This window comes from Triticum urartu, chromosome 2A (genome assembly GCF_056163025.1).
Source record: "Triticum urartu cultivar PI428250 chromosome 2A, HENAU_Tu73, whole genome shotgun sequence".
NCBI classification, from domain to species: domain Eukaryota; kingdom Viridiplantae; phylum Streptophyta; class Magnoliopsida; order Poales; family Poaceae; genus Triticum; species Triticum urartu.
In genome coordinates, this window is record NC_141874.1 from 97,278,140 (window position 1) to 97,335,055 (window position 56,916).

The window sequence follows — 56,916 nt, forward strand, 5'->3', positions numbered from 1 at the left end:
TTGGGCCCGACGCATTGGGTATGACTCCTAGGTCGGTAATGAACTCCTTCACCCAGACTGCTTCTTGTGCTGCCTCCGAGGCTGCCATGTACTCCGCTTCACATGTAGATCCCGCCACAACGCTCTGCTTGCAACTGCACCAGCTTACTGCCCCACCATTCAAAATATACACGTATCCGGTTTGTGACTTAGAGTCATCCAGATCTGTGTCGAAGCTAGCATCGACGTAACCCTTTACGACGAGCTCTTCGTCACCCCCATAAACGAGAAACATATCCTTAGTCCTTTTCAGGTACTTCAGGATATTCTTGACCGTTGTCCAGTGTTCCATGCCGGGATTACTTTGGTACCTTCCTACCAAACTTACGGCAAGGTTTACATCAGGTCTGGTACACAGCATAGCATACATGATAGACCCTATGGCCGAGGCATAGGGGACGACACTCATCTTTTCTCTATCTTCTACCGTGGTCGGGCATTGAGCCGTGCTCAATCTCGTACCTTGCAATACAGGCAAGAACCCCTTCTTTGACTGATCCATTTTGAACTTCTTCAATATCTTGTCAAGGTACGTACTCTGTGAAAGACCAATGAGGCGTCTCGATCTATCTCTATAGATCTTGATGCCTAATATATAAGCAGCTTCTCCAAGATCCTTCATTGAAAAACACTTGTTCAAGTAGGCCTTTATGCTTTCCAAGAATTCTATATCATTTCCCATCAACAATATGTCATCCACATACAATATGAGAAATGCTACTGAGCTCCCACTCACTTTCTTGTAAATGCAGGCTTCTCCATAAGTCTGCGTAAACCCAAACGCTTTGATCATCTCATCAAAACGAATGTTCAAACTCCGAGATGCTTGCACCAGCCCATAAATCGAGCGTTGGAGCTTGCACACCTTGTCAACATTCTTAGGATCGACAAAACCTTCCGGCTGCATCATATACAATTCTTCCTTAAGGAAACCATTAAGGAATGTCGTTTTGACGTCCATTTGCCATATCTCATAATCATAGAATGCGGCAATTGCTAACATGATTCGAACGGACTTCAGCTTCGCTACGGGTGAGAAAGTCTCATCGTAGTCAACCCCTTGAACTTGTCGATAACCCTTAGCGACAAGTCGAGGTTTATAGATGGTTACGTTACCATCCGTGTCTGTCTTCTTCTTAAAGATCCATTTATTTTCTATGGCTCGCCGATCATCGGGCAAGTCAGTCAAAGTCCATACTTAATTTTCATACATGGATCCTATCTCGGATTTCATGGCTTCTAGCCATTTGTCGGAATCCGGGCCCGCCATTGCTTCTTCATAGTTCGAAGGTTCACCGTTGTCTAACAACATGATTTCCAAGACAGGGTTGCCGTACCACTCTGGTGCGGAACGTGTCCTCATGGACCTACGAAGTTCAGTAGCAACTTGATCTGAAGTTTCATGATCATCATCATCAACTTCCTCTCTAGTCGGTGCAGGCACCTCAGGAACATTTTCTTGAGCTGCGCCACTTACCGGTTCAAGAGGTAATACTTCATCAAGTTCTACTTTCCTCCCACTTATTTCTTTCGAGAGAAACTCTTTCTCTAGAAAGGACCCATTCTTGGCAACAAAGATCTTGCCTTCGGATCTGAGGTAGAAGGTATACCCAATAGTTTCTTTAGGGTATCCTATGAAGACGCATTTTTCCGACTTGGGTTCGAGCTTTTCAGGTTGAAGTTTCTTGACATAAGCATCGCATCCCCAAACTTTTAGAAACGACAGCTTAGGTTTCTTCCCAAACCATAATTCATACGGTGTCGTCTCAACGGATTTCGACGGAGCCCTATTTAAAGTGAATGCGGCAGTCTCTAAAGCATAGCCCCAAAATGACAGCGGTAAATCGGTAAGAGACATCATAGATCGCACCATATCTAATAGAGTGCGATTACGACGTTCGGACACACCATTACGCTGAGGTGTTCCAGGCGGCGTGAGTTGTGAAACTATTCCACATTTTCTTAAGTGTGTGCCAAATTCGTGACTCAAGTATTCTCCCCCACGATCTGATCGCAAGAACTTGATTTTCCTGTCACGTTGATTCTCAACCTCACTCTGAAATTCCTTGAACTTTTCAAAGGTCTCAGACTTGTGTTTCATTAAGTAGACATACCCATATCTACTCAAGTCATCAGTGAGGATGAGAACATAACGATAGCCATCGCGAGCCTCAACACTCATTGGACCGCACACATCAGTATGTATGATTTCCAATAAGTTGGTTGCTCGCTCCATTGTTCCTGAGAACGGAGTCTTGGTCATTTTACCCATGAGGCATTGTTCGCACGTGTCAAATGATTCGTAATCAAGAGACTCTAAAAGTCCATCTGCATGGAGCTTCTTCATGCGTTTGACACCTATGTGACCAAGGTGGCAGTGCCACAAGTATGTGGGACTATCATTATCAACCTTACATCTTTTGGTATTCACACTATGAATATGTGTAACATTACGCTCGAGATTCATTAAGAATAAACCATTCACCAACGGAGCATGACCATAAAACATATCTCTCATATAAATAGAACAACCATTATTCTCGGATTTAAATGAGTAGCCATCTCGAATTAAACGAGATCCTGATACAATGTTCATGCTCAAAGCTAGCACTAAATAACAATTATTGAGGTTTAAAACTAATCCCGTAGGTAAATGTAGAGGCAGCGTGCCGACGGCGATCACATCGACCTTGGAACCATTCCCGACGCACATCGTCACCTCGTCCTTCGCCAGTCTCCGTTTATTCCGCAGCTCCTGCTTTGAGTTACAAATGTGAGCAACCGCACCAGTATCAAATACCTAGGAGCTACTACGAGTACTGGTAAGGTACACATCAATTACATGTATATCACATATACCTTTAGTGTTGCCGGCCTTCTTGTCCGCTAAGTATTTGGGGCAGTTCTGCTTTCAGTGACCACTTCCCTTGCAATAAAAACACTCAGTCTCGGGCTTGGGTCCATTCTTTGGCTTCTTCCTGGCAGCTTGCTTACCGGGCGCGGCAACTCCCTTGCCGTCCTTCTTGAAGTTCTTCTTACCCTTGCCTTTCTTGAACTTAGTGGTTTTATTCACCATCAACACTTGATGTTCCTTTTTGATTTCCACCTCTGCTGATTTCAGCATTGAATATACCTCAGGAATGGTCTTTTCCATCCCCTGCATATTGAAGTTCATCACAAAGCTCTTGTAGCTTGGTGGAAGCGACTGAAGGATTCTGTCAATGACTGCGTCATCCGGGAGATTAACTCCCAGCTGAGTCAAGCGGTTATGCAACCCACACATTTTGAGTATGTGCTCACTGACAGAACTATTTTCCTCCATCTTACAACTGAAGAACTTGTCAGAGACTTCATATCTCTCGACCCGGGCATGAGCTTGAAAAACCATTTTCAGCTCTTCGAACATCTCATATGCTCTGTGTCTCTCAAAACGCTTTTGGAGCCCCGGTTCTAAGCTGTAAAGCATGCCACACTGAACGAGGGAGTAATCATCAGCACGTGACTGCCAAGCATTCATAACGTCTTGGTTCTCTGGGACAAGTGCGTCACCTAGCGGTGCTTCTAAGACATAATCTTTCTTGGCAGCTATGAGGATGATCCTCAGGTTCCGGACCCAGTCCGTATAGTTGCTGCCATCGTCTTTCAGCTTGGTTTTCTCTAGGAACGCGTTGAAGTTGAGGACAACGTGGGCCATTTGATCTACAAGACATATTGTAAAGATTTTAGACTAAGTTCATGATAATTAAGTTCATCTAATCAATTTATTCAATGAACTCCCACTCAGATAGACATCCCTCCAGTCATCTAAGTGAAACATGATCCGAGTTAACTAGGCCGTGTCCGATCATCACGTGAGATGGACTAGTCAACATCGGTGAACATCTTCATGTTGATCGTATCTTCTATACGACTCATGCTCGACCTTTCGGTCTTCCGTGTTCCGAGGCCATGTCTGTACATGCTAGGCTCGTCAAGTCAACCTAAGTGTATTGCGTGTGTAAATCTGGCTTACACCCATTGTATTCGAACGTTAGAATCTATCACACCCGATCATCACGTGGTGCTTCGAAACAACGAACCTTCGCAACGGTGCACAGTTAGGGGGAACACTTTCTTGAAATTATTACGAGGGATCATCTTATTTAAGCTACCGTCGTTCTAAGCAAATAAGATGTAAAACATGATAAACATTACATGCAATCAAATAGTGACATGATATGGCCAATATCATTTGCTCCTTTTGATCTCCATCTTCGGGGCTCCATGATCATCGTTGTCACTGGCATGACACCATGATCTCCATCAGCATGATCTCCATCATCGTGTCTTCTTGAAGTTGTCTCGTCATCTATTACTTCTACTACTATGGCTAACGCTTTAGCAATAAAGTAAAGTAATTACATGACATTTATGTTGACACGCAGGTCATAAATAAATAAAGACAACTCCTCTGGCTCCTGCCGGTTGTCATACTCATCGACATGCAAGTCGTGATTCCTATTACAAGAACATGATCAATCTCATACATCACATATATCATTCATCACATCCTTTTGGCCATATCACATCACACGGCACATGCTGCAAAAACAAGTTAGACGTCCTCTAATTGCTGTTGCAAGTTTTTACGTGGCTGCTATAGGTTTCTAACAAGAACGTTTCTTACCTACGCCAAAACCACAACGTGATATGCCAATTTCTATTTACCCTTCATAAGGACCCTTTTCATCAAATCCGATCCGGCTAAAGTGGGAGAGACAGACACCCGCCAGCCACCTTATGCAACTAGTGCATGTCAATCGGTGGAACCAGTCTCATGTAAGCGTACGTGTAAGGTCGGTCTGGGCCGCTTCATCCCACGATGCCGCCGAATCAAGATAAGACTAGTAACGGCAAGCAAATTGACAATATCCACGCCCACAACTGCTTTGTGTTCTACTCGTGCATAGAAACTACGCATAGACCTAGCTCATGATGCCACTATTGCGGAACGTAGCAGAATTTTAAAATTTTCTACGCATCACCAAGATCAATCTATGGAGTCATCTAGCAACGAGGGAGAGAGGAGTGCATCTACATACCCTTGTAGATCGCGCGCGGAAGCGTTCAAGAGAATGGGGTTGATGGAGTCATACTTGTCGTGATCCAAATCACCGATGACCAAGTGCCGAACGGACAGCACCTCCGCGTTCAACACACGTACGGTTGGGAAGACGTCTCCTCCTTCTTGATCCAGCAAGGGGGAAGGAGAGGTTGATGAAGATCCAGCAGCACGACGGCGTGGTGGTGGATGCAGCAGGATCCCGGCAGGGCTTCGCCAAGCGCAAGCGGGGAGGAGAGGTGTTACGGAGGGAGAGGGAGGCGCCAAGAGCAAGGGTGCGGCTGCCCTTCCTCCCCCCTCTTTATATAGGGGCCTTGGGGGGCGCCGGCCCTAGGAGATGCAATCTCCAAGGGGGCGGATGTTGGGGAACGTAGTAATTTCAAAAAAATTCCTACGCACATGCAAGATCATGGTGATGCATAGCAACGAGAGGGGAGAGTGTGATCTACGTACCCTTGTGGATCGACAACGGAAGCGTTTGGTTGATGTAGTCGTACGTCTCCACGGCCCGACCGATCAAGCACCGAAACTACGGCACCTCCGAGTTCTAGCACACGTTCAGCTCGATGACAATCCCCGGACTCCGATCCAGCAAAGTGTCGGGGAAGAGTTCCGTCAGCACGACGGCGTGGTGACGATCTTGATGCACTACTGCCGCAGGGCTTCGCCTAAGCACCACTACAATATTATCGAGGACTATGGTGGTAGGGGGCGCCGCACACGCCTAAGAATATGATCACGTGGATCAACTTGTGTGTCTCTGGGGTGCCCCTGCCTCCGTATATAAAGGCTCAAGGGGGGAAGTCCGGCCGGCCATCATAGGCGCGCCAGGAGGAGTCCTACTCCCTCCGGGAGTAGGATCCCCCCCCCCCAATCCTAGTTGGAATAGGATTCGCGGAGGGGGGAAAAGAGGAAGGGGGGCCGGCCCCCTCTCCTTGTCCTATTCGGACCAAGGGAGGGGAGGGGCGCGCGGCCCATCTCTGGCTGCCTCTTCTCTTTTCCACTAAGGCCCACTAAGGCCCATATACCTCCTGGGGGGTTCCGGTAACCTCCCGGTACTCTGGTAAAATCCCGATTTCACTCGGAACACTTCCGATATCCAAACATAGGATTCCAATATATCAATCTTTATGTCTCGACCATTTCGAGACTCCTCGTCATGTCTGTGATCACATCCGGGACTCCGAACAACCTTCGGTACATCAAAACGTATAAACTCATAATATAACTGTCATCGAAACCTTAAGCGTGCGGACCCTATGGGTTCGAGAACAATGTAGACATGACCGAGACATGTCTCTGGTCAATAACCAATAGCGGGACCTGGATGCCCATATTGGCTCCTACATATTCTACGAAGATCTTTATCGGTCAGACCGCATAACAACATACGTTGTTCCCTTTGTCATCGGTATGTTACTTGCCCGAGATTCGATCGTCGGTGTCCAATACCTAGTTCAATCTCATTGCTCGCAAGTCTCTTTACTCGTTCCGTAATACATCATCTCGCAACTAACTCATTAGCTGCAATGCTTGCAAGGCTTAAGTGATGTGCATTACCGAGAGGGCCCAGAGATACCTCTCCGATGATCGGAGTGACAAATCCTAATCTCGAAATACGTCAACCCAACATGTACCTTTGGAGACACCTGTAGAGCACCTTTATAATCACCAAGTTACATTGTGACGTTTGGTAGCACACAAAGTGTTCCTCCGGCACACGGGAGTTACATAATCTCATAGTCATAGGAACATGTATAAGTCATGAAGAAAGCAATAGCAACATACTAAACGATCGGGTGCTAAGCTAATGGAATGGGTCATGTCAATCAGATCATTCAACTAATGATGTGATAACGTTAATCAAATGACAACTCTTTGTCCATGGTTAGGAAACATAACCATCTTTGATTAACGAGCTAGTCAAGTAGAGGCATACTAGTGACACTTTGTTTGTCTATATATTCACACATGTATTATGTTTCCGGTTAATACAATTCTAGCATGAATAATAAACCTTTATCATGATATAAGGAAATAAATAATAACTTTATTATTGCCTCTAGGGCATATTTCCTTCAGCGGCGTCCAAGGGGTGGCTCCCCCCCCCAAGCCAAGTGGGGGGCGCCCCCACCCCTAGGGTTTCCCAACCCTAGGCGCAGGGGAGGCCAAAGGGGGGTGCACCAGCCCACCAGGGGCTGGTTCCCCTCCCACTTCAGCCCATTGGGCCCTCCGAGATAGGTGGCCCCACCCGGTGGAGCCCCGGGACCCTTCCGGTGGTCCCGGTACAATACCGGCGACCCCTGAAACCTTTCCCGATGGCCGAAACTGGACTTCCTATATATAAATATTTACCTTCGGACCATTCCGGAACTCCTCGTGACGTCCGGGATCTCATTCGGGACTCCGAACAACTTTCGGGTTACTGCATACTAATATCTCTACAACCCTAGCGTCACCGAACCTTAAGTGTTTAGACCCTACGGGTTCGGGAGACATGCAGACATGACCGAGACGCCTCTCCGGTCAATAACCAACAGCGGGATCTGGATACCCATGTTGGCTCCCACATGCTCCACGATGATCTCATCGGATGAACCACGATGTCGAGGATTCAATCAATCCGTATACAATTCCCTTTGTCAACCGGTACGTTACTTGCCCGAGACTCGATCGTCGGTATCCCAATACCTCGTTCAATCTCGTTACCGGCAAGTCACTTTACTCGTGTCGTAATGCATGATCCCGTGATCAACCACTTGGTCAGATTGAGCTCATTATGATGATGCATTACCGAGTGGGCCCAGAGATACCTCTCCGTCATACGGAGTGACAAATCCCAATCCGATTCGTGCCAACCCAACAGACACTTTCGGAGATACCTGTAGTGTACCTTTATAGTCACCCAGTTACGTTGTGACGTTTGGCACACCCAAGGTACTCCTACGGTATCCGGGAGTTGCACAATCTCATGGTCTAAGGAAATGATACTTGACATTCGGAAAAGCTACAGCAAACGAACTACACGATCTTTGAGCTATGCTTAGGATTGGGTCTTGTCCATCACATCATTCTCCTAATGATGTGATCCCGTTATCAATGACATCCAATGTCCATAGTCAGGAAACCATGACTATCTTTTGATCAACGAGCTAGTCAACTAGAGGCTCACTAGGGACGTGTTGTGGTCTATGTATTCACACATGTATTACAATTTCTGGATAACACAATTATAGCATGAACAATAGACAATTATCATGAACAAAGAAATATAATAATAACCATTTTATTATTGCCTCTAGGGCATATTTCCAATAGCGGTGACGATGAAGATCTGATGACGGCTATGGTCGGGCGTCGACCAGGAAAGGCAGGCGGCGCGAGAGGGAAGAGGTGGGCGCTAGGGTTCGCATCGGGAGAGAAGGGGGGCATCTTGTAGGGCTAGGAGGGGCACGGATGCTCGACGTGTGGCACCGGCCATGGAGATGGCGCCACGGTTGCCCCTGCCCTCTCCTGTAGCTAGGTAGGGGACGAGTGGGAGTGAGGGTGTGGGCTTGGCCTGACACAGTAGGCAACGGGCTTAGGTGCACAGGGGGTCGTTCTATCCCTTTCTTTGTTTTCTCTTGCTTTTCTTTTATTTCTTTACTATTTTCATTTAAAGTTTCTTATTTAGTTTTATAAAACACCAAGTTAGCACCTAAATTAGTATTACTAAATAGGCACTGCCACAATTATTTTGGCACACTACTATTTAGTTATATTATTATAACTTTATAAAAGGCATTAAATTAATTATTTTGCCCTCAGTTTTGGTTACTTTAGTGAATTTAAATATTTTTTGAAATGTTGGTATCTCCACCACTACTACTTATGAATTATTTGTCACATTTAGAACATTTTAGTTTAATTGTTTGAAAACTTTTGTTGGTTGCCTTGAATTAAAATTTGAATTTGAATCGTTTTGAACTAACACGAGATTATCAACAGTAACCAAGGTGATGTGGCATCATTGGGATAGGTTTACTGTAGCTTAATTATCTGGGCGTCACACTTTTTGTCTTCTCCACAACCACCATTCTATTCCACATATAGTGCTATGTCCATGGCTCACGCTCATGTATCGCGTGAAGATTGAAAAAGTTTGAGAACACCAAAAGCATGAAACAGTTTCTTGGTTTGTCATCGGGGTTGTGCATGATTTAAATACTTTGTGTGGTGAAGATGGAGCATAGCCAGACTATATGATTTTGTAGGGATAACTTTCTTTGGCCATGTTATTTTGAGAAGACATAATTGCTTGGTTAGTATGCTTGAAGTATTATTATTTTTATGTCAATATTAAACTTTTGTCTTGAATCTTATGGATCTGAATATTCTTGCCACAATAAAGAGAATTACATTGATAAATATGTTAGGTAGCATTCCACATCAAAAATTCTTTTTTTATCATTTACCTACTCGAGACGAGCAGGAATTAAGCTTGGGGATGCTGATACATCTCCAACGTATCTATAATTTTTGATTGTTCCATGCTAGTATATTATCTGTTTTGGATGTTTATGGGCTTTATTATGCACTTTTATATTATTTTTGGGACTAACCTATTAACCCGGAGTCCAGTGCTAGCTTCTGTTTTTTCCTTGTTTTAGAGTATCGCAGAAAAGGAAAATCAAACGGGGTCCAATTGACCTGAAACTTCACGAAACTTATTTTTGGACCAGAAGAAGCCCATGGAGTATCGAAGATGGACCAGGAAAGTCCCGGGCTGCCCACGAGGGTGGGGGCGCACCCCCTGCCTCGTGGACAGCCCGGAGATCCACCGACGTACTTCTTCCTCCTATATATACCCATATACCTTAAAAACTTCGGGGAGCACAATAGATCGGGAGTTCCGCCGCCAGAAGCCTTCGTAGCCACCGAAAACCAATCAAGACCCATTCCAGCACCCTGCCGGAGGGGGAATCCCTCTCCGGTGGCCATCTTCATCATCCCGGTGCTCTCCATGACGAGGAGGGAGTAGTTCTCCCTCGGGGCTGAGGGTATGTACCAGTATGCTTGGGCTGTTGTCGCAGTGGACACCCTGGATGATGGGTTTGGGAAGCGTCCAGTAAGTGATTAAAATTGAAAGACTTTGCTTTTTTTGTTTTTTATATAGAAGACATTTGTCTGTTGCAATTCTTAACTATCTTCTTGTTTTGTAATGCAGTTCAGGACCAGTACACCGTACGCAGTAGTTGAGTTCATGTCATATATAGATCAGCATCACCAAGGAATTGCCAGTGAACATGTCACAGAGGAGTTGCCGAAAATCAGCGACCAAGGGGGTGCTGTTGGGGCGCAACACACACTTCAGATGTGCCGGAGTGTTGGAAATATGCCCTAGAGGCAATAATAAATTAGTTGTTATTATATTTCCTTGTTCATGATAATCGTTTATTATCCATGCTAAAATTGTATTGATAGGAAACTCAGATACATGTGTGGATACATAGACAACACCATGTCCCTAGTAAGCCTCTAGTTGACTAGCTCGTTGATCAATAGATGGTTACGGTTTCCTAACCATGGACATTGGATGTCATTGATAACGGGATCACATCATTAGGAGAATGATGTGATGGACAAAGACCCAATCCTAAGCCTAGCACAAGATCATGTAGTTCATATGCTAAAGCTTTTCTAATGTCAAGTATCATTTCCTTAGACCATGAGATTGTGCAACTCCCGGATACCGTAGGAGTGCTTTGGGTGTGCCAAACGTCACAACGTAACTGGGTGGCTATAAAGGTACACTACAGGTATCTCCGAAAGTGTCTGTTGGGTTGGCATGAATCGAGACTGGGATTTGTCACTCCGTGTAAACGGAGAGGTATCTCTGGGCCCACTCGGTAGGACATCATCATAATGTGCACAATGTGATCAAGGAGTTGATCACGGGATGATGTGTTACGGAACGAGTAAAGAGACTTGCCGGTAACGAGATTGAACAAGGTATTGGGATACCGATGATCGAATCTCGGGCAAGTGTCGTACCGATAGACAAAGGGAATTTTATACGGGATTGATTAAGTCCTTGACATCGTGGTTCATCCGATGAGATCATCGTGGAACATGTGGGAGCCAACATGGGTATCCAGATCCCGCTGTTGGTTATTGACCGGAGAACGTCTCGGTCATGTCTGCATGGTTCCCGAACCCGTAGGGTCTACACACTTAAGGTTCGGTGACGCTAGGGTTGTAGGGATATGTATATGCAGTAACCCGAATGTTGTTCGGAGTCCCGGATGAGATCCCGGACGTCACGAGGAGTTCCGGAATGGTCCGGAGGTAAAGAATTATATATAGGAAGTGCTATTTCGGCCATCGGGACAAGTTTCGGGGTCACCGGTATTGTACCGGGACCACCGGAAGGGTCCCGGGGGTCCACCGGGTGGGGCCACCTATCCTGGAGGGCCCCATGGGCTGAAGAGGGAAGGGATCCAGCCCAAAGTGGGCTGGGGCGCCACTTCCCCCTAGGGCCCATGCGCCTAGGGTGGGGGAAACCCTAAAGGAAGAGTCCTAGGAGGGGAAGGCACCTCCTAGGTGCCTTGGGGAGGAGGGATTCCTCCCCTTGGCCGCACCCCCCTAGGAGATTAGATATCCTAGGGCCGGCGCCCCCCCCCCTTGGCCCTCCTATATATAGTGGGGAGATGGAGGACTTCTTACCTTGGCTTTTGGTGCCTCCCTCTCCCTCTCCAACACCTCCTCCTCCATAGTGTTTGGCGAAGCCCTGCCGGAGTACTGCAGCTCCACCACCACCACGCCGTCGTGCTGCTGTTGGAGCCATCTTCCTCAACCTCTCCTCCCCCCTTGCTGGATCAAGAAGGAGGAGACGTCGCTGCTCCGTACGTGTGTTGAACGCGGAGGTGCCGTCCGTTCGGCGCTAGGATCATCGGTGATTTGGATCACGACGAGTACGACTCCATCAACCCCGTTCTCTTGAACGCTTCCGCGCGTGATCTACAAGGGTATGTAGATCCACTCCTCCCTCGTTGCTAGATGACTCCATAGATAGATCTTGGTGACACGTAGGAAAATTTTGAATTTATGCTACGTTACCCAACAGTGGCATCATGAGCTAGGTCTATGCGTAGTTTCTATGCACGAGTAGAACACAAAGTAGTTGTGGGCGTTGATTTTGTTCAATATGCTTACCGTTACTAGTCCAATCTTGATTCGGTGGCATTGTGGGATGAAGCGGCCCGGACCGACCTTACACGTACTCTTACGTGAGACTGGTTCCACCGACTGACATGCACTAGTTGCATAAGGTGGCTAGCGGGTGTCTGTCTCTCCCACTTTAGTCGGATCGGATTCGATGAAAAGGGTCCTTATGAAGGGTAAATAGCAATTGGCATATCACGTTGTGGTTTTTGCGTAGGTAAGAAACGTTCTTGCTAGAAACCCATAGCAGCCACGTAAAACATGCAAACAACAATTAGAGGACGTCTAACTTGTTTTTGCAGGGTATGTTATGTGATGTGATATGGCCAAAAGGATGTGATGAATGATATATGTGATGTATGAGCTTGATCATGTTCTTGTAATAGGAATCACGACTTGCATGTCGATGAGTATGACAACCGGCAGGAGCCATAGGAGTTGTCTTAATTTATTTATGACCTGCGTGTCAACATAAACGTCATGTAATTACTTTACTTTATTGCTAACCGTTAGCCATAGTAGTAGAAGTAATAGTTGGCGAGACAACTTCATGAAGACACGATGATGGAGATCATGATGAAGGAGATCATGGTGTCATGCCGGTGACGATGATGATCATGGAGCCCCAAGATGGAGATCAAAGGAGCTATATGATATTGGCCATATCATGTCACTATTATTTGATTGCATGTGATGTTTATCATGTTTATACATCTTTTTTACTTAGAACGACGGTAGTAAATAAGATGATCCCTCACTAAAATTTCAAGAAGGTGTTCCCCCTAACTGTGCACCGTTGCGAAAGTTCGTCGTTTCGAAGCACCACGTGATGATCGGGTGTGATAGATTCTTACGTTCACATACAACGGGTGTAAGCCAGATTTACACACGCGAAACACTTAGGTTGACTTGACGAGCCTAGCATGTACAGACATGGCCTCGGAACACAAGAGACCGAAAGGTCGAGCATGAGTCGTATGGTAGATACGATCAACATGAAGATGTTCACCGATGATGACTAGTCCGTCTCACGTGATGATCGGACACGGCCTAGTTGACTCGGATCATGTAATCACTTAGATGACTAGAGGGATGTCTATCTGAGTGGGAGTTCATAAGATGAACTTAATTATCCTGAACATAGTCAAAAGGTCTTCGCAAATTATGCCGTAGCTCGCGCTTCAGTTCTACTGTTTAGATATGTTCCTAGAGAAAATTTAGTTGAAAGTTGATAGTAGCAATTATGCGGACTAGGTCCGTAAACTGAGGATTGTCCTCATTGCTTCATAGAAGGCTTATGTCCTTAATGCACCGCTCAGTGTGCTGAACCTCGAACGTCATCTGTGGATGTTGCGAACATCTAACATACACATTTTGATAACTACGTGATAGTTCAGTTAAACGGTTTAGAATTGAGGCACCAAAGACGGTTTTGAAACGTCGCAAAACATATGAGATGTTTTGAGGGCTGAAATTGGGATTTCAGGCTCGTGCCCACGTCAAGAAGTATAAGACCTCCGACGATTTTCTTAGCCTGCAAACTAAGGGAGAAAAGCTCAATTGTTGAACTTGTGCTCAGATTGTCTGAGTACAACAATCGCTTGAATCGAGTGGGAGTTGATCTTCCAGATGAAATAGTGATGGTTCTCCGAAGTCATTACCACCAAGCTGCTTGAGCTTCGTGATGAACTATAATATATCAGGGACATATATGATGATCCTTGAGATATTCGCGATGTTTGACACCACAAAAGTAGAGATCAAGAAGGAGCATCAATTGTTGATGGTTGGTGAAACCACTAGTTTCAAGAAGGGCAAGGGCAAAAAAGGGATGCTTCATGAAACGGCAAATCAGCTGCTGCTCTAGTGAAGAAACCCAAGGTTGAACCCAAACCCGAGACTAAGTGCTTCTGTAATAAAGGGAACAGCCACTGGAGCAGAATTACCCTAGATGCTTGGTAGATGAGAAGGCTGGCAAGGTCGATAGAAGTATATTGGATATACATTGTGTTAATGTGCACTTTACTAGTACTCCTAGTAGCACCAGGGTATTAGATACCGGTTCGGTTGCTGAGTGTTAGTAACTCGAAATAAAAGCTACGGAATAAACGGAGACTAGCTAAAGGTGAGATGACGATATGTGTTGGAAGTATTTCCAAGGTTGATCAAATATCGTACGCTCCCTCTACCATCGAGATTGGTGTTTGCGTTGAGCATAGACATGATTGGATTATGTCTATCGCAATACGGTTATTCATTTAAAGAGAATAATGGTTACTCTGTTTATTTGAATAATACCTTCAATGGTCTTGCACCTAAAATGAATGGTTCATTGAATCTCGATCATAGTGATACACATGTTCATGCCAAAGATATAAGATAGTAATGATAGTACCACCTACTTGTGGCACTGCCACTTAAGTCATATCGGTATAAAATGCATGAAGAAGCTCCATGTTGATGGATCTTTGGACTCACTCATTTTGAAAGGATTGAGACATGCGAACCATGTTTGTTGGTAGATGTGCATGAAGAAACTCTATACAGATGGATCGTTTGGACTCACTTGATTTTGAATCACTTGAGACATGCAAATCATACCACATGGGCAAGATGACTGAAAGCCTCGTTTTCAGTAAAATGGAACTAGAAAGCAACTTGTTGGAAGTAATACATTTTGATGTGTGCAGTCCAATGAGTGCTGAGGCGTGTAGTGGATATTGTTATGTTCTTACTTCACAGATGATTTGAGTAGATGTTGAGTATATTTACTTGATGAATCACGAGTCTGAATTATTGAAAGGTTCAAGTAATTTCAGGGTGAAGTTCAAAGATCGTCGTGACAAGAGGATAAAAGATCTGTGATATGATCATAGAGATGAATATCTGAATTACAAGTTTGGCACAGAATTAAGACATTGTGGAAATTGTTTCACAACTAATACAGCCTGGAACGCCATAGTGTGATGGTGTGTCCGAACATCATAACTGCACCCTATTGGATATGATGCATACCATGATGTCTCTTATCGAATTACCACGATAGTTTATGGGTTAGGCATTAAAGACAACCACATTCACTTTAAATAGGGCACCACGTAATTCTGATGAGATGACACCATATGAACTATGGTTTAGAGAAACCTAAGCTGTCATTTCTTAAAAGTTTGGGGTTGCGACGCTTATGTGAAAAGTTTCAGGCTGATAAGCTCGAACCCAAAGCGGATAAATGCATCTTCATAGGACACCCAAAACAGTTGGGTATACCTCCTATCTCAGATTCGAAAGCAATAAGGGATTGTTTCTAGAATTGGGTTCTTTCTCGAGGAAAAGTTTCTCTCGAAAGAATTGAGCGGGAGGATGGTGGAGACTTGATGAGGCTATTGAACCGTCTCTTCAACTAGTGTGTGACAGGGCACAGGGAGTTGTTCCTGTGGCACCTACACCAATTGAAGTGGAAGCTTATGATAGTGATCATGAAACTTCAGATCAAGTCACTACCAAACCTCGTGGGATGACAAGGATGCGTACTACTTCAGAGTGGTACGTAATCCTGTCTTGGAAGTCATGTTGCTAGACAACAATGAACCTACGAGCTATGGAGAAACGATGGTGGGCCCGGATTCCGATAAATGGCTCGAGGCCATAAAATCCGAGAGAGGATCCATGTATGAAAACAAAGTGTAGACTTTGGCAGAACAGCTCGATGGTCGTAAGGCTGTTGAGTGCAGATGGATTTTAAAAGGAAGACGGACAATGATGGTAAGTATCACCATTAAGAAAGCTCGACTTGTCGTTAAGATGTTTTCCGACAAGTTCAAAGAGTTGACTACGGTGAGACTTTCTCACTCGTAGCGATGCTAAGAGTCTGTTGGAATTATATTAGCGATTACTGTATTATTTATGAAATTTTGCAGATAGGATGTCAAAACATTGTTTCTTCGATGATTTTCTTGAGGAAAGGTTGTATGTGATACAACCGGATGATTTTGTCAATCCTGAAAATGCTAATAAGTATGCAAAGCTCCAGCAATCCTTCTAAGGACTGGAGTGAGCATCTCGGAGTTGGAATGTATGCTTTGATGAGATGATCAAAGATTTTGGGTGTATACAAAGTTTATGAGAAACTTGTATTTCCAAAGAAGTGAGTGGGAGCACTATAGAATTTCTGATAAGTATATGTTGACATATTGTTGATCAGAAATGATGTAGAATTTCTAGAAAGCATATAGGGTTATTTGGAAAGTCTTTTTCAATGGAAAGCCTGGATTAAGCTGCTTGAACATTGAGCATCAAGATCTATAAGGATAGATCAAAACGCTTAATGGTACTTTCAAATGAGCACATACCTTGACATGATCTTGAAGGTGTTCAAGATGGATCAGTCAAAGAAGTTCTTGCCTGAGTTGTAAGGTATGAAGTTAAGACTTAAAGCTCGACCACGGCAGAATAGAGAGAAAGGATGAAGGTCGTCCCCTATGCTTAAGACGTAGGCTCTACAGTATGCTATGCTGTGTACCGCACCTGATGTGTGCCCTGCCACATATCTGGCAAGAGGGTACAAAGGTAATCTAGGAGTAGATCACCAGATAGCGGTCTAAATTATCTTTAGAGGAATAAGGATATGTTTCTCGGTTATGGAGGTGATAAAGAGTTCGACGTAAAGAGTTACGTCGATGCAAGCTTAACACCTATCCGGATAGCTCTGAGTAGAGATACCGGATACGTATAATGGAGCAACAATTTAGAATAGCTCCAAGTAGAACAGTTATTTGAAATGGCTCCAAATATAGCGTAGTAGGTGCATCTACAAGATGACATAGATATTTGCGAAGTACATACGGATCTGAAAGGTTCAGACCCGTTGACTATAACATCTCTCACAAGCATAACATGTTCAAACCCAGAACTCACCGAGTGTTAATCACATGGTAATGTGAACTAGATTATTGACTCTAGTAAACTCTTTGGGTGTTAGTCACATGGGGATGTGACCTTGAGTGTTAATCACATATCGATGTGAACTGGATTATTGACTCTAGTGCAAGTGGGAGACTGTTGGAAATATGCCCTAGAGGCAATAATAAATTAGTTATTATTATATTTCCTTGTTCATGATAATCGTTTATTATCCATGCTAAAATTGTATTGATAGGAAACTCAGATACATGTGTGGATACATAGACAACACCATGTCCCTAGTAAGCCTCTAGTTGACTAGCTCGTTGATCAATAGATGGTTACGGTTTCCTGACCATGGACATTGGATGTCATTGATAACGGGATCACATCATTAGGAGAATGATGTGATGGACAAAGACCCAATCCTAAGCCTAGCACAAGATCATGTAGTTCATATGCTAAAGCTTTTCTAATGTCAAGTATCATTTCCTTAGACCATGAGATTGTGCAACTCCCGGATACCGTAGGAGTTCTTTGGGTGTGCCAAACGTCACAACATAACTGGGTGGCTATAAAGGTACACTACAGGTATCTCCGAAAGTGTCTGTTGGGTTGGCACGAATCGAGACTGGGATTTGTCACTCCGTGTAAACGGAGAGGTATCTCTGGGCCCACTCGGTAGCACATCATCATAATGTGCACAATGTGATCAAGGAGTTGATCACGGGATGATGTGTTACGGAACGAGTAAAGAGACTTGCCGGTAACGAGATTGAACAAGGTATTGGGATACCGACGATCGAATCTCGGGCAAGTGTCGTACCGATAGACAAAGGGAATTGTATACGGGATTGATTAAGTCCTTGACATCGTGGTTCATCCGATGAGATCATCGTGGAACATGTGGGAGCCAACATGGGTATCCAGATCCCGCTGTTGGTTATTGACCGGAGAACGTCTCGGTCATGTTTGCATGGTTCCCGAACCCGTAGGGTCTACACACTTAAGGTTCGGTGACGCTAGGGTTGTAGGGATATGTATATGCAGTAACCCGAATGTTGTTCGGAGTCCCGGATGAGATCCCGGACGTCACGAGGAGTTCCGGAATGGTTCGGAGGTAAAGAATTATATATAGGAAGTGCTATTTCGGCCATCAGGACAAGTTTTGGGGTCACCGGTATTGTACCGGGACCACCGGAAGGGTCCCGGGGGTCCACCGGGTGGGGCCACCTATCCTGGAGGGCCCCATGGGCTGAAGAGGGAAGGGATCCAGCCCAAAGTGGGCTGGGGCGCCACTTCCCCCTAGGGCCCATGCGCCTAGGGTGGGGGAAACCCTAAAGGAAGAGTCCTAGGAGGGGAAGGCACCTCCTAGGTGCCTTGGGGAGGAGGGATTCCTCCCCTTGGCCGCACCCCCCCCCCTTGGCCCTCCTATATATAGTGGGGAGATGGAGGACTTCTTACCTTGTCTTTTGGTGCCTCCCTCTCCCTCTCCAACACCTCCTCCTCCATAGAGTTTGGCGAAGCCCTGCCGGAGTACTGCAGCTCCACCACCACCACGCCGTCGTGCTCCTCTTGGAGCCATCTTCCTCAACCTCTCCTCCCCCCTTGCTGGATCAAGAAGGAGGAGACGTCGCTGCTCCGTACGTGTGTTGAACGCGGAGGTGCCGTCCGTTCGGCGCTAGGATCATCGGTGATTTGGATCACGACGAGTACGACTCCATCAACCCCGTTCTCTTGAACGCTTCCGCGCGCGATCTACAAGGGTATGTAGATCCACTCCTCCCTCGTTGCTAGATGACTCCATAGATAGATCTTGGTGACACGTAGGAAAATTTTGAATTTATGCTACGTTACCCAACACGGAGAGCTCCCACATGCAAGCAAATGTACATGTGGGAGCATATGCGGGTTCTCAAAGCCCACCTCACGTCGGTACAGGGGGTACTAATGGCAGCGCAGAGCATGTGCATGAGCCGCCTCCAGCTAACATGGAGAGTGGTGACGACGTGTGCGGCTCTTTGGAGGAGTGGCTCCATGCATTGCCAACAATCGAGGAGTTAGAGGTGGGTTTTTTTTTCTCGCAACTCATTTTTTCCTTTTTCATATTTTTTGCACCTTCGTTTCACTGGCATGTTACAAACTACTGTCCCTACCAATCTAATGCCATTGTTTCCGTGCATCGCAGTTGCCCCCACAAATGCAAGTCATATATAACAAGCACAAAGAGCTCCATGCGAGAGAACTTAATGTTGCATTCAGCTCATTTGGGAGGGTCTTGCAAGGCATGTACTGCAAGCGGATGGGCCTAATGTTGTCTGAGGCACACAAAGCTGAGTGCAACATTCATGGACAGAGAGCTGAAGGTGAAGGCATCACTTTCAGTGTACCAGGGGGACTTCTGCTGCAGGCATGTCTAATGGGACTGCAACTGAACCTTTTGCGCAATAGCCCAAGCATCCGGAGCAGCCCAACATTCATCTTGGCACACACGGGACTGCATGCATGGATGATGCCACTGCCACTGTACTGCCTCCGCAACAACCCAAGCAAGAGCCCAAGCAACCAGCCACTGCCACTGTACCATCTCCGCAACAGCCCAAGCAACCAGCAGCGGAAGTAGGTCAAAACAATGATGCCCCACCCAGGATGAGCGATGACAACACTGAAAATGATCAAAGCAATGGCAATGATCAGAGAAATGGTAGGGGAGAAGACTCAGGCAGCAAGGTAAACGGCACTGAACTTAAGCCCCCTCGCAGCCCAAGCTTCGCACATGTGAATCTGACGAGAAGGCCAGGCACGCTTGAAGACGGACCTTCTTTTAGATTGTTCGAACCGGGGAGTGATGATGATCTACTATTTCAGGAGTTTCCTCAAGTTTGTACATCCCCTGCAAAAACTTCTGTTGCAGATTTGGACTCCTTCTTGTCGATTCGTGCGAGGAGCCCTTTGTTTGGTGAATCTCCGGCTACCTCAGTTGGGCCAGTTTTCGATGTGACTCCCATCGCAACACGTCTCAAATGTCGACAGGCCCTGCAGGTTATTCCACTCATCTTCCCCAACTACTTGTGCTCCAACCCATGTTTTGTTTTGTTTATAGAAACTTAGCACTTCCATGCTCCAAACCATTATTTTTTCTTATCTTGTTTCTGTTTTATTTTTCTTTTTCATTTGTGGGGCAGAAGCAGGAGTAGCTGAGACAAGAGAGGAGGTGGTGATTGAAGTGAGCAGTGATACGTCTCCAACGTATCTATAATTTTTGATTGTTCCATGCTATTATATTATCTGTTTTGGATGTTTATGGGCTTTATTATGCACTTTTATATTATTTTTGGGACTAACCTATTAACCCAGAGCCCAGTACCAGTTTCTGTTTTTTTCCTTGTTTTAGAGTATGCAGAAAAGGAAAATCAAACGGAGTCCAGTTGACCTGAAACTTCACGGAACTTATTTTTGGACCAGAAGAAGCCCACGGAGTATCGGAGATGGACCAGGAGAGTCCCGGGTTGCCCACGAGGGTGGGGGCGCGCCCACCCCCCTGGGCGCGCCCCCCTGCCTCATGGACAGCCCGGAGATCCATCGACGTACTTCTTCCTCCTATATATACCCATATACCCTAAAAACTTCGGGGAGCACAGTAGATCGGGAGTTCCGCCGCTAGAAGCCTCCGTAGCCACCGAAAACCAATCTAGACCCGTTCTGGCACCCTACCGGAGGGGGAATCCCTCTCCGGTGGCCATCTTCGTCATCCCGATGCTCTCCATGACGAGGAGGGAGTAGTTCTCCCTCGGGGCTGAGGGTATGTACCAGTAGCTATGTGTTTGATCTCTCTCTCTCTCGTGTTCTTGAGGTGATACGATCTTGATGTATCGCGAGCTTTGCTATTATAGTTGGATCTTATGATGTTTCTCCCCCTCTACTCTCTTGTAATGGATTGAGTTTTCCCTTTGAAGTTATCTTATCGGATTGAGTCTTTAAGGATTTGAGAACACTTGATGTATGAATTGCACGTGCTTATCTGTGGTGACAATGGGATATCATGTGATCCACTTGATGTATGTTTTGGTGATCAACTTGCGGGTTCTGCCCATGAACCTATGCATATGGGTTGGCACATGTTTTCGTCTTGACTCTCCGGTAGAAACTTTGGGGCACTCTTTGAAGTACTTTGTGTTGGTTGAATAGATGAATCTGAGATTGTGTGATGCATATCGTATAATCATACCCACGGATACTTGAGGTGACATTGGAGTATCTAGGTGACATTAGGGTTTTGGTTGATTTGTTTCTTAAGGTGTTATTCTAGTACGAACTCTATGGTAGATTTAACGGAAAGAATAGCTTCACGTTATTTTACTATGGACTCTCGAATAGATAGATCAGAAAGGATAACTTTGAGGTGGTTTCGTACCCTACCATAATCTCTTCGTTTGTTCTCCGCTATTAGTGACTTTGGAGTGACTCTTTGTTGCATGTTGAGGGATAGTGATATGATCCAATTATGTTATTATTGTTGAGAGGACTTGCACTAGTGAAAGTATGAACCCTAGGCCTTGTTTCAACGCATTGCAATACCATTTGTGCTCACTTTTATCATTAGTTACCTTGCTGTTTTTATATTTTCAGATTACAAAAACCATTATCTACCATCCATATACCGCTTGTATCACCATCTCTTTGCCGAACTAGTGCACCTATACAATCTACCATTGTATTGGGTGTGTTAGGGACATAAGAGACTCTTTGTTATTTGGTTGCAGGGTTGCTTGAGAGAGACCATCTTCATCCTACGCCTCCTACGGATTGATAAACCTTAGGTCATCCACTTGAGGGAAATTTTCTACTGTCCTACAAACCTCTTCACTTGGAGGCCCAACAACGTCTACAAGAAGAAGGTTGTGTAGTAGACATCAAGCAGCAGGGGAAAATGTGATGCGAAGAAGCCCACACTCAAGAGAGCTGCAAAATCGCCAGAAAATGCACCGAAGCTGAAGAGGATGAAGAAGATCAAAGTTAATGCTTCCGACGATGCCATATAGAAGCAGTACTGTTGCACAAATTACCACATAAAGGACCCTCTCAAAGGCGAGCCCTTGTAAGTGTGTTTTAGCACTTTTTTGTGCTGAGAAATTGTTCGTTCCATCCATCTTGTTTGCCACTAACCGAGCCACTATTCATTAGGATAGCTGGGTTTGATGTTTCTTTCAAGCATTTCAGCAACAGGCTAAAAAAGCGAGCACATTTGAACAATGAGGTCATGTCACTTTATGTTGAAAGTTTCAACATCGAGCACATGTATAGCAAAAGCAAACCTAGGAAGTTTGCGTTCTCATCGCATACAGCCGTGAGTCAACTACCCATTTTTTAATTTTTTTCACAATAGAGTTTCTGCCCGCAACTTCCATTTTCTTTCTAACCAATACCTTCTTCTTTGCATCAGTCTAAGCTTGCCGTGGACCCAAGCTCATTTCAGACACGTTCTTGCAGCAAAGATCTCGAGAGGGCCTGTGAAAGAAACAACATCATGAAATCTGATCAAGTAAAAAACTTCCGTTCTGGCATCAAAGCTATCCTAGCGCAACATGCTCTGTTTTTCTTAAGTTAATTCTTGTTTCTTAATTTTGCAGTTGTTCTTCACCATTGTCAAGGACGGGCACTGGGCAGTTGTGGTTGCAAAATTGATGCACAAACAATTCAACGTTTTTGACTCGAGGGGTGATGACCCTGACTATGTCAGCATCCTTGAGAAGCCATGTTGCAATCTGGTATGGACGCTACACCTCTTTCCTTTCTCCTTTTTCATTTCTCTCTCTATATAAAAATTGATGTTGTGGTACCAATCATAGAAGATAGAACTGTGTAATCCATCTTTTTGCAATATCAAATTTTGTAGATAGCCAACTTCAAGACTTTGGTTAGAGAACGAAACCCATGGAACTTTGATTTTGACAAGTTTGATCGTCTCAGCCCGAGTGGGTACCCGCGGCAGTCAACAACGTATTGTTCTCTGACCAGTTTTCCTTTTTTTCATGTGTCCATCCACAACTTTCTATGTTTTGTTGTCAAGTGAGCAATGTATTTGTGAATATTTTTTTGGCAGGTTTGATTGTGGGTTATTTTCTATTCTATATATGGAGAATCTAACTGACAGGGGGATGAGGCCATTCAGCACGGTATGCCCATTTTGCTATGCAACACTAGTAGCTAAATAACTTGTTGTTTTCGGAACACTTGTTGTTTCCATTTTTGCTAGTTTTCTAATGGTAATCATGTTTTTTGTATTTTTCTCATAAATAACTTTTGAAGCTTCCCTTGTTGTATGTCCAGGACACGAGGTCGTTGCTCAAATTTCGATCATTTGTTGCAGCGAAGCTTTTTAAGCACCTGCAAAACACACTCAACTCAGCCGAAGAGTTCCAGAAACTGTTGGGTAGCTCATAGAAGATGTCAATCGGAGCAAAGTCTTTCCTAGATAGTTTTAAGCTACATCCTTTTGTGTAACTGGAAACAGCAATGTATGATGTTAACCATCTACTTTATCTTTTGTGGAACCCAAGCTGGAGGATGTATCATGCTGGGGCATGTCCCTTTGTTCCTCTTTTTTCTTTTGAAATACTCGAGCATCACCCATGTTGTGCTGTCAATGTGAACATGAGTGTTGTCAGTGTGAACTAGAGACGGATGCAGAGATGAATGAAAATGACTAGGGTTTCTGAACTATCCATGCAGATATGTGAACTATCTGTGTTGCAGTTTTTTTTGCTTACCAGTTTTCTGAAATAAGGCGTCCTCCCCATAACAACACATGCCATGTACCAACATCCATGTATACAATAGCTTTTAGTAAGCACCAGAAACATTTATGTCGCAACATGAAAACAAATGGTACATTCATGTATATGCAATGGATGAAAAAATGTACAACACGAATCACGAAACAAAGCATTACTGGAAATATGGCAAAGACCTCAAAACTACGACACAAAATGTGAGATATCTTGTATGTCTCAAATCCAAGACACACATAATATATCTTGTAACAAAAATGTGAGCTATCTTTGTATGTCTCAAATTGAAATATAACCTGAATACATCATCAAGGTTGCAAAAAAGAGTATTTTTGAATGTTTTTGCTCAAAGCACATGAAGTGAGGCTGAAAAGAAAATGCAAAACATCCTTCAACAGGACCAAGAACTTTCCCAAGTTTTTCTCTCATTTTTTTCTTCCTAGAGGTTGTGTTGCGTTGCTTGGGCATTTCTTGGATCATTTGTCATCATGGCTCTCCAGTATGCACAAGTTGGCACAACATGTCCCACCTCGGAGCAGAATTGACATGTAGGCAGTGCTGTTGCCGCCTCTGTCGCAGCTTTTAGGGGTCCACACGTATGCACGTTGTGACATTCTTCTTTGCAGAACTTGCAGCGAATACTCCTTTTTCAGATTTTGGCTTCACTGCTGCCATTGGCTTCTTCTCTTCTTGTTTCGACTTCTTCTTCTGCTTATCATCTCGTTGCTCCACCAGAGTCTTCTTCCTCTTCTCTATTTCAGTTGGCCGACCTTTCTTAGGCACACGAGTTGGGTTTCGTAGCATCTCTGCGCTTTCAGGCTGTGGGTTGTCATCATTCAACGCTCCCGTTGCAACAGCAGGTTGCGTTGGGGGTTCACTGTGATGCGTTGCTTGTTGTTCTGGCAGTCCTCCTCTTTTTGCTGCTGCTATGGCAGGCTCAAGAACTTTTATTGCTTCATCTAATATCTTGTATGCATCATCATTGCAACATGCATCAGAGGCGAGCCATGTCAACCTTCGGCACAAGGAGTTGTATTTGAGCGTGTTTGTCGAGGGGTGCCCAAATTCTAGCAATCGCCCAGTTCTGGCCATGCTTGTTGTTGCTGCTTCAGACCACCTGTCCAACAAGTATTGTTGTGGAATAACTTGCACATTGAGGTGCACCATCACCCTTATTATGTGGGCGCAAAACAGGCCATTCATCTCAAAGTAGTGGCAACTACATTGAAACACCCCTTCATCCATCATAACACGCATAGAGAAGAGCTTTGGGTTCTCATATAAGCTTGATGTTAGATTGAACATGAGGCCTCGCCCTTGGTACTCAGCGTCTTGGTTGATAATGTAGCCGGTAGACGCAGTCACTTGTTTCTGGAACTTGCCAAAGATGTTGCGTGTGTAGTAATCAGCAGCTTGGCGCTCAATGTTGTATCTGCAACATCACAAAAGGAAGCAAAGTTCACAAAACAAATCATGACAAAACATTTTTTTGATTTTTTGCTTTGGTATAGTGAAGCTGGCCTACCGAGAGTATAGTGGAGGAGCAGTCGTTTCACCAGTGAAGCCGGCATTGTCCTCGCGATCAAGCACAGTTTCCTGGCACAGTTCATACTGTTACACAAACCTCCATACAGAATCAGCCGGACGAATTATTGTCTTGAAATATGAGTTGAGCCCCTCGGACCTGCCTGTCGTGCTTGTGAATGGGAAGAAATTGTTCTTGAAGTACGCTGGAGCCCACATATGTCTTGTTCGCCACATGTTCTTCAAGTGTTTGTTTTCAGCAACTTCGAAACACTACAACATGTGCTGCCATGTTTCCTCAAATTCTTCAACCGTTTTAGAGTTGTTGATACAAGTGTAAAACATATCTGCAAACGCCTCATCTCTGCTCAGCAGCCTCCCCAACTTAGAACGCACGTTGCTAAACACATGAAACTTGCAACACCTATGGCAAGTATTTGGGAGCACCTGCTCTATAGTTGTTGCCATTGCTTGGTCCTGGTTAGTCATTATGTTCTTTGGATGCTCATTGTCCATTGCAACCATCCATTGCTCAAAGACCCACTTAAACGTTTCAATAATCTCATCCGGCAACAAAGCACACCCGAGTGAAATGGTTTGGAGGTGGTTGTTGATACCAACTATAGGACAAAAGGGCATATTGTATCTGTTGGTGCAAAAAGTTGTGTCAAAGAACACACAATCTTTATATTTCGGGTACAACGCCCTTGTCCTCCCATCAATCCAAAACAATGCAGTGACAGAGTTTGTGGAAGGATCTTTTTGCTTCGCAAAGAAAAGCTTTGGATTCTCGACCTTCCTCCTCTCAAAGTACTTCATTGTCATGTCCATGTCTTGCCGCGTTATCGCTTCCCGAAGCTTTGCACGTTCATTCGCAACATCCCTCTTCACATACGGCAGTATCCTGGGGTCACCTCCATGTATCCTGCCAAGGAAACTCATGCAATCTGAATTTGACAGGTTAATATCATGCAACGTCAACAAGAGTTCGTAATCCTTAGCAGGTATTTTGCGGTGCGAGCGATAGTATCTAACACGCTCTGGTTGTTGCATTAATGAATGTGTATGCTCCAGAACAAAGCAAGTGACTGTCAATGTCCCCTCCCTAAGCCCAACAATCATGTGTGCCTTACAATCATGACGGAGAATCCTGTTTTTCTGACGTGTTCTTGTCACATCCATTTCAGCACCAGGCGGCCTGCTGGAGTTTCTTGTTTCTGTTGCAATGCTCTTTGAGGTGCTACTTGTTTCCGGGTTATCGGGCTTTCTAGCGTGCACACACCCAAAGACCCTCTTAATCATTATTGCATCCTCTTGCTTCTGCCCTCTCTTTTGGCTGTACTTTGTAGAATATATATGTGTGCCGTATCCCAGCTTGAAGGCATAGTCGTTGTAGAATTTCCGGGCATCCTCAAATGTGTAAAACACCATGCCAACATACGGCGATAGTGGCTGTGATGAAACATCTCCATCATCTGAATCATCTTGCATCACATCATCAGCATGCAACAATCCCTCCGAATCTTCATGATTATCGACAGAAAAGTTCCCTTGGACATAGCTCTCTTCCCCTTCAGCACTAGCTCCTTGAAATAAGGCACATGTTTTTTCATGTATATACATAGGTCTTGGTTGAAAGTATTTTTCCTCTAGTTGCTATCAACAGTTCTATTGTTGTTTCAGAAATTCAGGTACATAGGTACATTTATCAACGATTTTTCAGCTTCACTTGCACACAAATTTTCAGTCAATGACCTTTTATCACATAAGCACACACATTCAAAATCGTACCATAGGTTAATAAATATCAAGTAACAGAGGGGATCATGTTTTGCAGAGATAGAGCAAGCACACAGGTGTGTAGGTATTTTGCCTTCGTTCCACTCACACCCATGAAACAAAATTGAATTTCTAGCTGCCACACACATAAAACAAATAGGAAATTCTAGCTATGTTTCTGATACATAGATTTCCATGAGTTTTCAGAGACACACAAGTGTTCATGTTTTTTCAGAGTCAAGAAACTCACCCAACTGCCCTGATTTGATCTGGTAGAAGTTGTTTCTGAAGGAAATATGCCCTAGAGGCAATGATAAAGTTATTATTTATTTCCTTATAATCATGATAAATGTTTATTATTCATGCTAGAATCGTATTAACCGGAAACATAATACATGTGTGAATACATAGACAAACAAAGTGTCACTAGTATGCCTCTACTTGACTAGCTCGTTGATCAAAGATGGTTATGTTTCCTAACCATGAACAATGAGTTGTTATTTGAATAACGGGATCACATCATTAAGAGAATGATCTGATTGACATGACCCATTCCATTAGCTTAGCACCCGATCGTTTAATATGTTGCTATTGCTTTCTTCATGACTTATACATGTTCCTATAACTATGAGATTATGCAACTCCCGTTTACCGGAGGAACACTTTGGGTACTACCAAACGTCACAACGTAACTGGGTGATTATAAAGGAGTACTACAGGTGTCCCCAAAGGTACATGTTGGGTTGGCGTATTTCGAGATTAGGTTTTGTCACTCCGATTGTCGGAGAGGTATCTCTGGGCCCTCTCGGTAATACACATCACATAAGCCTTGCAAGCATTGCAACTAATGAGTTAGTTGCGAGATGATGTATTACAGAACGAGTAAAGAGACTTGCTGGTAACGAGATTGAACTAGGTATTGGATACCGATGATCGAATCTCGGGCAAGTAACATACCGATGACAAAGGGAACAACGTATGTTGTTATGCAGTCTGACCGATAAAGATCTTCGTAGAATATGTAGGAGCCAATATGGGCATCCAGGTCCCTCTATTGGTTATTGACCGGAGACGTGTCTCGGTCATGTCTACATTGTTCTCAAACCCGTAGGGTCCGCACGCTTAAGGTTACGATGACAGTTATATTATGAGTTTATGGATTTTGATGTACCGAAGGTTGTTCGGAGCCCCGGATGTGATCACGGACATGACAAGGAGTCTCGAAATGGTCAAGACGTAAAGATTGATATATTGGAAGCCTATGTTTGGATATCGGAAGTGTTCCGGGTGAAATCGGGATTTTACCGGAGTACCGGGAAGGTTACCGGAACCCCCCGGGAGCTAAATGGGCCATGATGGGCCTTAGTGGAAAAGAGAAGAGGCAGCCCTACATGGGTTGCGTGCCTCCCCCTTCCCCTAGTCCTATTAGGACTAGGAGAGGTGGCCGGCCCCCTCTCTCTCTTTTCCCCCTCCGCGAATCCTATTCCAACTAGGATTGGGGGGGGGGAATCCTACTCCCAGAGGGAGTAGGACTCTCCTGCGCGCCACACCTTGGCCGGCCAGCCTCCCCCCTCTAGTCCTTTATATACTGAGGCAGAGGCACCCTAGAACACACAAGTTGATCCACGTGATCTATTCCTTAGCCGTGTGCGGTGCCCCCAGCCACCATATTCCTCGATAATACTGTAGCGGAGTTTAGGCGAAGCCCTGCTACTGTAGTACATCAAGATCGTCACCACACCGTCATGCTGACGGAACTCTTCCCCGACACTTTGCTAGATCGGAGTCCGGGGATCGTCATCGAGCTGAACGTGTGCTCGAACTCGGAGGTGCCGTAGTTTCGGTGCTTGATCGGTTGGATCGTGAAGACGTACGACTACTTCCTCTACGTTGTGTCAACGCTTCCGCAGTCGGTCTGCGTGGGTACGTAGACAACACTCTCCCCTCTTGTTGCTATGCATCACCATGATCTTGCGTGTGCGTAGGAATTTTTTTGAAATTACTACGAAACCCAACAGTGGCATCCGAGCCTAGGTTATTTATGTTGATGTTATATGCACGAGTAGAACACAAGTGAGTTGTGGGCGATATAAGTCATACTGCCTACCAGCATGTCATACTTTGGTTCGGCGGCATTGTTGGACGAGACGACCCGGACCAACATTACGCGTACGCTTACGCGAGACCGGTTCCCCCGACGTGCTTTGCACACAGGTGGCTTGCGGGCAACTGTCTGTCCAACTTTAGTTGAACCAAGTGTGGCTACGCCCGGTCCTTGCGAAGGTTAAACGGAGTCTATTTGACAAACTATCGTTGTGGTTTTGATGCGTAGGTGAGATTGGTTCTTGCTTAAGCCCGTAGCAGCCACGTAAAACTTGCAACAACAAAGTAGAGGACGTCTAACTTGTTTTTGCAGGGCATGTTGTGATGTGATATGGTCAAGACATGATGCTGAATTTTATTGTATGAGATGATCATGTTTTGTAACCGAGTTATCGGCAACTGGCAGGAGCCTTATGGTTGTCGTTTTATTGTATGCAATGCAATCGCGATGTAATGCTTTACTTTATTACTAAGCGGTAGTGATAGTCGTGGAAGCATAAGATTGGCGAGACGACAACGATGCTACGATGGAGATCAAGGTGTCGCGCCGGTGACGATGGTGATCACGACGGTGCTTCGGAGATGGAGATCACAAGCACAAGATGATGATGGCCATATCATATCACTTATATTGATTGCATGTGATGTTTATCTTTTTATGCATCTTATCTTGCTTTGATTGACGGTAGCATTATAAGATGATCTCTCACTAAATTATCAAGAAGTGTTCTCCCTGAGTATGCACCGTTGCCAAAGTTCGTCGTGCCCAGACACCACGTGATGATCGGGTGTGATAAGCTCTACGTCCATCTACAACGGGTCCAAGCCAGTTTTGCACACGCGGAATACTCAGGTTAAACTTGACGAGCCTAGCATATGCAGATATGGCCTCGGAACACGGAGACCGAAAGGTCGAGCGTGAATCATATAGTAGATATGATGAACATAACGATGTTCACCATTGAAAACTACTCCATCTCACGTGATGATCGGTTATGGTTTAGTTGATTTGGATCACGTGATCACTTAGAAGATTAGAGGGATGTCTATCTAAGTGGGAGTTCTTAAGTAATATGATTAATTGAACTTAAATTTATCATGAACTTAGTCCCTGATAGTATCTTGCTTGTTTATGTTGATTGTAGATAGATGGCTCGTGCTGTTGTTCCGTTAAATTTTAATGCGTTCCTTGAGAAAGCAAAGTTGAAAGATGATGGTAGCAATTACACGGACTGGGTCCGTAACTTGAGGATTATCCTCATTGCTGCACAGAAGAATTACGTCCTGGAAGCACCGCTGGGTGCCAGGCCTGCTGCTGGAGCAACACCAGATGTTATGAACATCTGGCAGAGCAAAGCTGATGACTACTCGATAGTTCAGTGTGCCATGCTTTACGGCTTAGAATCGGGACTTCAACGACGTTTTGAACGTCATGGAGCATATGAGATGTTCCAGGAGTTGAAGTTAATATTTCAAACAAATGCCCGGATTGAGAGATATGAAGTCTCCAATAAGTTCTATAGCTGCAAGATGGAGGAGAACAGTTCTGTCAGTGAGCATATACTCAAGATGTCTGGGTATAATAATCACTTGATTCAATTGGGAGTTAATCTTCCGGATGATTGCGTCATTGACAGAATTCTCCAATCACTGCCACCAAGCTACAAGAGCTTCGTGATGAACTATAATATGCAAGGAATGAACAAGACTATTCTCGAGCTCTTCGCAATGCTGAAAGCTGCGGAGGTAGAAATCAAGAAGGAGCATCAAGTGTTGATGGTTAACAAGACCACTAGTTTCAAGAAAAAGGGCAAAGGGAAGAAGAAGGGGAACTTCAAGAAGAACAGCAAACAAGTTGCTGCTCAGGAGAAGAAACCCAAGTCTGGACCTAAGCCTGAAACTGAGTGCTTCTACTGCAAGCAGACTGGTCACTGGAAGCGGAACTGCCCCAAGTATTTGGCGGATAAGAAGGATGGCAAGGTGAACAAAGGTATATGTGATATACATGTTATTGATGTGTACCTTACTAGAGCTCGTAGTAGCACCTGGGTATTTGATACTGATTCTGTTGCTAATATTTGCAACTCGAAACAGGGACTATGGAATAAGCGGGCACTGGCAAAGGACGAGGTGACGATGCGTGTGGGAAACGGTTCCAAAGTCAATGTGATCGCGGTCGGCACGCTACCTCTACATCTACCTTCGGGATTAATATTAGACCTAAATAATTGTTATTTGGTGCCAGCGTTGAGCATGAACATTATATCTGGATCTTGTTTGATGCGAGACGGTTATTCATTTAAATCAGAGAATAATGGTTGTTCTATTTATATGAATAATATCTTTTATGGTCATGCACCTTTGAAGAGTGGTCTATTTTTGATGAATCTCGATAGTAGTGATACACATATTCATAATGTTGAAGCCAAAAGATGCAGAGTTGATAATGAAAGTGCAACTTATTTGTGGCACTGTCGTTTAGGTCATATCGGTGTAAAGCGCATGAAGAAACTCCATACTGATGGACTTTTGGAACCACTTGATTATGAATCACTTGGTACTTGCGAACCGTGCCTCATGGGCAAGATGACTAAAACACCGTTCTCCGGTACTATGGAGAGAGCAACAGATTTGTTGGAAATCATACATACCGATGTATGTGGTCCGATGAATATTGAGGCTCGTGGCGGATATCGTTATTTTCTCACCTTCACAGATGACTTAAGCAGATATGGGTATATCTACTTAATGAAACATAAGTCTGAAACATTTGAAAAGTTCAAAGAATTTCAGAGTGAAGTTGAAAATCATTGTAACAAGAAAATAATGTTTCTACGATCTGATCGTGGAGGAGAATATTTGAGTTACGAGTTTGGTGTACATTTGAAAAATTGTGGAATAGTTTCGCAACTCACGCCACCCGGAACACCACAGCGTAATGGTGTGTCCGAACGTTGTAATCGTACTTTACTAGATATGGTGCGATCTATGATGTCTCTTACTGATTTACCGCTATCGTCTTGGGGATACGCTCTAGAAACGGCCGCATTCACGTTAAATAGGGCACCATCAAAATCCGTTGAGATGACGCCTTATGAACTGTGGTTTGGCAAGAAACCAAAGTTGTCGTTTCTTAAAGTTTGGGGCTGCGATGCTTATGTGAAAATACTTCAACCTGATAAGCTCGAACCCAAATCGGAGAAATGTGTCTTCATAGGATACCCAAAGGAGACTATTGGGTACACCTTCTATCACAGATCCGAAGGCAAGCCATTCGTTGCTAAGAATGGATCCTTTCTAGAGAAGGAGTTTCTCTCGAAAGAAGTGAGTGGGAGGAAAGTAGAACTTGACGAGGTAACTGTACCTGCTCCTTTATTGGAAAGTAGTACATCACAGAAAACTGTTTCTGCGACACCTACACCAATAAGTGAGGAAGCTAATGATGATGGTCATGAAACTTCAGATCAAGATACTACTGAACCTCGTAGATCAACCAGAGTAAGATCCGCGCCAGAGTGGTACGGTAATCCTGTTCTGGAAATCATGCTACTAGATCATGATGAACCTACGAACTATGAAGAAGCGATGGTGAGCCCAGATTCCGCAAAGTGGCTTGAAGCCATGAAATCTGAGATGGGATCCATGTATGAAAACAAAGTATGGACTTTGGTTGACTTGCCCGATGATCGGCAAGCAATTGAGAATAAATGGATCTTCAAGAAGAAGACTGACGCTGATGGTAATGTTACTGTCTACAAAGCTCGACTTGTCGCGAAAGGTTTTCGGCAAGTTCAAGGGATTGACTACGATGAGACCTTCTCACCCGTAGCGATGCTTAAGTCCGGCCGAATCATGTTAGCAATTGCCGCATTTTATGATTATGAAATTTGGCAAATGGATGTCAAAACTGCATTCCTGAATGGATTTCTGGAAGAAGAGTTGTATATGATGCAACCAGAAGGTTTTGTCGATCCAAAAGGAGCTAACAAAGTGTGCAAGCTCCAGCGATCCATTTATGGACTGGTGCAAGCCTCTCGGAGTTGGAATAAACGCTTTGATAGTGTGATCAAAGCATTTGGTTTTATACAGACTTTCGGAGAAGCCTGTATTTACAAGAAAGTGAGTGGGAGCTCTGTAGCATTTCTAATATTATATGTGGATGACATATTACTAATTGGAAATGATGTAGAATTTCTGGATAGCATAAAGGGATACTTGAATAAGAGTTTTTCAATGAAAGACCTCGGTGAAGCTGCTTACATATTAGGCATAAAGATCTATAGAGATAGATCAAAACGCTTAATTGGACTTTCACAAACAACATACCTTGACAAAATTTTGAAGAAGTTCAAAATGGATCAAGCAAAGAAAGGATTCTTGCCTGTGTTACAAGGTGTGAAATTGAGTAAGACTCAATGCCCGACCACTACAGAAGATAGAGAGAATATGAAAGATGTTCCCTATGCATCAGCCATAGGATCTATCATGTATGCAATGCTGTGTACCAGACCCGATGTGTGCCTTGCTATAAGTCTAGCAGGGAGGTACCAAAGTAATCCAGGAGTGGATCACTGGACAGCGGTCAAGAGCATCCTGAAATACCTGAAAAGGACTAAGGATATGTTTCTCGTATATGGAGGTGACAAAGAGCTCATCGTAAAAGGTTACGTTGATGCAAGCTTTGACACTGATCCGGATGATTCTAAATCGCAAACTGGATACGTGTTTACATTAAACGGTGGAGCTGTCAGTTGGTGCAGTTCTAAACAAAGCGTCGTAGCGGGATCTACATGTGAAGCGGAGTACATAGCTGCTTCGGAAGCGGCGAACGAAGGAGTCTGGATGAAGGAGTTCATATCCGATCTAGGAGTCATACCTAGTGCATCGGGTCCAATGAAAATCTTTTGTGACAATACTGGTGCAATTGCCTTGGCAAAGGAATCCAGATTTCACAAGAGAACCAAGCACATCAAGAGACGCTTCAATTCCATCCGGGATCTAGTCTAGGTGGGAGACATAGAGATTTGCAAGATACATACGGATCTGAATGTTGCAGACCCGTTGACTAAGCCTCTTCCACGAGCAAAACATGATCAGCACCAAGGCTCCATGGGTGTTAGAATCATTACGGTGTAATCTAGATTATTGACTCTAGTGCAAGTGGGAGACTGAAGGAAATATGCCCTAGAGGCAATAATAAAGTTATTATTTATTTCCTTATAATCATGATAAATGTTTATTATTCATGCTAGAATTGTATTAACCGGAAACATAATACATGTGTGAATAAATAGACAAACAAAGTGTCACTAGTATGCCTCTACTTGACTAGCTCGTTGATCAAAGATGGTTATGTTTCCTAACCATGAACAATGAGTTGTTATTTGATTAACGGGATCACATCATTAAGAGAATGATCTGATTGACATGACCCATTCCATTAGCTTAGCACCCGATCGTTTAGTATGTTGCTATTGCTTTCTTCATGACTTATACATGTTCCTATAACTATGAGATTATGCAACTCCCCTTTACCGGAGGAACACTTTGGGTACTACCAAACGTCACAACGTAACTGGGTGATTATAAAGGAGTACTACAGGTGTCTCCAAAGGTACATGTTGGGTTGGCGTATTTCGAGATTAGGTTTTGTCACTCCGATTGTCGGAGAGGTATCTCTGGGCCCTCTCGGTAATACACATCACATAAGCCTTGCAAGCATTGCAACTAATGAGTTAGTTGCGAGATGATGTATTACAGAACGAGGTAAAGAGACTTGCCGGTAACGAGATTGAACTAGGTATTGGATACCGACGATCGAATCTCGGGCAAGTAACATACCGATGACAAAGGGAACAACGTATGTTGTTATGCGGTCTGACCGATAAAGATCTTCGTAGAATATGTAGGAGCCAATATGGGCATCCAGGTCCCGCTATTGGTTATTGACCGGAGACGTGTCTCGGTCATGTCTACATTGTTCTCGAACCCGTAGGGTTCGCACGCTTAAGGTTACGATGACAGTTATATTATGAGTTTATGCATTTTGATATACCGAAGGTTGTTCGGAGTCCCGGATGTGATCACAGACATGACGAGGAGTCTCAAAATGGTCGAGACGTAAAGATTGATATATTGGAAGCCTATGTTTGGATATCGGAAGTGTTCCGGGTGAAATCGGGATTTTACCGGAGTACCGGGAAGGTTACCGGAACCCCCCGGGAGCTAAATGGGCGATGATGGGTCTTAGTGGAAAAGAGAAGAGGCAGCCCTACATGGGCTGCGCGCCTCCCCCTTCCCCTAGTCCTATTAGGACTAGGAGAGGTGGCCGGCCCCCTCTCTCTCTTTTCCCCCTCCGCGAATCCTATTCCAACTAGGATTGGGGGGGGGGGAATCCTACTCCCAGAGGGAGTAGGACTCTCCTGGCGCGCCACACCTTGGCCGGCCAGCCTCCCCCCTCTAGTCCTTTATATACTGAGGCAGAGGCACCCTAGAACACACAAGTTGATCCACGTGATCTATTCCTTAGCCGTGTGCGGTGCCCCCAGCCACCATATTCCTCGATAATACCGTAGCGGAGTTTAGGCGAAGCCCTGCTGCTGTAGTACATCAAGATCGTCACCACACCGTCGTGCTGACGGAACTCTTCCCCGACACTTTGCTGGATCGGAGTCCGGGGATCGTCATCGAGCTGAACGTGTGCTCGAACTCGGAGGTGCCGTAGTTTCAGTGCTTGATCGGTTGGATCGTGAAGACGTACGACTACTTCCTCTACGTTGTGTCAACGCTTCCGCAGTCGGTCTGCGTGGGTACGTAGACAACACTCTCCCCTCTCGTTGCTATGCATCACCATGATCTTGCGTGTGCGTAGGAAATTTTTTAAAATTACTACGAAACCCAACAGTTTCAGGAAACACAACCGGAGGGTTTGTGAACCAGGATGATACTCCAGCTCGCGGAGGAAGCCCCACGGCCGCGACTGTTCTCCAAGAGGCGGCCCCCGGCGAGCTCGATCTGCGTCGGATCCCAGCATCTGCCGCATGATGTGGTGCGCCATGTTGTTGCAGGATTTTTGGGCTGAAGGACTAGGTGCCCCCACGCGCCGGCGGCAGCAATTTTTGCGGTGGTGACGACTGCCGCCGCGCTGGACGGAGCTGTGCCTGGTGGACGGCGGGTAGGGGATTCTATTTCTGAAACAGACCTGCTGTTGCAGAAAATAACGATCTGGTCAGTTGCGGACAATGGTTGCATCGGACGGCTGTCAGGTGACTAACCCAACGGCTCTCCAGGCATCAGCCGACGGATGAGTTAGAATCATCCGCCGCATCAATGGCCGTTGAATCCAAGTGCTGATAGTCGTCCGATGTACCACCCGCGCCCGGATGACCTCCTCCTTAATTCCGGCAACAAGCGCGGTGTTGCAGAAACAATCCGCCCTGGTCGGGCCGGGTCGGGCCGGGCTGCCCATGGCAGGACTACCCGCAACCCTATCGCTGCTCCTCTCCTGGTGCGCCGCTCGACCTCCTCCTTCCTCCCACTCAGGTGCGCCGCCGGCCCTCTTCCTCCCTCCCTCCCTGCTGCGCCGCCGGCCCTCTTCCTCCCTCCCTCCCTGCTGCGCCGCCGGCCCTCTCCCTAGCTTCAGCTCGTGCGCGCCGCGGGTCCTCTCCCTCGCTCCACATCTTGCGCCGCGGGACCTCTTCCTCGTTCCATCTCCTGCGCCGCCGGTTTCCTTTCTTGCTGGCTCTCCTGCGCTGCCGGCGTGTCGGACGTTCAAAAATCTCGTCCCCCCTTTGGGTTAGCGTAGACAGGCAAGGGGGCGGCATTACCACCGGTGGAGATTGCACCCTAGGACCGACCCCAGGCTTTATGGACTAGCCAAGAACCCTAAACAAAAAAATCCCCATCTTCTTCCCCTCCAAATCTCCCAATCCCCTGCTCATTCGAGAAAATCTGCCCGAGATTCCGCACGAGCACCGCCGGTTCCCTCTAAGAAGGGGAGGGATCCGACCCATCTCCGCGCCGGCAAATCGGGGAAGATGAATCCCCTGACGCAGGTGAAGCGGACGCAGGTGATAAACCAGAAGGAGGCGGCGCTGGGCCTCAGCGAGGACGCATCCTGGCACGCCAAGTTCAGGGGCTCCGCCTACGTCTTCGTCGGAGGCGTCCCCTTCGACCTCACCGAAGGCGACCTCCTCGCCGTCTTCGCGCAGTGAGTATTAGACCGCACCCCCCGACCTAGCTTTTCCGCCCGTTTCCCCCTCCCGACGGATTTGGCAGGGAAGTATTTTGACCGGTTTCCGATCTCTTCTCTCAGGTACGGCGAGGTGGTCGATGTGAACCTCGTGCGCGACAAGGCCACCGGCAAGTCCAAGGGCTTCGCATTCGTCGCCTATGAGGACCAGAGGAGCACGGTTCTTTCCGTCGGTGAGTCCCCTTTCCCCTTTCCTACTAGGTCGCTTCTGTATGTGATTCCAATTGCTTTGCTGAAGTGATAACATTTTCGCTTCGTCTCGTGCGGTGTAGATAACTTGAATGGGGCTAAGGTTCTTGGGAGGATCATCAGGGTTGACCATGTGGAGAAGTACAAGAAGAAGGAGGAGGAGGACGAGGAGGAGCTGCAGAAGAAGAGGGAGGAGCGCGGCGTGTGCTATGCTTTCCAGAAAGGCGAGTGCAACCGCGGCGATGCGTGCAAATATTCCCATGATGAACAGGTATCTATCCTGCTTCTGCAGTTTACAAATTGTTATTCAATTTTTTTGCTAGGAATACACACATCCCATTCACCATCATGCTCGTAGTGATTTGGACTAGTAATGTTTTCTCACTATAGCATGAGCACGGAGGATATTGCCAAATCATTAGGTAGAAAAATAGCTTCTAGCCATTTTATTATTCTTTAGGAATGCAAACAAGCAATTAACTACCTGGCATGTAGCAATATTTCACTGCATTGGTCCAGGTCATTTTTGATTATTCGTTAGGAATGCCTACAAGCAATTCACAACCTGCCTCATAGTAATTTGCACAAGTGAATTTGTTTCACTACAGAATGAGGAAAGGATAACCAGATCAATTATTAGGTAGAAAATTAGCTCCTGGCATTTCACTCCAACTAGTAAGCATGCACGTCCAACGCACGTCTCTACCTATAGAACACATATTTCTCAAATAAAACCTATAGAACACATGAGTATTGCTTTTGAATTTGTATTCTATTTTTATTTTGAAAAATAAAAAATATGTAGCCCTTGATGATTCCTTCCTTGGTAAGGATAAGGACAGAAAATCTCAATCAATTAACATTAGCGAAACATAATACACAAAACCACTTTCCAAAAATCCTTGATAGAAATCGAATATGTACTCCTAATGCTAAGATTGAATTTATACATGAACATAAAACTTTACATGTTGTAGATACCGTCTAAGGCATCTTATGGCAGTCAATAAGCAGCTCAGTTTGTTGTGATATTTAGGGATGTCATGTGAAGTTCGAGCAGACCAATAACATGTCACAATCGTACAACATATGTCACAAATCATGGACGGTTCTATTTAATCTAGTGTATAACAAAAATGGAATCTAATAAATCATGAGTATTTCAAAATGTCTTTGTGAACATGATAGGACTTGTGATAAACATAAGCATTGTCCATGTGAACATGGCAGAGATACAAACTTGGAACGAAGAGAGAGAGAATAATATTTCAGAATGTCTTTATGAACTTGATAGGACTTCTAATACACATAAGTATTGTCCATGTGAACATGGCAGAGATACAAACTTGGAACGAAGAGAGAGAGAGAGAATAGCGGTCTTTGGAAGAACTGAATCGGTCCACTCTTGGGTTTGGGATGCTTGTTATCTTCAGAAGTTTAGGTGTCCATGGAAGTCTCAGCGGGCACTGCTAGCAAGGGACAAATTTGCCCTGTTCTCAGTTTCTCACAGCTTCTTTTGGAGTTTAACTACGGTTCAGACGTACACTATATGTTACTCCCTCCGTTCTCTAATATAAGATGTTTTGGGTATTTCAATATGGACTACATACGGATTGAAATGGGTGAACACACATACTAAAACGCGTCTATGTACATCTGATTCAGAAAAAAAGTTAGAACATCTTATAATAGTGATCGGAGGGAGTACTATATAGTTGCATATCGTCTTTAGCCCCCAAAAAACAAGTCATCATAGTAAAGAAGCATTACATTTGATAATGAAATGAAGAGGGGGAATTTAACACTGAAGATGTTTTGAACTATTTTCATGATGCAAAAAAAAAAGGTTTGAATCACATAGCTGTCATGAGCAGCGTACTCCTAACTTCCTAAGGCAAAAAAAAGTCAACATGCAACAGTCATCAAGGACCTGCAGGAACAAATGTAGCAGGTACTCCCTCTGACCCCATTTAGTCTGCGTGTAAGTTTTCTCTGTTTTTTCCGCAATAGTCTGCGTGTTCCCTTCTTTTAGCCCTCCCTTCCCAAGCTGCCCCTCTACTCCGCTTTTTCCGTCTAATCCGCTGCATGCATGAGCCAATCCGTTGCATGTGTAGAGAGAAATTAGTGGGCAGTCTAGCGGCATGCAAAGCGGGCCAGGGGCGCATGCAGAGAAGGGCCAATCCATTCACGAGAGAATTTACTGCATGTCAGTTTCCTTGCCATCAACGCAGGGGCAAAACAGTCTAAACAAAGCTCAACTATTACCTCCTTGGTATGCGGGCTGCTTCTTATGCGCAAAGAAAAAAGAATCGGAGGGAGTATATATGTTGCCAACCTGCAGATTCCATACCCGACTATACAATAAAGATGCAAACTTTCTCGATGTCCAAACAAACACAGTATCCATTATAAACTTAGACAACTCCTACGGCTCAGTGTAAGGATTTAATAATGAAGCACTAAAGATGCCAAAACAACCTTATTTTAGCACTTCCTGGAACACAACATATAGAACAAACATTGAATCGTTTAGCAGAAATCTTCATGTTAGCTATAGAGATCAAGCTAGCTAAGTCTTCAGCTCTAGCCTCCAAGGCTGCAGCCACCTATAGGTAGGCATACCATTAAAGTAGAGTACATTTCTACAACCTTTAGCTGGACAAAATTAATTTTGGAATGAAGAAATTCATCTTTCAGAATATCAGCTCTTACAATAGCCCGGTTCAAGAATTAATAATAAGTGAGGTGATATACATTCAATCCATCGAGGATGTAAAACAATTTCATTTAGCTGCAACTATTATTTTTCGGACATGGTTTCTATTCTAATTACTGTACCATTCGTAGATGTGACTGTAGCTAAAAACAGAACAGGGAACACAAATAACTTTTGCAACTATTATTTTTTGGACATGCTTTCCATTCTAATTATTGTACCATTGTACCATTCCTACATGTGACTATAGCTAAAAACAGAACAGGGAACAGTAACTAATATTTTGTCCTATCACAACTATCACTAACTACTTGAAAAGCTCATGGATGCATAACCATTTTCCATCGCCTACATATCTGATACTTGATGCTTCTGTAACATGTTACATATATTTATTCTAGCACTACCACCACTGCAGATTGGCAACACAACAATTATTTTGTGTTTATCCCTTCCTTCAGGTGTTTTTCTTGCTCCCTCCAATCCAACTTCCTGATCTGCCAACCATCATCTCAATCATGATCGAACCACAAGAAAACATCCAACAAACCCTCACAGATATGTACACGGTCGGATGCAAATGCAACAACAAGTGTGTGTGCAAATGCAATAATCCAGAGAACAGGTTGCAGGTTCTCTGATTATGGAGAGCTCATAGATAAAGCAAATTGGCAGATTCTTAGATTATGCATAGCTCATATATTAAGCAAATCCGCAGATTCTCATATTATGGCAACTCAAGAAACTCAGACGTTATACATAGTTCCCTGTACCACTCCGATAAGAGAAAGTATTCTTCTATAGCTCACTTTTATCTGGCTATCTCTTGACAGCAAGATCTTGAACAGACAAATCACATTTCAGTAGCGTTAAATAAACATTGCAATAGAAATAAAAATAACTCATCAAAGCTACATCAATCTGACCCAAGGCATGTTGTATGATCTTGCGAGATTATTGAACAACATTGTTACTTCACTAAATGCAGATAATCTTAGGTCAATTTCATCGTCCTTGTTTGGTGACAATGTCCAGAAGGGAATAAGCCCACCGATTTCTAACTTAAGAGGTGCTATCAGTGAAGCTACATATATAGAATAGTAAACTGTGGTCCAGAAATGAGATAACTCACAATTTAGCAAGTAGGAACTCGAGATTCAAACTTGGCACTGCAGAGGTGAAAACAAAGAAATAAAATGCTTAGACAAAATTAAAGTGTCACAAACAAACTATTCAAACCTGAAAATGGCATGAGCATCCAATCCCAGTGACTATACGGAGAAAACATTAAATTATAATAGTCATGTGAAAGCACTAAAAGTGGCATACACAATGCAGAATACAGTAAGAACAACGATTGCTGATGGACTTGCTTCATGCTCAATATTTGATTGAAGTGAAAAGATCAATATTATATTACTGTTAAACTTTATAGCAAAATAATCTAAATGAAGTATAAACTGGAATTTCTGCTAACAAATCACAAAATGGGAAATATATAAAATGAGAATAATCTGTAAGATAATGAACTGGGAAAGAACGTAAAATAAGAAAGAACCATCAGATAGATTTGACGTAATGGCTAAAAATAAACTTAATGTGTGTGTGTGTGTGGGGGGGGGGGGGTATGTACTTACAGAATGCGTATTTTCCAAGGATATGTAAACTATGTAAGATCGCAGGCAACAAGCATGGGACCAAGGCCTTAAGGGGGAGAGAACAACACGTGAATATGAGGCCTGTGAAGCCAAAACGAAGCCTGTGAAGTATAATGCCATTTGATACTACTTCCACAATTATTTTCTAGTGAAGAAGATATTTATCAGCAACACACAATGCAACATGCAACAAGAAACATTTTGCACGATGATATTTGTCTGGCAGGGAAATAATAAAAATCAGTAATGTACTCCACATAATAGTATTCAATGTGAATCCTTGTCCATGCCAAAAGGAGAAAAATAGAAGAGGCTCTACAATACTGGAATAAATTCAGAAAAGGTCTTCTCACCTTAGAGTGAAAGTAAGCAGAGGCGGCAGAACAAGATTCCTGATAATGTCCAAGCTAAATAGGAAACTTAAAATGCTCCTTTAACGGTCCACAGTAAAACTGAAAATTCTACTCTTCTATATGTAACTCCTATATTTTTCAATTACCATAACAGAAAGAATATCCAGAGTCATCGTTCCCTGCATGTCTTCTCACCTTACTTGTTTATTTGGATACAATACGAACCATAACTAAAATAGAACCATCTTTTAAAGACAAGGACCTGATAGCAAGTCAAGAGGACTGAACAATGAAAATAAATCGCATAGCGATGATGTGATAATGATCCGATTTGGTCCAATTGCTCATGAAACGTGGCTGCGAGTATCGATCGACTAAATATAGTAAATATGAAAAACATGTAGTGGGATTGGTGAAGAATTACCTATGAATTTAGTCAGTATCATGTAACAGAGATGTCAGCTTAGGGAGACGTAGTCTAATATGGGCAGCACAACAGCCACAACGGTGCTGACCTCTCCAGCACGGCTCTGTTCTGTTCCTCACCCGTACATCCCTAGCAGCATGCACGATGTACAGGGTATGTTTTGAGATAACTAAACCTTGCCATCATCTTACATAGTCTTCTATAAATCGTACACAAAGTATCAGAATCTGAACTAAACAGCTTTGAAAAACTGAAAAGTTATCAGCATCTGAACTGAACATTTATGAAACAAACTGAAAAAAATATCAAAATCTAAGCACCTGTATGCCTTGTAATGGATTACAGCAAAATATAACCTAAATTCTGCAAACAACATCCTACTAACAAGTCATAATTAAGAAGATTAAAAATTAGCGGGTGTGTAAAATGTGTGCCTTTAGTGCTAGACAGGCCAGTGAGGAATGGTCATCAAAACATGCAATCTGATCCTCTTATATTCGCACAACAATTCTACAATAATTTGTCATCCTCGGTCCTCAATTTAACCCCACAAAAAGTAGGCATATTGATCGCCAGGAGTAAACCCTAAATCCTAGCAGCGATGCATCGAAATCTGAGACCCTATCTGACAGCCTGCAGAGCGCGCTGGTGGGGCGAGGTGCGGCGTACCTAGGTCATCGCCGCGGCGGGCGGAGGAACAGCCGGAGTGCTGCGCGGCGAAGTCGGCGAAGGAGGCGCGTCCGCCGAGGATCTGGTCGTGAAAGCTCGCCAAGGAGCGCGTCGGCATCAGTGTGTGTGGTGGCGGAGATGAGTTACCCGGTCCAAATCCAGTAGGGGCCACCACCAGCATGGAGGGGAACAACGGGGGCGACCGCGCAGGGCGGCGAGGTGGGGCCAGCTCGATGGGCGTGCGCTCGTCCTCGTCGAAGTGGCGGCCGATGCGGGAGGGATTGGTGAGGAAGGAAGGAACAGCAGCAGCAGCTGCCGCTGCATAGGAAGCGGCAGGAATGCGCGTGCGCGCGGATGCAGTCGAAGAGGCGGAAGGGGTGGCCGTGGGGCGGTCGGGTGGTCGTGCAGAGCTGCGAAAACAGGAGCAGATCGTCAGCTACAGCAGGATGGGGCCAGGGGCGGAGGGGATGGAGCTGGACTCGAGGTCCTTCCAAGACGCCTTGTGCCGGGACTCCTCGCTGCGGATCCGCAAATCAGGGTGGGCCAGAGAAAGAAGAGTTGGGGAAGCATGATTCGGGTGGAAACCGATCCGCAAATCAGGGTGGGCCGCGAGGATCCAGGGACGCGGGGCGTCGGGAGGATCGGTAGATCACGGCGTCTGCTCGGCAGAACATTGGATCTGAGACGTTGATCTGATGGCAGACCATTGACGTAATATGGGCAGCAGGATGTATTTAAGTTGATTTGATCGGAGGGTCCTGGTTATCCTGTGTACAGTTTGCTGTGTGACTTTAGGAAAATTTATGTTTGCTCTTTTAATAGTAGTGGAGATGGTCGGGGAAATAACGGTCTGGTATAATTTGCACCTACATTTTCTCAAGATAAAGATATGCTGGAAACTTATACTTGCACAGTAAGGCCTTACGTTTGTTGTGGTCATCAATTCACTTCAGTCAAATGACCTTATTACCTTCCAAAACATATGTTGCGGAATTCTATGAAAGAATGGGGGTAACAAACAGTAGTCGTTGCAAATACATGCTCCATTGATGCTATTGTTGACTTGTTCTAGGTTTGGTTACATGCTATAGATTATTTGCTTTGGGACAATTTTACTATTATTTCTGCAACATTTATCTGCTTCTCCAAATGCACAATCAATCACTAATATTGGATTATATATGTGTTACTTTAATGCTACTTGGCTGGAAACATTTGCCCTTCGTACTAGGCCTTATAGTTTATCAGTAACCTTCTTAAATTCTTCCACTGAGCCGTCATGATTGCCAACTAATTCTGGTGTTCATGGTTATATTTCAGAGAAATGCAAACACTGGTTGGGGTTCTAAGGAGGATGACCCAAAATGGGAGCATGACAGACACCGTGGTCCACAAAATAAGGGGGAATCCCGTGGTGTCTGCTATGCTTTCCAGAAAGGCGAATGCAATCGGGGAGATACCTGCAGGTTTTCGCATGATGAGCAGGTAGCTGTCCAGGGACGTGGCGTCTGCTATGCTTTCCAGAAAGGCGAGTGCAGTCGCGGAGCTTCCTGCAGATTTTCACATGATGAGCAGGTAACTTTCCTGCTTGTGCATTTAGCCATTTACCAAGTACACAGGCAACAAACGACAGCTTGTGTTAATTTCCATGAGAAGTTTTTTTGCGTATGAACAAGTTATATTGCCAGTTTATAGTTATCTTCTATATCTAAATAGCTAGCCCCCACTAGGCTATTTCTCTCAACATGCAACTATGCTACCTCACCATTCAACATGCATGAGAAAGGTCCACCACAACATGCAATCATGCATAATAAAAAAGCACCTCATCATGTGAATTTACATTCTATTATGATATTTACATTATACAATAATCAAACACCACAAATCATATTTATTTTCAGCTTTAGTTCTCATATTATTACTCTAAATATTCATGTTTCATACAACCAATTCTAACTGAATATATTGCAAAACATTCCCGCAACAACGTGTGGGGTATCTTCTAGTTAATAGAAAATGAGTTATCATTTTGCCATGACGTTCCTTTAGAGTATTTTTACTGATATTTTCTCGAGGTGATATGCTGAAAACTTGTGCTTATCACATTTAGGCCTTTACTGTCATGTTTTTACATGTACTTCACTTGGACGAGCCATTATCTGCAAAATATATTTCATGAACTCCGTAGCAGATATGTTGTTTCGGAGTAACATTCCCACATTGCCAGAGGTTTTTAACATTTGTTGTTGGAAACACAAGCACCATTTTATTGCATTGCGCTAGATATGGCTGTATGCTAGAGATTGTTGTTTTGGACAGGATTTATGATATTTATACAGCATGTTGCGTGCTTCTCTGAATGTAATAATAACCTACCAATTTATGGTTATCAGTGCACATTTTCTATTGTTGCCAGGCTGGAAATATGTGTCGTGTATACTTGTCATATAGTTCATCAGTAATGTTCTTCAGTCGTTCCAGTAAAAAGCCATTGCTTGGCAACTAATTCTGATCGTGACTTATATTTTCAGAGAAATGCAAACACTGATCGAGGTTCTAGGGAGGACAGCAATGCAAGGCGGCAGCATGACCATGATCCACCAAAGAGCCACAAAAATTTCCCTGACAGGACTAAAGAAGAGGCGAGATCAGGGGATAGGGATGGTCAATCCTCAAGATCAGAGTTGTACAGGGACCGAGATTCTAGGACAAGATATGGCGATAGAGACACAAAAGATAGGGACAGGAACATGCAGGAGAAATCCCCTGAGAGATCCAGAGGCGACAGGCAGAGAGGCGATGACAGGGGAAGAGAAGATAGATCAGACACAAAAGATAGGGACAGGAACGGGCACGAGAAATCCCCTGAGAGATCAAGAGGCGACAGGCAGAGAGGTGATGACAGGGGAAGAGAAGATAGATCAGACGTAAAAGATAGAGACAGGAACGGGTACGAGAAATCCCCCGAGAGACCAAGAGGCGATAGGCAGAGGGGCGATGACAGGCGAAGAGAAGATAGATCAGAGAGCAAGCGGTCTAGGCACGACAGAGATTCTGGTGTCCGTTACGAGAGAAGAGGCGACGAAGAGGAAGAACGGTACAGGAAATCGCGGAGATAAAACTTGGGTTTTCAGGGCACGCGCTGCCGTTGCTATTCTAATCTGGTTGATGTTTGTACTTGTACAAGGTGAACGATTATGTTCAGTCCTTTGGTGTTTGCTTGTTCTTTTCATTTACGAGGTTTCTGAACATACTAGCCAATGGATGATTTTGCAGGGTTTCAACTCAATCCATTGGTTTCCACAGCAGTGTTCATTATTGTTATAACACTTATCTGGTGAATCTTGTACCACTATGGAAAGTTTTATCAGTAAGTGATGAGCTGGAGATGAGATGAACAGAACTTTTCGACAAAGGAGATGAACAGAACTACACAACCTAAATAAGTAATTTGCATCTTTAAGCATCACCCAGTACTTATATACTATAGTAACGCATCATTCTCCCAGATTCCAGTGGAAACAAATTACACCAGCTATGGCTGTAATCTCATACCCACCTTAACTTATTACACTTGCTGTACATTTTATTGACTGAACTTATTACACTTGCTACAACTGTTTATTCGGTGCAGCAAAGAACCCACAGCGAACACGCACGCTCTGAAGGTCTCTGCCACGGGCTCCAAAAAATAAAAATGAAAGCAAACATGCCCTACAGGCCTACACATCGGAGAAATCCAGGAACGTCGACTCGGCGAGATCGATGGCGTGAGCGAGGCCAGCGGCCTTGTTCTGGCACTCCTGCTGCTCGTCTTCCGGCTTGCTGTCGGCAACGATCCCGGCGCCGGTCTGGAGGTGCGCCACCCACTCCTGGCGCGTTGCTGCTGTCAGAGGCGTACGAGTACATGGTGTCGAACCGGGATGCTGTCGGGAAGACGATGGTGCGCAGCGCGAGGGCGATGTCCATGTCGCCGCGGAAGGGGATCTGGCCGAAGCCACCGCTGCATGGCCCGCGCATCTTCGCCTCCATCTCGTCGGTCAGCTCCATTGCTCTCACCTGCCGAGTTTCAGAAGGGAGCATGTGGGAAACTTATGAACAAACTCAGGGAGCAGCATGGATGAATGGAGTCTGAGCAACCGTTTGCTGCAACTCGAGAAACATGGTGGATCTGGCGCCTATTTAGACCCCATCTGGCGTCGCAGTTGCTCTCCAAAACAATTACTTATTTTGATTCCAATGCATTTAGGTAGGTGATCATGTGATCGCCATCATTTCTAACATTTTCTTAATTGCCATAGAAAAAAACAGAGCTAACAAGATAGCAGCAAGTATGTATAATGTACTACTTACCTTGGGAGCACAACTGACGGTTCCAACAGGCAATGCAGCCCGCGGGGCATCCCAACATGTAAGATTGTCACGCAGCTCCCCAGTAACCTACAGAAGTAGACCCGCACATTATGAGAATTGTTAACACAATTTCAGATCTGCTTTCTCCAAGAAATACAGGAAATCATACACAACGTTGATTGTGTATTTTATGATATTGCATCAAATGACTGAAGTTGCATGTCTGAAGAATTAGACACTTACCGTTGAGCTAATGTGCATGACATGTGAATATCGCTCAATATTCATCAATTTCTCCACCTTTACTGTTCCTGGTTTGGACACCTGAAGGGCGGCGGCAGGGCGGCAGGGAGAGATGCGGCAGGGCGGCAGTTGCTTCAGCGACCGGCGGTTGTTGTTGGCAGTGGGGTGGCCTGCTGAACCTGCCGGCTTGACCTAGCAGCGGCGGGTGCAGAGGCGCGTGCGCTGCACCCCCACGCCGTGGCAGCTCCTTCACCTGCGGCCGCGCGGCATTGCAGCTTTGCCAACAAGAGGTTCAAGCATTCCGCATAGCCGGTTGCGACTCCGATAGAAGCCGGTCCAAACAATAATGTCTGTCAGTCCTAACAAAAAACTCGTTAGGTGACCATGACTATTGCTTCCTCTTATGTGGGAATTAATTATGTATAAGCACAAAAGGTGGGGTTAGACTAGCCACAATGGTGTTACTAGTCTATGTTACTATCTTTATAGTGGGGAGTAACATATTTGTGGTGTTATGCAACATTTCATTTAATTATTAGGTTGTAGGTTCATCTTGTCTTTGTATGTATGAGTATTAACTAGCTATGTGGTAGCGTCCCAGGCCTAGCTCCCGACCTCCGGCATATGTTCAGACGTTTCCGGTGCGCATCGGACACACCACTACAAGCAAAGAGCCCACCACATCCCAAAAGACTAGCCTGAAGGGAGTGTGGCACTCTTCCTTATAAGGTGGTCCTAGCCCCCTCCCATATCCGAGGTTGGACTAAAGTCACTGGCAACGCCCAACGGCCAGCGTCTCTGACACCCCATCCCCCTAAACAGGGCAGACTGGGGCCCAACTCTGATACCAATTGTTAGCGTCCCAGGCCCAGCTTCCGACCTCCGGCATATGTTCGGACGTTTCGCCGTGCGCTTCCGGGCAGAAGCTATGGAAAAAATTTCCCCGGAGACCCGCGTGATTTACGAGTTCCTGCGTGCGGATTTCGACGCCGCCCTTGCCAAGGCTGCAACGGAGCGCAGCGAGGAGGTGGTCAGCGCCTTCGCCAAGCTGGACAGCAAACTGGATCAGCTGTTCGGGCGCATCGACGGCGTCAAGCTCTCCATCGGAGTCGACCTCGACGAACTGCGGGGCGAGCTTGGGGCCGAGCGAGGATCTACGCCGGCGACGTCGGCGCCCGTTTAGCCAAGGGAGCCTGGTCAAGGGCCTCCACCTGCATCAGCGAGCGGTGGATCCAGTGGATCGGACAGAAATCGGGCTGAAGTGGAGCAGAGGAGTTCGGGTCCCTGTTACGTTCCTCCACCAGTTCGAGGTATGCACACAGATCCAAACCATTCGCGTCAGATGATTCCTGTTGCTGAGAATTTCCGAGTCCTTGTTCCAGATGCGGTGAATTTTGGTCCCCGAATTGAGCTTCCACGATTCGATGGTTCAAATCCGAAACTGTGGCAATCTCGTTGTGAGGATTACTTTAAGTTTTGGAACACTCCTCAGCATCAGTGGATTTCATTTGCATCTTCACAGTTTGAGGGTTCAATGGCTCGATGGTTAGAATCAGTCCAGCGACGAGCACATAATGTCAATTGGTTTGAATTCTGTGGGCTGTTACAGTCTCGTTTTGGACGCAACAAACATCAGAACCTTGTCCGTCAGATGTTTCATATCCGACAGACGAGCACAGTAGAGGATTATGTTGAGCGTTTCTCGGAATTGTATGATCAGTTAACTGCTTATGAGTCCAATCCGAGTACTGTACATTATGTCACTCGTTTTATGGAAGGGCTAGTGCCGTCAGTGCATCTGTTAGTCGGAATTCAGCAGCCAGCCGATTTGGATTCTGCGTATGCACTTGCACTTTTGTCTGAAGAATTGGGCGACCAGTCTCTGTTTACAGGAAGCAGTGCAAACAACAGTAAGCGCTCAACAACTACAACAACATCTTGGGCGCCTGTAGCTCGCATCAATGATGAGAAGAAGTTGCCTGACACCATCGGTTCGCAGCAGTTACAGATGACCGCTGGGCTTCACTTCGAGCTTACCGCAAGTCCAAGGGCCTTTGTTTCATTTGTGGAGAGCGCTGGGCTCGCGATCATCGTTGCAAACAGGAAGTACAGTTGCATGTTGTGCAGGAGATGCTCAATTACGTTCAGAGCATGCCATCTGATGTCAGTGATACTGAAGAAGAGGTTATTGGTCAGGCTAATGCAATTTTCTTGTCTGCTGCTGCTCTAGGAGAAATTTCTGCACCTGCAATTACAACTATGAAACTGAAAGTACATCTGCAGGGTCAACCCATGATTTTCTTAGTGGATTCTGGCAGTACACACTCGTTTGTGGATTGTGCTGTAGCTGGTAAATTGCAAGGTGTTATCCCTACGCCTGTGTCCATGGTTAAGGTGGCTAATGGAACTCTGGTACCTTGTAATCAGCAGTTGCAAAAAGGACAATGGTTCTGTGCAGGTCATGAATTTGTCAATGATTTCAAAGTTTTTCCACTGGGGTCTTATGATGGAATACTAGGTCTGGACTGGCTAGCAAGTCATAGCCCTATGCAGGTGGATTGGGCAGAACACTGGCTTTCATTTCAGTTTCAGGGTGAGCTGGTGACCTTGCTGGGGCAAGATGCAACTCCACAAGCTTTTGCTCTGATTGAGTTATCTGCTCTGCTAGTTGGTACTGAAACGGTTACATCTGAATTACCTGCAGAGATCCAACAAGTGTTGACACAATTTAGTTCTGTTTTTGAGGTCCCAAAGGGATTACCTCCAAGGAGGAAGTATGATCATAATGAAGGAAATATGCCCTAGAGGCAATAATAAAGTTATTATTTATTTCCTTATATCATGATAAATGTTTATTATTCATTCTAGAATTGTATTAACCGGAAACATAATACATGTGTGAATACATAGACAAACAGAATGTCACTAGTATGCCTCTACTTGACTAGCTCGTTGATCAAAGATGGTTATGTTTCCTAACCATAGACATGAGTTGTCATTTGGTTAACGGGATCACATCATTAGGATAATGATGTGATTGACTTGACCCATTCCATTAGCTTAGCACTTGATCGTTTAGTTTGTTGCTATTGCTTTCTTCATAACTTATATATGTTCCTATGACTATGAGATTATGCAACTCCCGTTTACCAGAGGAACACTTTGTGTGCTACCAAATGTCACAACGTAACTGGGTGATTATAAAGGTGCTCTACAGGTGTCTCTAAAGGTATTTGTTGGGTTGGCGTATTTCGAGATTAGGATTTGTCACTCCGATTGTCGGAGAGGTATCCCTGGGCCCTCTCGGTAATGCACATCACTCAAGCCTTGCAAGCATTGCAACTAATAAGTTAGTTGCGGGATGATGTATTACGGAATGAGTAAAGAGACTTGACGGTAACGAGATTGAACTAGGTATTGAGATACCGACGATCGAATCTCGGGCAAGTAACATACCGATGACAAAGGGAACAACGCATATTGTTATGCGGTCTGACCGATAAAAATCTTCGTAGAATATGTAGGAGCCAATATGAGCATCCAAGTTCCGCTATTGATTATTGACCGGAGACGTGTCTCGGTCATGTCTACATAGTTCTCGAACCCGTAGGGTCCGCACGCTTAAAGTTCGGTGACGATCGTAATTAGGGTTTTTGTGTTTTGATGTACCGAAGGTTGTTCGGTGTCCCGGATGTGATCACGGACATGACAAGGAGTCTCGAAATGGTCGAGACATAAATATTGATATATTGGAAGCCTATATTTGGATATCGGAAACGTTCCGGGTGAAATCGGGATTTTACCGGAGTACCGGGGGGGTTACCGGAACCCCCCCCCCCCCGGGGTTTATTGGGCCTACATGGGCCCTAAGGGAGAAGAGGAGGGCCGGCCAGGGCAGGCCGCGCGCCCCCTCCCTCCTAGTCCGAATAGGACAAGGAAGGGGGGGGCGCCCCCCTTTCCTCTTTCTCCCTTCCCCCTTCCTTTTCCAACAAGGCAAGAGGGGGGAGTCCTACTCCCGGTGGGAGTAGGACTCCTCCAGGTGCACCCCTTGGGCCGGCCGCACCTCCCCCTCTCCCTCCTTTATATACGGGGGCAAGGGGGCACCCCATGACACACAAGTTGATCTTCGTGATCGTTCCTTAGCCGTGTGCAGTGCCCCCTTCCACCATATTCAACCTCGGTCATATCGTAGCGGTGCTTAGGCGAAGCCCTGCGTCGGTAGAACATCATCACCGTCATCACGCCGTCGTGCTGACGAAACTCTCCCTCAACACTTTGCTGGATCGGAGCTCTGCTGGGGAACGTAGTAATTTCAAAAAAATTTCCTACGCACACGCAAGATCATGGTGATGCATAGCAACGAGAGGGGAGAGTGTGATATACGTACCCTTGTAGATCGACAACGGAAGCGTTAGCACAACGTGGTTGATGTAGTCGTACGTCTTCACGGCCCGACCGATCAAGCACCGAAACTACGGCACCTCCGAGTTCTAGCACACGTTCAGCTCGATGACGATCCCCGGACTCCGATCCAGCAAAGTGTCGGGGAAGAGTTCCGTCAGCACGACGACATGGTGACGATCTTGATGTACTACCGTCGCAGGGCTTCGCCTAAGCACCGCTACAGTATTATCGAGGACTATGGTGGAAGGGGGCACCGCACACGGCTAAGAATATGATCACGTGGATCAACTTGTGTGTCTAGGGGTGCCCCATGCCTCCGTATATAAAGGATCAAAGGGGGGGTGCGGCCGGCCAGGAGAGGGCGCACCAGGAGGAGTCCAACTCCCTCCGGGAGTAGGATTCCCCCCCTTTCCTAGTTGGAATAGGATTCGGGAGGGGGGAAAGAGGAGAGAGAGAAGGAAGGGGGGCGCCGGCCCCCTCTCCTTGTCCTATTCGGACTAGGGGGGGAGGGGCGCGCGACCCAGCCCTGGCCACCTCTCCTCTCTTCCACTAAGGCCCACTAAGGCCCATATACCTCCCGGGGGTTCCGGTAACCTCCCGGTACTCCGGTAAAATCCCGATTTCACCCGGAACACTTCTGATATTCAAATATAGGCTTCCAATATATCAATCTTTATGTCTCGACCAGTTCGAGACTCCTCGTCATGCCCGTGATCACATCCGGGACTCTGAACAAACTTCGGTACATCAAAATGCATAAACTCATAATATAACTGTCATCAAAACCTTAAGCGTGCGGACCCTACGGGTTCGAGAACAATGTAGACATGACCGAGACACGTCTCCGGTCAATAACCAATAGCGGAACCTGGATGCTCATATTGGCTCCTACATATTCTACGAAGATCTTTTATCGGTCAGACCGCATAACAACATACGTTGTTCCTTTTGTCATCGGTATGTTACTTGCCCGAAATTCGATCGTCGGTATCTCAATACCTAGTTCAATCTCGTTACCGGCAAGTCTCTTTACTCGTTCCGTAATACATCATCTCACAACTAACTCATTAGTTGCAATGCTTGCAAGGCTTATGTGATGTGCATTACCGAGAGGGCCCAGAGATACCTCTCCGACAATCGGAGTGACAAATCCTAATCTCGAAATACGCCAACCCAACATGTACCTTTGGAGACACCTGTAGAGCACCTTTATAATCACCCAGTTACGTTGTGACGTTTGGTAGCACACAAAGTGTTCCTCCGGCAAACGGGAGTTGCATAATCTCATAGTCATAGGAACATGTATAAGTCATGAAGAAAGCAATAGCAACATACTAAACGATCGGGTGCTAAGCTAATGGAATGGGTCAAGTCAATCACATCATTCTCCTAATGATGTGATCCCGTTAATCAAATGACAACTCATGTCTATGGTTAGGAAACATAACCATCTTTGATCAACGAGCTAGTCAAGTAGAGGCATACTAGTGACACTCTGTTTGTCTATGTATTCACACATGTATTATGTTTCCGGTTAATACAATTCTAGCATGAATAATAAACATTTATCATGATATAAGGAAATAAATAATAACTTTATTATTGCCTCTAGGGCATATTTCCTTCAGTCTCCCACTTGCACTAGAGTCAATAATCTAGATTACACAGTAATGATTCTAACACCCATGGAGCCTTGGTGCTGATCATGTTTTGCTTGTGGAGGAGGCTTAGTCAACGAGTCTGCTACATTCAGATCCGTATGTATCTTGCAAATCTCTATGTCTCCCACCTGGACTAGATCCCGGATGGAATTGAAGCGTCTCTTGATGTGCTTGGTTCTCTTGTGAAATCTGGATTCCTTTGCCAAGGCAATTGCACCAGTATTGTCACAAAAGATTTTCATTGGACCCGATGCACTAGGTATGACACCTAGATCGGATATGAACTCCTTCATCCAGACTCCTTCATTTGCTGCTTCCGAAGCAGCTATGTATTCTGCTTCACACGTAGATCCCGCCACGACGCTTTGTTTAGAACTGCACCAACTGACAGCTCCACCGTTTAATGTAAATACGTATCTGGTTTGCGATTTAGAATCGTCCGGATCAGTGTCAAAGCTCGCATCGATGTAACCAGTTACGACTAGCTCTTTGTCACCTCCATAAACGAGAAACATATCCTTAGTCCTTTTCAGGTATTTCAGGATGTTCTTGACCGCTGTCCAGTGATCCACTCCTGGATTACTTTGGTACCTCCCTGCTATACTTATAGCAAGGCACACATCAGGTCTGGTACACAGCATTGCATACATGATAGAGCCTATGGCTGAAGCATAGGGAACATCTTTCATTTTCTCTCTATCTTCTGCAGTGGTCGGGCATTGAGTCTGACTCAACTTCACACCTTGTAACACAGGCAAGAACCCTTTCTTTGCTTGATCCATTTTGAACTTTTTCAAAACTTTGTCAAGGTATGTGCTTTGTGAAAGTCCAATTAAGCGTCTTGATCTATCTCTATAGATCTTTATGCCTAATATGTAAGCAGCTTTACCAAGGTCTTTCATTGAAAAACTCTTATTCAAGTATCCCTTTATGCTATCCAGAAATTCTATATCATTTCCAATTAGTAATATGTCATCCACATATAATATCAGAAATGCTACAGAGCTCCCACTCACTTTCTTGTAAATACAGGCTTCTCCAAAAGTCTGTATAAAACCAAATGCTTTGATCACACTATCAAAGCGTTTATTCCAACTCCGAGAGGCTTGCACCAGTCCATAAATGGATCGCTGGAGCTTGCACACTTTGTTAGCTCCCTTTGGATCGACAAAACCTTCTGGTTGCATCATATACAACTCTTCTTCCAGAAATCCATTCAGGAATGCAGTTTTGACATCCATCTGCCAAATTTCATAATCATAAAATGCGGCAATTGCTAACATGATTCGGACAGACTTAAGCATCGCTACGGGTGAGAACGTCTCATCGTAGTCAACCCCTTGAACTTGCCGAAAACCTTTTGCGACAAGTCGAGCTTTGTAGACAGTAATATTACCGTCAGCGTCAGTCTTCTTCTTGAAGATCCATTTATTCTCAATTGCTTGCCGATCATTGGGCAAGTCAACCAAAGTCCATACTTTGTTCTCATACATGGATCCCATCTCAGATTTCATGGCTTCAAGCCATTTTGCGGAATCTGGGCTCACCATCGCTTCTTCATAGTTCATAGGTTCATCATGATCTAGTAGCATGACTTCCAGAACAGGATTACCGTACCGCTCTGGCGCGGATCTCACTCTTGTTGATCTACGAGGTTCAATAGTATCTTGTTCTGAAGTTTCATGATCATTATCATTAGCTTCCTCACTAATTGGTGTAGGTGTCATAGAAACAGGTTTCTGTGATGTACTACTTTCCAATAAGGGAGTAGGTACAGTTACCTCGTCAAGTTCTACTTTCCTCCCACTCACTTCTTTCGAGAGAAACTCCTTCTCCAGAAAGTTTCCGAATTTAGCAACAAAATTCTTGCCTTCGGATCTGTGATAGAAGGTGTATCCAATAGTTTCCTTTGGATATCCTATGAAGACACATTTCTCTGATTTGGGTTCGAGCTTATCAGGTTGAAGCTTTTTCTCATAAGCATCGCAGCCCCAAACTTTCAGAAACGACAACTTTGGTTTCTTGCCAAACCATAGTTCATAAGGCGTCGTCTCAACGGATTTTGATGGTGCCCTATATAACGTGAATGCGGCCGTCTCTAGAGCGTATCCCCAAAATGATAGCGGTAAATCAGTAAGAGACATCATAGATCGTACCATATCTAGTAAAGTACGATTACGACGTTCAGACACACCATTACGCTGTGGTGTTCCGGGTGGCGTGAGTTGCGAAACTATTCCACATTGTTTCAAATGTACACCAAACTCGTAACTCAAATGTTCTCCTCCACGATCAGATCGTAGGAATTTTATTTTCTTGTTACGATGATTTTCAACTTCACTCTGAAATTCTTTGAACTTTTCAAACGTTTCAGACTTGTGTTTCATTAAGTAGATATACCCATATCTGCTTAAGTCATCTGTGAAGGTGAGAAAATAACGATATCCGCCACGAGCCTCAACATTCATCGGACCACATACATCTGTATGTATGATTTCTAACAAATCTGTTGCTCTCTCCGTAGTACCGGAGAATGGTGTTTTTGTCATC

General features: G+C 44.9%; 1 protein-coding gene and 1 pseudogene across 3 annotated transcripts; one reads left to right on the top strand and one right to left on the bottom strand.

The window, feature by feature from the left end:
• Positions 1-24,615: 24,615 nt before the first annotated feature.
• On the bottom strand, positions 24,616-27,048 carry LOC125535180 (protein FAR1-RELATED SEQUENCE 9-like; annotated as a pseudogene).
• Positions 27,049-36,888: 9,840 nt separating this feature from the next.
• On the top strand, positions 36,889-48,231 carry LOC125536008 (zinc finger CCCH domain-containing protein 25). Of its 3 annotated transcripts, XR_015615827.1 has the most exons (7): positions 36,889-37,648; positions 37,754-37,863; positions 37,963-38,150; positions 45,023-45,277; positions 46,237-46,892; positions 46,982-47,151; positions 47,340-48,231. XR_015615827.1 is itself a non-coding variant. In XM_048699089.2 (5 exons), exons 1-5 carry the CDS (start codon positions 37,476-37,478, stop codon positions 46,822-46,824), a joined length of 1,314 nt encoding a protein of 437 aa, XP_048555046.2. In that variant the 5' UTR covers positions 36,889-37,475; the 3' UTR covers positions 46,825-47,092. The 3 variants fall into 3 exon arrangements, 1 of the variants encoding a protein (XP_048555046.2); XR_007294885.2 differs by having other exon boundaries at positions 46,982-48,231; XM_048699089.2 differs by lacking the exon at positions 47,340-48,231 and having other exon boundaries at positions 46,237-47,092.
• The last annotated feature ends 8,685 nt before the right edge of the window (positions 48,232-56,916 follow it).

Bases quoted from the DNA above. Each gene is read 5' to 3' on its own strand.
- LOC125536008 (XM_048699089.2), top strand. From the start codon at position 37,476: ATGAATCCCCTGACGCAGGTGAAGCGGACGCAGGTGATAAACCAGAAG. The intron at 37,864-37,962 runs GTGAGTCCCCTT...CGTGCGGTGTAG, and splicing joins GAGCACGGTTCTTTCCGTCG to ATAACTTGAATGGGGCTAAG. The intron at 38,151-45,022 runs GTATCTATCCTG...GTTATATTTCAG, and splicing joins AATATTCCCATGATGAACAG to AGAAATGCAAACACTGGTTG.